This window comes from Pyrus communis, chromosome 15 (genome assembly GCF_963583255.1).
Source record: "Pyrus communis chromosome 15, drPyrComm1.1, whole genome shotgun sequence".
Classification (NCBI taxonomy): Eukaryota; Viridiplantae; Streptophyta; class Magnoliopsida; order Rosales; family Rosaceae; genus Pyrus; species Pyrus communis.
The window spans coordinates 18,157,072-18,208,230 of record NC_084817.1 but is presented as its reverse complement, the minus strand read 5'-3'; the positions used below and the strand labels follow the sequence as shown (position 1 = coordinate 18,208,230).

Genomic DNA, 51,159 nt, shown 5'->3' with positions numbered 1-51,159 from the left:
GGGCCTAGCGCCTAGACGGTTTGGCGGGGTCTAGGTGGGCGCTTAGGCGGACTAGCAACTTTAATTAAATCTATTATATTTCGTATAAATAAGTGTCTGTTTATACTTAAAATATATATGATTTCATTATAAAACTACAAAATGGAATAACAAATATATTAACAACTATTGGAACATAATGAAAACATAGAGAACAAGTATATAATGTGTGTTCTTGTAAGTATTCAACAAATCTCTTACAATTTATTGAAAAAATAAAATGCAAAATGAAAGTTATCTATTTTTTGTCTAAGTGAGTTACAACCTAGGCGGATGTCTAGACGGGTTTGAGCGGGCTAGGCGGGTGCCTAAGCGGGCGCTTTAGTAGGTCTAGGCGCCATTTCTTAATTTTCAAATATCTATGTATTAATCGGGAAGGTAACCAACCGTCTAGCACCTAAACGGTGTTAGACAGAGATATTTAGAACATTGCTTTTGAGTTAAAGAGACCAAAGTATGATTAAAAATACTTGCCAATTGGGCCCGCCGTATTAAAAATACATGTGGGTTCCCTGCCACTAAATGCCTACAAAATGAGGTGCACTCCACGTGGTGAGCTCCCAGTGCGAGCTTCATGCTTTTGGCAAACGATGGTGCCAACACGTCATTTGCGCAAGCTGACGGGTTCCCCATACCTCGATTTCCTCGACACATACGATAAGGTCCGCTGACGGCGTTGCTCCAAAACGGTTGTGTCCATCGCGATTAGTTGATGGACTTTGGATTTTCGTTTAGTTGGTTAGCTTACACCGCTTTCTTTTGTAGCAATCATCTTTAATTTTAATTTAATTAAAATAATAGTTTTTAAATTTTAACTAATTTAGGTTGTTTAATTCTAACTAAATTATAGTAATATTCTTTCCATTTTAATCTAATTATAGTAATGGTCATTCTAACCTGACTTATTTTGATTATAGCTGTACGTTTTGATGAGTTAAGGTACCAACGATCACAAATTTTTTATTGATAAACTATTACTCTAATTAGATTAAAATTGAAGAGCCATTACTACAATTTTTTTTCTTTAATTCAAAGGACGGTGGCAATGGGTCTCACTCCAAACTCTACTCAGATGGGGCCCACCATGGGACCTTCTCGATGGCAGGAAAGGTAAATAATCACTAATCGCTAGGATAAGGTTATCTTAATATTGCTTCCAGATTTGAGGTCGTTTTCCATGTTTTGGGTTTTCAGATAATATAAATTACTCCTTGACCAAGGTGTTAGGTGGTAAGCATCTCACCTTCTAGTGTTTGGATGAGAGGGCTCAAAATGTCATCTTGCTTTTTTCTCATTGAAATAAAAAGTGAGAAACTATACTTCGAAATAGTGCATGATCTTCCTTTAAAATCAATATGTAAGAAATTGGATTATGTTTTTTCGCTTTGGTTCTTGATAAATTTATGTTAAATAAACAACCATTTTTAATAAAATTGAAACAAAGACGATGATGTAGTTAACATCAGCCCTTTTTCACAATAACGAAGTCAGGATTGTGGTTTAGGGAGGACCCAACACACTCTCGTTGTTCTATAAAATTTTGGCGCATCCTGTTTTGACCAACTTTCGTTTGGGTTTGAAATTGTGCATTCCTCGTCATCCTCTTTCGAGTCAATCCACAAACCCGACCTAAACTTGTGATAAAATGACTCTCAGAATAAGTGAGGGATCCATGAATATTGGTAAGTGATTTCCATACTCTTTTTTCTCATTCTACACCCTGTATTTGCAAATAGTCAGACAAATTCAAACTATTAAGACATCTAATTGTAGGAAGAAAATTCACAAATACAACGGTTAATAAAATTAGTGACCACCATTTAATTCAATGGTGATACTGATTTGAGTAATTTTTAGTGAAAAATGAACTTTAAGAAAAGACCTAAATAATAGACGGTTGGATTGTTGAAGTTATTAAGAGATCCCTCAGCTGAAGTTCATTGCAGTTAACATTTTATTTTGAAGAAACCATAATAACATACGTGTTGGATTATTCATAAATTGGGAAGAAAAATACCACTAACTTGAAAATAAATTCATAAATTGGGATAATTCTTTAAACACAGAGTTACAAAATTGTCACCTGCACACTTGGTGAACATTTACATGAGTAGGAGATATACCCCAACCATTAGGAGGAGGGAGCTTATCATTCCAACCGACCTAATTAATTAGGATGATTAGTTAATTAATTAAAAACTTATTAGGTATAGATGACCTGAGAATTTGGTCCTCCTCGCAGTGAAAGGCTTAACTGTCAAACTTTAGCCACCCAGCTAATGAAAGGAAAGCATATAACATTAGCCCATGAAACAAGAAAAGAACTAAGCTATACCGGCTGGTTCTTTATTTTAAAGAGTACTTGATGTAAGAGATTATCCTCAAATGAAAGGACGTTGAAATTGTTTTTAAATTTCTGTAGGTGAAGGTCGTGGTTCTTCGATCTTATCACAAAACAAAATGGTTGTAGGTTATAACATTTAAACTTAAGCTCTACGTCATTCAAGTGAATAGTCAAAAGTGCGATCCGAAAATCATCCGAGGGTGGCTCTGAACTCCGACCTTGAGTATGACTACTTCTATCCCATACCAACATACTAAGTCAAATATTTAATACCTCGTACCGGAGTCAGGGCCGTCTTTGAGATTTCGAGGACCCTGTGCAAATTTTATAAAATGGCCCCTCCTTAAGATAGTTTAAAAAAAAAAAGAAGAACAATGTATTGATATTAGAAAACAATCACTTAAATCAAAACAGATTTTAGCACTTATTGATTGAAAGTTTACAAATGTCATTAATTATAATTAAAATAGTTGCAAACATAACCTTCACAAATAATCAAAGGCAGTTCAATGAGATTTTAAAATCTAACAAGAGCAATTTTCTAAATATAGAACATTATTACATAATATTAGATGGCAAAATTTTGGGGCCCTTCCAAATTTGGGGCCTTGTGCGACTGCACATTTCGCTCCCGCCCAACACCCCCTCTAACCGAAGTAAGGTGGTACTCCGGATATCTTGAAGGGAATATTTATAAATACTAAGTTTGGAGGCAACATTTTTCCAAATCAATGTCACCAAGAGGAGGTTCGAGCTCTGTCTTGGGCCCACATGTTACTCGTGTTTCATTATTTACTCATTTGCTCTAAAAGTTCGTTTCCTCTGGAAAAAATTGTCAAATTACAATTCTATTTCGGGAACAAGGAAGCAAGGGATGAGAAAAAGTTCGTGAAAACACATGTTTATTATTGAAGTCCATGAATAGGGCACAAAAAAGTATAACCATCTGTGAGAGACAAGTTTTCCCTCTAGCATGTAAGGCCATCTCCAACTGACCCAGCCAAAGGGCTAAAAATAGCTCGAAATGACATGAAAACCGTCTCTAACCGAGGGCTAGGTCAAATGGGTTGTGGGACCCACCAGGCCAAAAAACCAAAATCAGGCCAACGGGTTGGCCATTTCCAGCCAGCCCTCCAGCCCAGCCTATTTGAATGTCAACGGCTACCTAGCGTCAGGGTACCATTAGAATTTGATTTTTTTTTGGGACGATTTTTTTTTTTAATTCTAATTTTTTTTCCTATGAATCCCTAAGCCATTCCTACACCATTTCTCACATTCTTTTCACCTTTCCATCCTAGAAATCTGGAGAGTTACTCACATTAGCGACACGTGTCAATCTTATTCGAAAAATGATAGAGATTGTATAAGGATAAGAAATCTGGAGGCTTATTCATTTGGCGACAAGTGGCACTCAAAATATGTCCAAAAATCTTATTTTAATATGGTAGTTTAATTTAATTAACCATATTAATTCAATTAAAATAATAAATTATAGAGGGGGCTATGTTTGGAGATGTGTTTTTTGTCAAAGGGCTATGTTTGGCCTATGACCCTTTGGCCCCCTCAGTTGGAGATGATATAATATATGGCATGGCACTGTTCATTAAAATATAATTTTTTGCAGAAATGTATGGTTTTCTGGTTTGAGAATTCCAATCATCGAAGGCTAAAAAAGAAAACTGTGTTTGAAAAGAAGGTCATGTTGTGAAAGAAGAGACTTCACGATAAAATACTGAAGAAAAAAATGGAGATGGTCTGGAAAAAACCTCAACTATGAAAGGGCTAAAGAAAGTACCAAGTGATCTCACTGTTGAATGTGAAGGGTTTTTCTTTGAGATCGATGAATATGAAGACTAAAGTTACTCAAAGATGCAAGTGGTCGCCCCTTGTGAATTGTGCACGGACAACGTTCTTCATCATTACCATTTTTTTGCCATGATTCTTGAGACCGCATGTCTAAATTTGAAACGTCTCCACTACTCCTTAGAGTCGAATCACCATAAAAAGATAAAAGACTAAACGATGCATATTTCAACTTACTCCGAAAGACGTGGTCTTTGGATAACTATCCATCTTCAAGGGGAACAGGTTGCTTTCAAATACATAGTTAGGGGCACTTGTGGAACCATGATTTTTAAGAGCTGGAGTAAGTGGATCGGAATACAATTATTTCAAAAGTTCGATCATGGACTCAACAGCTCCGAGCGGAGCTAAATTGATGTAGCAGTTTGAGCGACTTCGCTAGAATGACCATGCTCATCCTGCAAGACACGGAGATCTGATCCGGCATGGAATCAACCATAGCCACTATACATCGTCAGTGGCGGAGCTAGGAATTTACGTGAGGAGGGGCCTCATGCAAATGTTAAAAAAAAAAAAAACAAAAGAGATAGTATTTGCAAGAAAGTATAATACATGCTTGGAGTTTGAGCTAATTAAATTTTTTTCAGGTGCTAAATACTTTTTCATGTTAAAATTAACCTTCCAATATCAAGTCAATATAGAGAGTAGTTAATCAAAATTAAAGAGGATCAAATCAATTAAAAATCCTAGGAAGACCAAGTTTTGAGACCATATTTTATGTGACGGTTAATGATTAGATTTCTTCTTTATTGATTTAAAGTACTAGTCCAACCATTAGCAGGTATATCATCACGTGGTCTCAAAAGATGGCTCAAGGAGATGGTCACTGTAGCATCGACCCAAGTTAATATAGAATAAATTGGTAGATTTTATTAGTTTGAGGACTGATTTTTTCAAAAATATAGTTTAAAGACCTAATTTTCATTAAAGGTAATAATTGAGGGACTAAATTGACAATTCACCCTATTTTAACTATTGGTGAAGAATTTAAGATTTTTATATGAACTACAAGGAGTATACTACTAGGTTTAAAAAATATATATATATATATATATATATATATATATATAATACTAAATATTAAGAATGGCCTAAAGAGTGAGGGTAGGCCTTAGCCTATACTGGCCTAGTGCCTCCGCCCCTGTACATCTTGGAGTTCTTACAATCTAAGAATTAGCGTGCGCCACAAGTAATCACACTCTTAAAGAAGATGGAATATCTACTTCTAGATATCATCTAGGATTCTCCTAGCTTAGAACAAGGATTATATCCTAAAAAGGTCTATCTCCTGATTGGTATAAATACACCTGTCTAGGGTTTATCACTGGTAGCGTAATCATCGCACTCTAATTCTTTTGTCCACTGCTTAAGTCTTATACTTGCTTATACTTGCTTACTAACTTGAGCGTCGAGAGAGGCTTTGGCTGACACACCTGACACACCTCGATCCTGATGTCCGAAGGACAATGAAATGGCCATGTGCGCGACACCCAAGGGTGATGCAAGCCATTTAATGAATGCATATGCCAAGAACATGTAAAACATGCATATAATTTTCGCGCGCAACCACACATTATAGTATTCAAGTACAAACCTTAACAAAACAAAATATAACAATCTACTGCTAATAATTTAAAAGTGATGATGCATGACATGTGCAAAGCATACTACTAATCCGAAATACAAGCGGAAGGAATATTAGAAAGTGCAATTACAAGAGATGTCCTACGCAAAGAAGAAGACACAAATTTACTGATATGGGAATGCCTCGTAGCTCAAATTGTATGCCTCGTTCTTAGGTCCTGAAGGGTGCGCAAAACAAAACATGAGTGGACCAAGTTTATATATATGTAATACTAAAATAGTTATTCTTCAATGTACTAACCCCCAGTTTTAGAAAACTCATATAGCATAAAAAGTAATAGGTTTTCCGAAAACCTTAGCATGCCATAAAACCTTCATAAAATATATATCGTATATAGTGTGCTTAGTAGTGATATCACAATCACCTATCTGTGAGTGGACCCCTTCCAAAATGCATGATTTTATTACTAGAAATGAATACATAAAAATCATGATTTTATGACTACGGTTTATGAAACGTTTATTGAGTTATCGGATTTACGCTTTATGAAATATCATGCTTTATCGAATTTACATTACTGAGATACTTATGAATATGATTTATGATATGATGTTTGAGTTATTGAGCTCCGTTGAGATATATTTTGGAAATATTATGTTCATGATTTCTGTGATGGATATTCATATATATATGCCTTCGGGTGAGTGATGTAGTGTCTTCGAGCGAAAGATATATATATATATATATATATATATATATATATATATATATATATGCCTTCAGGCGGGCGATGTAGTTACCAATGTGATGTTCAACAATATGGAGGACATGGTCACCTCAAATGACACACCTAAGCACAAAAGAGGACAATTTAGTAAACCCTAAGAAGACGATTGAATTTGGGAAAACGGACATCGTAATTGGATTCAGGGCATCGAAAAACCTAAGGGAGGACCTTCGGTTTCCCCATGCGCCTGTGGCGACCCTAAAAGTCACTGCCACTTTACACGCTGCCAAGTGTCGAGTTGAGCCGCCGAAAAGTTGCTTTTGCCGGTGCCGTCGTGAACGGAGGCGGAGCAAAGTACCTTTGGGGAGGCGTATGTGCTTCATGCGCCAGCCACTGCTGCACCACGAGCAGCCCCACCCGTTTGCGAGTAGAGGCTACTAGCCTTCCTCACAAAGCCTGAGATTTGACCTATTTCTAAGCAAACTTCCCGAGCTCCGTTCGAGCTTGTTTCTCAACCATTTTCGATAGGGGTGGGTTCAAAAAACCGAAAACTGAAAACCAAACCAAACCGAGGCTGAAAAAAACCGAACCGAAACTACCAAACTGAACCGAATCGAATTTGGCTGGTTTGATTTCGATTTTTGAGGTTTGGAAACCGAACCGGACTGAACCGAACCGAAAAAAAATCATATATAAATACTAAAAAATACATGTTGCCGTCAGGGTTTGAACCCTTTCCCTGCGGGTTGGGGTTGGTTGTTGCAAGCTAACTTGACTGTAGGCTTTGTGTTGTTATAATTGTACCAGTAATTTATTTATAGGTTTCTTATGTTTAATGCTTTATAAAATTTCTTAACTTTACAAATCCTAACCGTCTCACTCCCATTTCATTTCAGATCTCAAACACCTCTCTGTTTCGTCCGCTGCTTCCTCTTTGCCTTTGCTTCCTCTCTCTCTCTCTCTCTCTCTCTCCTTCCCTCTCCCTCTCCTTCATCTCTTCCTCCAAATCACTCTCTCTCCAGTCTTCTCCTATCCTCCTCGTAGATTCCTTCTTCCAAACCATGATTTTCCCTCCCCTTTTTCGAGATCCGACGAAAAGAGGAATTGAAAGAGCTTGCGATGATCATGGCGATATCGCTGCAACAAAGGTTGTGGTTTTATTTATTTGTCAGTTCATAGGTTTTTAATTGTATGGTTACCCATTTGAAATTTATGTAATTTATGGTGAAAAAGTTTGTATTTTTCTCTGAATATGTTTTGGAATTTTCTAGATCTATTGTGGACTTGACTATGAATTTGAATGTGGGCACTGGGCATGCGCTATTGAAGTCCGATTATGGTATTTAGAAGAACCCAATTGCTTTTTTTTTTTTTTGATTTGCATCGATTAGTTAATTTGTTGAGTGATTTCATGATTTTGTAAATTTTAAAGTTTTTGAATTTTGAATCCTGGAGATGTACATTTCCTTGAAGAATATATGTTTATGTATTTGCTTAACTTTTGAAAATTTGAATTCGTTCTACTTGATCACAAGTAGTTGAATTACTTGAATGTATTCAGGATTTTGAGGCTCTCAATTCTCTGATATATGAGAACTGGGAGGTTGATAGGTAGGTTCCTTCCATTTACATCATTTAAAAATAAAAATAAAAAACCGAAAAAAACCAAAACCGAAACCGAAAAAAACCGAACCGAAAAAAAAATGAACCGAACCGAAATTTCGGTTCGATTTCGGTTTTGGCAAAAAACCAAACCGTTTTGAACCGAACCCAACCCTAATTTTCGATGTTTCAAAAGCCAAAATGAAGCTTGACATGAGAAAAAGAGATCCATACCAAGTTGGGACCGAGTGGTGGCCAGAGTTGGTGAAAAATGGCTGCAAAGTGACGGTCTTCGCCAGAAAACTGGGAAAGCTTTCCCAGTGAATTTCCTACGTCCAAACATCACCAAAACTTCTCAAAATTACTTCCAAACATACATAAAGGCACGATCTACAACTTTTGGATAAGGTTAGAGGCTTACCCTCACTAATGCTTGTCCAATATGTCGAAAGTTCCTACAAACTTAGATTTTTCAATTGAGAAGAGATGCACAAAAATAGATGAAATAATCAATTAGTTGATGGATTAGACTAAAGAGAAAAAAACTATGAGAACAAAAGAACTAAAAAGATGAAAATGAAAACTTGAGCAAGCTACATAGATTATTAATGGTGCATTTGTTATACTAGACCATCTTGGATTGGACTAGCTTCAGGGATTAAGCTGGACTATCTTAAAATAGACTAAGCTGGACTAAGTTTGTGAAACGTTTAGTGCAATGTCGGACTAAATATGAGGATAATGAAATAGTTATCAATGTTTGAAAGAAATGAGGGTTTTTGAACTTTCAACTTGGTAAAAGAAACTCATCTAATCTTCAGACTTATTGCAACCACAGTTGGAATCAAACATGCATCCAGAACCCGCAATCTATGGCAAATAAAATTACGATTCTTCCTCAGTTTTATTGGTAACTAAACAGCTTGTAAAATATCCAGTGGAGAACAGCACAATCAACATTTCTAAATCTTTATCTTTAATGTAAGAACAACATAAAGTTGAAGAATAAATGTAAAACAAAAAATGACCAAAACAAAAGAACCGATCTTTATCAGCAATTTTTCAAATCCAGAAAACCCAATTAAAAATAAACCCAAACAATCCAATTTTCCAGCAGATCTTTGAAACTAGACAAATTGTCTTGGATCCCAAAGATCAAAAGAGAGAGTAGTGCTTGGAAAAACCCAAACTGGCTCAATTTCTCTCGTAGATCTTTGCAATTTGTTTTTGCCTTCAAACCTCTGTCTTCGAAACTAGCCTTCGAACCTCAGTTTTCAAACCCAGCCTTTGGGCCATCGTCGTTGACCCTAGCCCTCAGTCGATCGTAATATCAAATAAACTTTCCTTTTGCTAATTGATCCACCGGATCGAGCCCGACCCATCGGTGATGGTAAACAGATTTTGGGATTCAGGTGGTGGGTTGGGCTGGCGGTGCAAAGAGATAGAGCAAGGGAAGATCCATGAGGGGAGGGAGGGGGAGTATTTGACGACGAGGTTGTCTAGCGGGAAGAGAACACGACGTGAGTAGACGAAGCAAAGAGTGGTCTTAGCAGTCCGCTTCATTTTGGGAGGACTATCTAAGACCCTTTAGCAAGGTCGATAGTCAGGACGAGTCCCACCTAGTCCCACTAAACTTAGTCCTTGTGATTAACAAACACAACACTAGACTAATTTTTAGTCTAGTCTAGTCCAGTGAAGGCTAGTGAAGCCAAACAAACATGTCCTAAGTGAATATGAATATCACTAGACAGTAAAACCAAATGGCGAATATCAAACATTGAATAACCGTCAATATAACATTGCAAGGTCCATATAATGCAAATATAAATAAATAAATAAAAATTCCACAGATTACCAAATAAAAAATACCCTTACTTGAGTAATTAGGCTGGTCTAAGTTACATGGCCCAAACCTTTTAAATTTGACGAGTTTTAAAGTTTGTTCAACTGATCAACAAATTAGGGTGCATAGGGATGCGGGTTGGATCAACCCAAGTCTGCCCATGCCCAACCCAATTTCAAATCTAATCGGACAGGTTAGAATGAAGAAAAAACCCACCCGAACCCAACTGGACCTCAACCAGATCATTTATTTGGGTTGGGGGTTGATATCTTGCCCACCTATGTCAAACCAAACCCAACTCGATTTTGAGCCTGAATTCGCTCATGCACATATTACCCGTCCCACTTCATATTAATTGTTCAAATTGACTATGTAGTAATAAGATTGGTGAAACCCTATTTAGCCACTATAGGAGCAACTGTTCATGGACATTATGGAAAAATCCTTTCCGAATGAGATAAATTCATTACATTTATATATGAAAATTTTAGATCCTGTGATATAACGCTTCTTCATATTTTGACTTTTATGAAATTTATTTCTTTGCTATAGCTGATCGATTATACACTTCAATCATATCCTACTTGTACAAATTCTACTAAAAAAAAAAGGTAAAAATCTCTCCATGCTTTTTCTAGAGGTTTGTAGAAAGCTACAATCAATAGGATTTTTCTAATCCCCCATCATATGGATAGTTTTACTTTTACGTTTCTTTTGTTTGAAGCTTTGGTATACGTCTTGTAACTTAATTTCAACTTTGCATGGTTGAAACATTAGAAATATATAGTCTCCAAGTTGTTTGTTTAAACTTTTGTGTGGATGATGACATGTAAATGAAATTTTAACTAGTATTGATGTTGTTTGGTTCAAAATTTGAAAAATCATGCAAAATAAGGTGTTATAAGATTGAACTCGATAAAGTTGAGTAAACCCAAACCAACTTGTATAAACCTGAACCTGACTAAACCCCGCATGAAGCTGAACTCAACTCAAATCCAAATTATAAAGGTTGGGTTAAAATTGGGTTGACCATCTAACCCACCCAAACCACTTGTGTTGCACCCTGCATGACTAGCCACCAAGAGGGATTGTCAAACCAACAGTCCATTTTTCAACCAAAAAAAAAAAAAGAGTGGGTTCAGTCATGAGTGAAAGAAACCTTTTTTGCCCATGCCCAGCTGCTGCCCTATAAACTCTAGTCTCCTTCAGTCCATCTGCATTCAGTTCTCCATCTAACCAAACCACTCACACAATGAAACTCCATTCGCACACTCCTCCTCCCTCAGCCCTTATCTTCTTCTTCACCACCGCCCTCCTCCTCCTCCGCCCTACCGAGTCAAGTCAGCCTCCATATTCCTGTGACTCGTCCCCACCCTCAACCAGCTCCTACCCTTTTTGCAAAACGACCCTCCCCATCTACAAAAGAGTCCGGGACCTCGTCTCCCGCCTCACATTGGACGAGAAAATCTCCCAACTCGTCAACTCAGCCCCTTCGATTCCCCGACTAGGCATCCCGAGTTACGAGTGGTGGTCCGAGGCTTTACATGGCGTCGCGGACGTCGGCAAAGGTATTAAACTTTACCCCACCATTAACAACGCCACAAGCTTCCCTCAAGTCATCCTCACCGCAGCTTCTTTCAACGACCATCTCTGGTACCGCATTGGCCAGGTGAGTCCAACTCACAGAGTTAAAAAAAAAAACCCATCTCGGCTTCGATCAGTTACCATTTTTGGTCGAAATAATTACAACCCATTACGTTTTTTTTGGTGGCAGATCAAAACCCAAATCGTAGTTATTGTGTTATTGTTAAAATCATTCAAATATAAATGCAGTTGTGTTTTGTTTCCTTCCATTTTTTAGGTGATTGGGACTGAAGCTCGAGCAGTGTACAATGCCGGACAAGCAACAGGGATGACATTTTGGGCACCAAATATCAACATTTTCAGAGACCCGAGATGGGGGAGAGGGCAAGAGACACCTGGCGAAGATCCAACGGTCGCCGGAAGATACGCGGTGTCGTATGTGAGAGGGGTTCAGGGCTACTCGTTTTTTGGAGGGAAGCATAAACTTGGTGCTGGTGGTCGTCTTCAAGCTTCAGCTTGCTGCAAGCATTTCACAGCTTATGATTTGGACAATTGGAACAATGTCACTCGTTTTCGCTTCGATGCTCGTGTGAGTTCTTCTCGTTTTGTTTTTTGCTTTTTTTTTTTTTTTTTCATCTATTACGAAAATGTTTTGGAATTTGGAAGGATATAAAAATGTTCGGGTAATAGGGAAATTAAATTTGTAGACAAATTTTTTTAAACTAAATGACATGAAAGTTGATGATTGAGTTATTACTTCAACGTTAATTAATATGCTTATTTTTTATTAGTGATACATTATTTAATTTGTAAATTGAATCTACACATTTAATCTACCTAGCATTATTGGATTTTGAATGAAACCATAGATGGCAGGTAGTCCATCATATCTTATCTTGGTGTCATGTTCTTGGATAAAATAATGATGAAAAATAAATTTAAGTTCTGCACTTTTTTTTAATGCATTCTTTTCTCCATTTAAATTGAATAAATGAAAGGAAAATTGACTTAACTAGTAAATGTTCTTTTTATTGTACTTTTCTTAGATTTGTAGACTTGTATAACTTTATGTGTTTGTTGCATGCAGGTGACACAGCAAGACCTAGCAGACACATACCACCCTCCGTTCCAAAAATGCGTGCAGGAAGGCCAAGCCAGCGGCATAATGTGTGCCTATAACCGCGTCAATGGGGTTCCAAGCTGTGCAGATTATAATCTCCTCACCAAGGTTGCAAGAGGACAATGGGACTTTCATGGGTACTTAACTATTCCTATAAACTGCCACTTAGTACTACGGTCTAGTAATATTTTTCTTCACTTGTAAATAAGAGGTCTTAGGTTCAATTTTCGTCAAAGGCGAATTCGAACCGCATTATTGTTATCGCATTGTGAGGCTAAGCCCACCCCTTCTTATTATTATAGATAATATCGTTTGTTAAAAAAACTATCACTACAAACTCATTTTTTCATCACCCCTTTCCTTTAACTATAACCTTTTTGCACTCTTTTCCTTTAATTATGAACTTTTCCGTCAATTATTGTTGGGATATATATGCTAATACAGTAGTCGTTCATGTAATAGTGGACGACTGTGAGTGGTTGATTGGTAGATTATAAATGGTAAGGCACGATTTAATCAATCGTCGATAATTATGTCTATGTGAATGTGACAGTGAGTCAGTTAATAACGAATCTCACATAATGTGTCTAGTCATTAGGGTTTTAGATGACTTATAGCTAAACTTTCATAACCATAATTTGAGGTCAGAGATTTGGTAGAAATGGTTTACCAAATATATGAAGATCCATGGTGCTAATTTTAGCATGAATTAACGAAATGCTAATAGAAGCAAAATCATAATAAAAGATTCATATACATTAATATATGATCGATTGACACTTAGTACTACGGTTTAGTGATATTCATCTTTACTTATGTAAGTAAAATGTTTTATATTTGATTCTCACCAAAAACAAGTTTGAACCATATTATTGTTAACTTGTTGTGAGATTTATCTTAATTTTCCATTCTTTTAGAGCAAATAATATCGTTTTTTTCAAATTGATTTATTGACCTAATTGGGGAAATGATCAGGTACATCACGTCGGACTGCGATGCTGTGTCCATCATCCACGATATGCAAGGATACGCTAAAAAGCCCGAGGATGCAGTCGCAGATGTCCTCAAAGCGGGTATGGTGGGACCAATCCCCTTATCTATTATCCTTTCCTTTTGCCTATTTGTTGGGTAATTGTGCAATCTATTCCCGGCTGTCATGGCCCATTTATGAACTCACATGGACCCCAACCACTTAAATCCGCTTTTTGGGGTTTTTTTCTTTTTCAAAATTTTCCATCGTCTACTTAGAACAACTCCAAATCTTATATCGATAATTGCTTAGGTAATTGAATAATAGGCGATTATTAACTTAGTGAATAGTAATTGTCTGAGTATATTTCACCATCCCGTAAATGAATTGTCTAAGCAATTGACATTAAAAAGTTATTATAAAAAGATAATAACAAAGTAAAGTGTTATTGACACTCCAAAAATTTCATTCTACACTCATCACAAGTGTATTTTTCTTCCAAATACAGAAAGTTTAGAGTGTAAAATGAGATTTTTGGAGTGTCAATAACTATTCCCACAACAAAAAGATATATTATGTTTAATCTCGAATATAATTTTTAATCAGTTTCGTCATACCACATGTCACTATCCGAAATTACAACTTTTGTCAATAGATTTTCGATTATATTTTTAACTAATCTCGTAGCTTTACGTGAATCTGTAAGAATCTCTGTATTCAAAAAAATAATAATAGTTTCTTTTTCTAATTGGATTAAAACCTTCGGATTACCTTCTTCTTTTTTTTTTTTTGGCAATGAACTGTTGAATTATATATATATATATATATATATGTATGTATATTGCAATCCCAACAACCTAGATTGTGTCTCGTGGGCACAACGAATAGATTCACATTTTTTCTGAATTTTTAACCTAAAAATATTGGCTAAATTGGAATGGTTATATGATATAGCCGTTACAAATCTAACGGCCTATATCGCGCTGGGCCTGATCAGCCGGCCATCCCGCATCGACAGGCACGCCCCTCGCCGTTGTGTTTAGTAATATTTATTCGGCCTAAAATGCAAACTGTCTAGAGCCAAGGAATAAACAGGAAAAAGAATCTTGGATTATGGAGTCTAATTAGTCAAAATTTGATACATTAGGCTTATAATATCCGAGATACATACAAAATAAAATCAGTTGAAAACTTATAATCAAAATGAATTAGAAAGACACTGAACAGACAACGATCTTATTTTGTAACGTTTTGAATATTAATCCAAGTTTGATTAAGAAACATAAAAAAGAGAGCTCTAATTCGATATTCTATACAAATGTTGCAGGCATGGATGTGAACTGTGGATCCTACTTGAAGGATCACATTAAATCAGCAGTGGAGCAGAAAAAGCTAAATGTATCAAAAATAGACAGAGCACTCCACAACCTCTTCTCAGTGAGGATGAGGCTTGGCCTGTTTGATGGAAATCCACTGAAACAACCCTATGGAACCATTGGTCCAGACCAAGTGTGCTCCAAACTGCACCAGGCTTTAGCCCTAGAAGCTGCTCGGGATGGAATAGTGCTTTTGAAAAACGCTGGCAGGCTTCTCCCACTCCCAAAAGCAAAAGCCATTTCACTGGCAGTCATTGGTCCCCTTGCTAATGCTTCAGAAGCACTTCTGGGAAACTACCATGGTCCTCCATGCAAATCCGTCACCCCATTAGAAGCACTTCAGGACTATGCTAAAGACATAATCTCTCACCCGGGTTGTGATTCGGTTCAGTGTCCCCAAGCTGCTTTTGATGAAGCTGTTGGAACGGCAAAAGAAGCAGATTATTTGGTTTTGATTGTGGGATTGGACCAAAGTCAAGAGAGAGAGGGACATGATAGATTGCACTTGGAATTGCCTGGGAAGCAGCAGCAGCTAATTACCAGTGTGGCTAAAGTTGCTAAGAAACCTGTTGTTCTTGTGATTCTTAGTGGCGGTCCTGTTGACATTTCTTTTGCTAAATTTGACAAAAAAGTTGGAAGCATCTTGTGGGCTGGATATCCAGGTGAAGCTGGTGGAATTGCCCTCGCTGAAATCATCTTTGGTGATCACAACCCAGGTAAAATTTGATGTCACTGCTTAAAACGAATTGACAAAGTTCAGCAGTGTTTGCTTATTTAATACAATTGACAATCAGATAACATAACATATAAGGTTGGGTTAATCTTGCACTCAAAATGTTTGACTTAGAAGAACCATTTGAGACAAAATGTAAGGTAGAGTTAATCTTGCACACAAAATGTTTGACTTAGAAGAACCATTTGAGACAAAATGTAAGGTAGAGTTAATCTTGCACACAAAATGTTTGACAAAGTTCGATAGCATCTTATTTTGGCTTAGAAGAACCATTTGACAAAGTTTGGTACCATTTTCTAGCTACGTGATATGTTGTTAGACTATTAATATGGATCACTACTTAACACAAAATGATTTGATTGACAGTCGGATAACCTAACATGTTAGTTACAGATAATTTTACTAACAAAAAGTTTTACTTATTTAATGTTTCCTGTGCAGGTGGAAGATTGCCAATGGCTTGGTACACACAAGATTATGTCAAAATGCCAATGACGGATATGAGAATTAGGCCTGACCCAAAAACAGGCTACCTTGGTCGCACTTACAGATTCTACGCAGGCAGAAAACTTTTTGACTTTGGTTATGGCCTCAGCTACTCAAACTATGTTCATGAGTTTGCCTCTGCAGAATCCCAGAACAAGCTCTACTTAAATGAATCATCAATTAGTCCCACAGCTAAGTCATCGGACTCTGGCAGGTACCAGTTAGTCCAAGACCTAGGTGAAGAATTCTGTGAGAAAAAGAAGTTACCGGTCAGAGTTGGGGTTCAAAATCATGGCGAGATGGCCGGGAAGCACCCAGTCCTGCTTTTTGTGGGTGAGAAGAATCCCAAAAATGGAAGGCCAATGAAGCAGTTGGTTGGATTCCAGAGTGTGATATTGAATGCTGGGGAAAGAGCAGAAGTTGAGTTTGTTTTGAGCCCTTGTGAGCACTTGAGCTATCCAAATGAGGAAGGTTTGATGGTGGTTGAAGAAGGTTCTTATTTCTTGGGTGTTGGAGATGTAGAGTACCCTCTTGATATCATAGTCTGATATATAAAGTTAGGGTTGCTTCTTGCAACAGCCATATTCGTTGGTTGCGAAATTATGAATGCAAATCTTAAATATGGAAGAGCCAACTTTGAGCTGTTTCTGGTCGTCTTGTGTTCCTTCGTTGCTACCGTCAAATCAACACTATAATTTTCGTGATGGATTCATTTAAGTTTATTCATCAAATGATGTGGTTATATACAATGTCGATGTTTTATTAAAACTGGACAAAATTACAAACTTATGTCTTTGACAATATATAATGATCAAGGCTGAACCGATATTTTGAAACATGCGTTGACTCCTATGGTTACCAACTAATGGAGGAGCAGCTGAGTTTGATTTCTTATGATTCCGTGCTCTTTTATTTTTATTCCTATGATTTTTTTATGTTTTAAAGGTGAGCATGTGTGTTAGCTGAATATTAAACCGGGTGTCACTAACCTGATGTAATTAAGAACACGCGTATCTAAATGAGATTTTAGCAAATAGAAAATCGGGAATATATTTACTAACGACCCTCGTGATGATGATGTTTATTATCCTATTTATCATCATATGATTAGTTTAAATTTTGAGATCTGTATAGTGAATAGACACAGATCTTAAAATTTAAACTCTTCCAATAGTAATAAGTATAGTAGTGAACAAAAATGCACCCTAGAAAATCCTGGTTCTAATAATTGAGAAAGAAACACCTAGCATTAGACCTCTTTTGTTGACGATAACGCATACAAGAGTTTATTGACGTTATTGCTAACATGACAAGTTTTCTTCTTTTTGGGTCACTTTAACTTTTTTTTTTTTTTTTGGTAGAAAAATAGATTCCATTCCATTGATAAACAGGTGCCAGATATAAAGATTTAGACTAAATTCAAGCACTCCAAACTGAGGAGGGTTCTAGTAATTTGACAATTATCAACTAATAAAGAAACAGATTACATAGAACCAGTTTGCACTATAACATTTTGAAAAGAAATTCCCTCACTAGAAGTCCAAAACGAATCGACCTGCCATAAACATGAATGTATAGAAAGAGACGGCCACTACACCAGCATCCACCGTGGCCCCTTATCCCCTTGGCCTACCTATAAAGAATTGCTTCGAAAGGAAGAGACGGGAGGAGAGCTATGCCTAAATTAAAAGGAGAAGAAGACCTTGAATTTTGCTGCTCGAAAGTGTGACGAAGGTCGACGAATGTAGTAAGAGAGCCGTTGATGATTGCCGTGTTGGACATTCGATATTTGAAACCAAGGCCTCGAAGAACAACAAGAACAAGATCTTTGTCCGCGACCGGCTGATTGATGGAAGCAAGTTTATTTGCAATGGACTTGACATGTTGCAGGTAAACATCAAGAGATTGGGAGCCTTTGGACATGGCAAGAAGTTGGAAGTGGAGGCTGGCCTCGCTAGAAAGAGAACTCTTGAGTGAAGACACTTCCAGGCATCCTGCGCAGTATAATGGCGAATGGTGTGATGTAAAATGGATTCTGAGATCGCACTGGTAAGGTAAAGGTAACAAAAGGATAAAAAGGGAAAACCAAGACCGATAAGGGACTGGGAAGCGTTGGTGAGACAAACCCTAGGACTTAGGCAGATACCATGTAAAAATATTATTCCTTGATCATACTACTACCGTAGCTTGCTACCAATTATCTCGATTTAACAAAAAAAAAAAAAAAAGATACATGTATTTACGCTACAAATGGAAATGAATAATTATATTCATAAGACTTGACCCTTGCTATGTCTAATTCAAGTTCATCGTATTTGACTTACAGTATAAAAAATACATAAATTAAAGAGAAGAATCCGGAGATGATTAACAATGGATCATATATTACTCTTACTTTGAGACCTCTATGAGACGAATTAGTTGTCTATATCTTGAACCATGCACTTTAGTAATTTATTATCTTTTCTTTTTTGGTATTTTTTAAGCTTGTGGTGTGGATATTGCATATGCAAGGAAAAGAATATATATTCATGCCAACCTAATGATAAACCAACTAAAATAATATAGATATGGTTTGCAAAGGCAACTGAGAAAAAAAGATGCAATTGTTTTACCCAAAAAAAGAAGAAGATGCAATTCCAGCAGCCTATGGAGAGGACAAATATGAGGTTATGCTTTAGTCTGAATGCAAGCAAACATTGTTTTGTAGCCACCAATATTGTTTGGATATTTAGGATTGAATTGGATTAGATTATTCAATATATTCAGTGAATGTTTAATAAGTAAACAAATGTCAACTTGCAGATTTTGTCCATATTGAAGATATAAATTACATGGTTATGAGAGAAACTTACTATTTTATTTCTCACAAAAATGGTAGGATGGGAGGGAAAACTTTTCTTCATGACTATCACATTTTCTTCTTTCAACCTGAACAAAATATGCAATTTAACATTAATTTTTGATTTTACATTCGTTGAATCTAATGATCTATCCAACTCTTAGATACCAAACAAGATCTAAGGATCTAGGTATATGGTTAGACAATATATAGGACACCCTTATTTAGACAACATTGTTGGAATTGTAACATTTTATTCTTTCTATAATTTGTAAGTAGTATACAGCCAAAGTGTCTGGTTCTCATTGAAAAAATTATCTGCAAGAGGTCATTTCATTAGCTTATTGTCAAAGTGGAATGTTCTATGATCAGTTATTCAAGTATCCATTAAAGTTTGGCTAAACTGCATATTTTATTCACAAGTCCTTACATTTTTATATCGACTCGACGTACTTATATTTTTACAAATATAGTTGAAGCTGCCGAACTTGGTTTGTAAGATCCTGAACTTAGTAGTGATTTGCATAATCTTGTTTTCGAGTTATAGAACCCTAGACTGAGAACGTTCCTTCCTCGGCTAAAGTCGGTCGGTGTAGTAGTCAGCAACACGTTTCACATAACCACATTCATCTTATTCGCCCAATCAAGCTTGGTAGCGAGTTGGCATGCCCACATCAGCAATCAACCATTGAAGAACATAATTAGCTCATTAGTTACTTGGCTTGCACGCCACTTAGGCATTCTAATTTTTAGGATCGACGCAAGCACATAAGGAAAAATCAAATGTCTCATCGAATCAATGAGCGAGATAAGTATATATCTTTTTCTTGAGTGATTATGGAGTTAGTGAGTGATGATTGCCTTTCTCTTAAGGAGGTTTTCGAGTTCAAGAGTACATTTTCTCAATATATTCTCTGAATTTCACATCATATAATTGTGTTGACATGTCATTAACAACAATATATCAAAATAATAAGAAAATCTCCCACCAACTTTTGATTCAATGCAAATCAATAAAATTTTGTAACCTAAAAAGAAAAGCAAAACCAATTTTTTTCTCTCGAAAGTCAACATCATCTAACAATAGCTTTGACAACATTAAAATTTCAATGACATACACGTTAGAGTTTTGGTCACTACCAAAATAAATGAAAATCTAACCATCCTCAACGAATGCCATCATGAAATGTAAGGCTGTAATAGTTTTTCAAAATAGACTTTTTCTCCTAATTTAGATTCTTTCCATAATTTCTTATTTCCATAATTAAAATATAAGTAATATTTTATGGCCTTGGGCCTCTAGTCATGATTCATGGCATTTTACACACGTTATCAAGTGAACTTTAAGTAATTAACAACAAACGAAGAATATAGGAGAATAGGGTGAGATCATTTTATCGTATATGTTTATCTGTTATTCTGTAGTAAAAAATTATTTTAAATTATTTTATTTAATTAAACAAAAAAAATATTTGACGAAAACTAACTGTATGATATACAATAAAAGAATATAATGAAATAATCCTTGTAATTTTCACAAAAAAAAAAGTGGAGAAAGGGTCCTTGTCCAAAATACACGAGGTGGTTTTCTTTTTCTAATTTCAACTAAAATTTAAAACAGTGACCACATGCCCCACGCGCCTCGGGTTTGCGTGCCCCAAACGCAATGCCACAGTGTTGTTGTATCATGGTACTGTGTTCTCCCTCCGCTTTGAAAGCACGTGAGATCGTGCCCACTCCTTTGTCCAAATGACGTTTCTACCCTAAGCATTTCCAAAATATTACACCCGTTCCAAGCGCCACCACTAAAAAGAAAAACCCGCATAAAATCCAATTAAGGAATCATTGATCGATCAGAAATCCCGTCCGTACACGTGGCAGTTTAGTGGGCCCAGGGCCGAACCCGAGAGAACTGCCCATGGAGAATAAGATTCTCACATGTGAGCGTACTACACACAAAATTTCCCCACCAGATTGCCCTAATCCGCCGCTGCCAAAATCCCGAATTTACCCTCGCCTTATTCCGGAAGCCATGCCTAGTCAAATTCAACCCGGAAAACAGAGTCGAGGACGGGAGGGTGGTTTGGGAATTTCATAATTCTCGAGAGGATAAATAAACTAAAATAATGGATAGAAATTAAATTTGCCGGGCATAAAATAACGGTGGCCGGAGATAAAACCGGCCGGCGAAGCCTTTGATATTTCCTATATAAACCCGTCACCACGCCTTGTTTTCTCTCATATTTTCCTCTCTCTCTACCTGCGCTCGCTCTTTCCGCTCTAACCCTCACCCTACAGCGAATCCTCCGTCTCCCAAATTTATTTAATTTTGGTTAAATTAAATAATTATTATTTTTTCCATCTGATAAATAGACCACACGAAAGCTCTGAAAAGAGGTAATAATTCTGCCCAATATATTTTAAAATTTAATTTAATTTTTCCGAATTTAATTTTTGTTGATGCGGAGGATCAGTAGCATGAATAATGGGATTTGATTAGAGACTAAAACTTTAGGTGGGAGTAATTTGATGAATGCATGAACATTTGGGTGAAGGAATTGTGGATCTGTTTGGATGGGAGTGGGATTTGAGATTTGGGATTTGTGTTGGGATTAGGAGTGTTTAGTTATTGATGATGAAACCCTAGAAACAAAAAGCTAGGTCAGCTGGTTGGGATTGGGATTGGGATTTCAATCTGAGTAGGCAATTTTGAATTTAATTGGATCAAGAACTGCGTTTTCAGATTTGGGGGTTTTTTTTCCTTCTATTTTTTTGTTAGGGCTTCGTGTATGCTTATTCTGCTAGGTTGTATATATGTAAATTATGCTTATTTGACTCTCTGCTGTTTGGAAAACCAATTTATGCATTCTGAAGCAATAATAATTTTGTGAAATTAATGTGTTGTATGATTTTGTTTCATGTTCTCGACATCGTTCCAGCTTGATAACTGTTAAGTTGAGCATGCTGTGTGTTTTGTGTGTGCGTTTTGTGGTTTAGTTATTATTATTTGATACTGGATTGCTTCTTGTAACGTTGTCGATTGATTGGTTTCCTTGATTTGGCATGTAGAATTAGCTGGACTTTTATAACTCTTTTGATTAATGTTTTAATACCAATTTGGTTCCATTTAATGCGAGCGTTTATCCCGTGATGTTTTCTTGTTGCCTAACTGTATGCATTTCGTTTGAATTTTTCCGTAGGAGGGAATCACGAAATTGACCAGTTCAATCTTTTTGGAAATACGGTTTAATTTGTATGTATTTACATATGAGATGGGTTCTCGAGGAAGGTTGTTATTTGATCTCAATGAACCCCCTGCCGAGGATAATGAAGAGACTGATGGCGCCCTCAGCCTCCAGCCGCAAAAGGCACTTCCTTCTTCAAACCCCCACACTTCAGAAGTGCTTGCAGTAGCAGCCGTTGCACCAAGAATTGTTAATAATCATGCTTTTTCACATGCATCGTCTGTGTCAGGTTTTCAACCTTTTGTTCGGCCAAAAAATGCTCATGGCTCTGAAGGTGATGCTGATGAGAAATCAAGAGATAGTAATCCCAAAAATACATCAGTATCTAAATCAAGTAATGATGAGGACATGAAACCTGTACCATGTTTAGCTTCTGCTTCTGCAAATGGTCCATCTGTGGAAAGAGAAGAAGGAGAGTGGTCTGATGATGCGGAGGGATCTGCTGAAGCAGGTGGAACTGGCAGTTTGCATGAACAGGGTACAAGTTTACAAGGACAATCGGGAGGGATTGTTGAATGTGCTTCTGGTGTTGCTCCAGATATTAGTTCTTTTGATATTAAAACTTCAGAAGGTCTCAAGGATAAGAACACCAGTCATACTTCTTTAGGAGTAGATGATCAGAATTGTACTAGTAGCCGCATTTCAGACAGCAACGTTAAAGGTCAGGCGCCCATTGATTGTCAGGATGAACAGGGATTGGTTTTGAAACAAGAAAAAGTTAAAGGCATTGAAGCAAGCCATGCACTCAAGTGTGCAAATAATCCAATGAAGAGGAAGCTGAGCCAACAGAATGAAGCAAAGCTGGGAAAGAAACGTAATAGACAGACAATGTTCCTTAATTTGGATGATGTTAAGCAAGCTGGCACTATCAAAAGTTCAACACCAAGAAGACAGACCTTTCCCGCACCTGTTACAACTCGCACTTTGAAGGACGTTCGTACCATTACTCTGCCTGCAGATTGTGTTGGGGAAAAGCAGTCACAATCAATGATTAAGGACCAGAAACAAGTTGATGTTTTATGTAATGATGGAGGGACTGCCGCAGAGTCTAGTGATTCCAAGTCTGAGACTAACGGGGATGTTAGTTATGGATCACTGTCTAGAACCAGAAGGCAAAATGGTGACAATGATCCTTCCACAGAGGTCTTACCACCAATTCCAAGGCAGAGTTCATGGAAGCAGCCCATGGATACAAGGCAGCTGAAGAATTCACATGTTGCTAATAGGAAGCCAGCTCTGATCACTCAAAGCTCCATGGATTCCAAATCTGGAAACAAGAAACTTCTTCCTGCCAAGAAGCAAACAGCAATCAGTAACACATACCAAGACACATCAGTTGAGCGTCTTATAAGGGAGGTTACAAATGAGAAGTTTTGGCATCACCCAGGTATAAAGTAATGTTGTATTTCTGTTTATGTTCATTACCGTTGAATAGTTGTAACATATTTCCTAGTTTTTTTTTATTTCTTTTTACTCTTGGGAACTTTAGGCCATGTGTGTTGACAGCTTTCCTAATTTTCTTATGCCAGTGATCCATGCCCCTCCAATTGTTACATTATGAGACTCATAGCACACAAAAGATTGGAAGGTGATGACAATTATATCGTGAAATCGAGATTCCATGTTAACATATTTCATTGATTTTCTCAATTTCACTTTGTAATTCGTATCATCATCACATGCCCTCTTGTGTGCAAATGTTCTCATAGTGTAATGTTCCTATTATCTTTAATCTCTTTAGTTTGTTCTTTTTTTTTTTTTTTTTTGGAGGTTGGTGGTTGGGGGTGTGTAAAAGTTTTACATGCTTTGATATATTTCTGCCCCATAGCAGCAGCTGCCGGATAAGCTTTAGAAAAACACACACACAACAGACCAGCATGCATTATTTGGTTTTTATTTTCTAATAAATAAGGAATTGGTAACTGTGATTCTCTATAGCTTGTAAATTGTAAAAGTTGATATTTTATTGCTCAGGCCCCCAAACAGTGGACAAGATCTCAACAGCACCATTTGGTGGGTGTGCAATTATCAGGAGGGCCTATTGGGAGGATTTTCCTTCATAGTATTAATTGTTATTGAGCCAACATAATTTATTTAATCTGTAGCTAATACTAAGAGCAGCCTTCAAGTTTACATTTTCTGTCTGGAATTTTAACTGGTTATTGTAGGTTTCTTGTTTGTTTAAGTACTTGAAGTTTCAACTGTAACCTGTAATTTTGTTTTGGTAACCTATATTTCTGTGATTATTTGTTTATTTATGTTCTAAACCTTATATTTGCTGAAAGCTTGTACAGCTTCTAGTTCATGTGGAAGTTCTCTTTGGTTGGTAGGCTGCGACCAGGGTACATGTAAATGGTTCTTATATCGTTGCTTTTTATGTTATGTGTTCTCATAGCCTAGCAAATATATGTTTATCCCTTATTCCTTGTGGTTTTACCTTTGTCTTCCCCCTCAAAATCATTTTTCTTTCCGCTGAATATTTATTTTTTTGTGCAACAGGGCAGACTGACCTCCAATGTGTTCCTGAAAAGTTTGAATCTGTTGAGGAGTATGTTAGAGTATTTGAACCGCTTCTGTTTGAAGAATGCCGTGCACAACTTTACAGCACCTGGGAGGAATTAACAGAGGGTGTTTCTAGAGATGCTCATGTAACTGTTCGTGTAAGAAACATTGAAAGGAGAGAGAGAGGTACATGTCCAATTTGTTTCCTCCTACTTTAGTGATACATTGGGGTACAGATTTTGGAAATAATGAAAATAAAATAGGCTAGCCATGTATTTAGGGTTGGCCAGTATAGCTTATAGTACCTGTGCTTTTTTCGTGGTTCTGTGAACTGACTAAGGTGTAACTTTTGGTGGCTTAGGGTGGTATGATGCAATAGTTCTTCCAGTTAGTGAATGCAAGTGGACATTTAAAGAGGGGGATGTTGCAATTCTTTCAACTCCTCGACCTGGATCAGGTCTGATATGTGAATACTTTTCTGTGAAATTATTTCATTCGATATTGATGCTTTTGATATGTTCCTCACATTCACTCTTATTATGTCAAGCAGTCAGATCCAAAAGGAACAACTCTTCAGCTGAGGGCGATGAGGAGCCTGAAATCAGTGGGCGTGTGGCTGGTACTGTCCGGCGACATATTCCTATCGATACTCGTGATCCCCCAGGGGCAATCCTTCATTTTTATGTTGGGGACTCCTATGATTCTAACAGGTAGTATATTTTTTTTCCTATGATTTTGGATTATTAGTATGATTTCCTTTAGTATTTTTGTAGCAAATATGCTTACATTTTTTTTCTTTCCTCTCTCTCTCTCTCTCTCTCTCTCTCTCTCTCTCTCTCTCTGATATTATTTTTCCAGCATGGTTGATGATGATCATGTTCTAAGAAAGCTACAGCCCAAAGGAATTTGGTATTTAACTGTGCTTGGTTCTCTAGCAACCACCCAGCGCGAGTATATTGCACTGCATGCATTTCGTCGTCTGAATATGCAGGTGACAAATTTTTGCATCAGTAATGACTATGTTCTTTTTTTTTCCTGTATGAATAATAATTTGAGTGAACAATTTAACAGATGCAAGCAGCAATTCTACGGCCCAGTCCTGAACACTTTCCAAAATACGAGCAGCAGTCCCCTGCTATGCCAGAATGCTTCACACCGAATTTCGTTGATCATTTGCATAGGACCTTTAATGGGCCCCAGCTATCAGCAATCCAATGGGCTGCAATGCATACAGCTGCAGGTACAAGTGGTGGAAAGAGGCAAGATCCATGGCCTTTTACGCTTGTTCAAGGACCTCCAGGAACAGGTAAGACACATACGGTCTGGGGAATGCTAAACGTCATCCATCTGGTTCAGTATCAGCAGTACTACACTTCTTTGCTGAAGAAACTAGCACCTGAAAGCTATAAGCAAAATAGTGAGACCAACTTTGATAATGTTGCTACGGGATCAATAGATGAGGTTCTTCAGAACATGGACCAGAATCTCCTTCGTACACTACCCAAGCTCTGTCCAAAGCCTAGAATGTTGGTTTGCGCCCCTTCTAATGCTGCAACAGATGAGCTTCTTTCCCGTGTTCTTGACCGTGGATTCATTGATGGCGAGATGAAAGTTTATCGACCTGATGTAGCCCGAGTAGGTGTGGATTCACAGACACGTGCTGCCCAGGCTGTATCCGTCGAGCGGAGAACTGAACAGCTTCTGGTTAAGAACCGTGAGGAAGTTTTAGGGTGGATGCATCAGTTGAGAAATCGTGAAGCTCAGTTGTCCGTGCAGATATCTAATCTTCAAAGAGAACTTACTGTTGCAGCTGCTGCTGTTCGTTCCCAAGGATCAGTTGGTGTTGATCCTGATGTTTTGGTGGCTCGGGACCAGAATCGAGATACATTGCTGCAGATTCTTGCAGCTGTGGTTGAAAACAGGGATAAAACTCTAGTCGAGCTATCTCGCCTGTTTATTTTAGAAAGCAAGTTTCGTGCTGGTGGCAATTTTAACTTGGAAGAAGCTCGAGCTAATCTTGAGGCAAGTTTTGCCAATGAGGCTGAGATTGTTTTCACTACTGTTTCAAGCAGTGGTCGCAAGCTGTTCTCTCGTCTTTCTCATGGGTTTGATATGGTTGTGATTGATGAGGCAGCGCAAGCCAGTGAAGTGGGAGTTCTTCCTCCCCTTTCTCTTGGAGCTGCACGATGTGTTCTTGTTGGGGATCCTCAGCAGCTTCCCGCAACAGTTATTAGCAAGGCTGCTGGAACCTTGTTATACAGTAGAAGTCTTTTCGAAAGATTCCAGCAGGCAAAATGTCCAACAATGTTGTTATCTGTGCAGTATAGGATGCATCCCCAAATACGTGATTTTCCTTCAAGGTACTTCTACCAAGGACGCCTCACTGACAGTGAAAGTGTTGCTAATTTACCCGATGAAACCTATTACAAGGACCCTTTACTTAGACCTTATGTATTTTTTGACATTTCCCATGGACGGGAGTCCCACAAAGGGGGATCTGTCTCTTATCAGAACATACATGAAGCACAGTTTTGTGTGCGCTTGTATGAGCATCTCCAGAAGTCCTTGAAAGCATTGGGTTTGGGGAAAGTTTCTGTCGGCATAATCACACCATACAAATTGCAACTCAAATGCCTCCAACGTGAGTTTGAGGATATTTTAAATTCAGAAGAAGGGAAGGATATATATATCAACACCGTAGATGCCTTTCAAGGCCAAGAGCGTGATGTAATTATCATGTCCTGTGTGCGTGCTTCTACTCATGGGGTTGGTTTTGTAGCAGATATCCGCCGTATGAATGTAGCTCTCACTCGTGCAAGAAGGGCTCTTTGGGTATGGATTTCTTCTATTTTGTCCTCCTTTTATACTAATTACAGACAAATTTGCACCTTCTACCTGCACGTACGTAGTTTGCATTTTTAATTTCAATCTGGATATTTTAACAGGTCATGGGGAATGCAAGTGCCTTAATGCAATGTGACGACTGGGCTGCATTGATTACCGATGCCAAAGCCAGGAACTGTTTTATGGACATAGAAACTCTTCCCAAAGAATTTCGGGTACCAAAGGTACCTTCTTATGCTCCATTACCAGGAAAGCCTTCCTCTAATATGAGGGGTTTCAGGTCTGGTGGACCAAGGCATAGATCAATGGATATGCACATGGAATCCAGGTCAGGAACACCGTCAGAAGATGATGAGAAGTTGGGTGTATCAGTAATTTCTAGGAATGGAAGTTACCGGCCTATGAAACCTCCATTTGAGAATTCCTTGGACGACTTTGATCAATCAGGTGATAAATCTAGAGATGCCTGGCAGTATGGTATACAGAAGAAGCATGGTCCTGCTGGGGTTGTGGGAAGGAGAGACATCTAGCTATTGATTGTTGGTTCTGAATCCTCTTTTTGCGTCATTGGAGCTTTTTGGCATTCTACATTTTCCCTATTGTGCAGCTCTTGCTCGTCTGCCAGAAGGCTTGTGGAGGACTAGCTTCCTGTGCTGATCTCTGAAGTTGTTGCCTTAAATCTGAAAGGCTGAACCTTGTGCCGCATATGCTTTCACTTACTTGAGGAGTTTGGCAGTAAGGGGGACTTGGCAGGGGCTGTCGGCCTGTGCATAAAGTTTTGCTTTTGCCGACGATTCACCACCTCACAATCTTCAGAGGTAAGACGATAAATCATTTGATGTGCTTAAAGCCTGAAACATGTATTTGTAATTTGACCAATGCTTTATAGCTCTGTAGTTTTCCTTTTCCCTCATTGTGTCATACCTTCTCATGTATTGGATACCAAATAACTCAGGAATCATATGGTGGTCACAGGAACGCTTTTCCTATTACGGTTAATATCGTTCCTGTTTTGATTCAATGGACGACTTCAGTTACAGAGATATAAAGGGGAAAGCTTCTGGGTGACTCAAAAGCTCTGTTCTCGGAATCAGACTCAGCGACTCCTCCATTCTTGGCGCCGGTGACAAGTTAAAACGGTTTAATGTAGGAAGTTCCCATTTGAATGATGCTATGGACATTTTCGGACGTGCAAATTGCACGGTGACCAGATGGTAGACGAAAGGTGAATGTAAAGTCGTTGTCTGGATACGCAAGAATATGTTGTTTTGTCCTCCTGTTGTTTGAAGGTTAGTGACATACATACATGCCAAAGGCTGGCATTTACGACAACCTTCTGTATAGAAATGGTGGAAGTAGAGAAATTGCATTAGAAAGAAAAATCGATTTGTAGTGTCAACTAACATGTACATAACATCTTTCAGTTGTGGAATCGAATATAAATTTACCTTTTATGCTTTTGCCTCTTGTTCCGTTGTTTGTCCTTAATTTTTGGATTTAACAGGGAGGGGAATTCACTACTATTAGATTAAGAGCTAAGAGAGAGTTGGTTGTTTTCGCTGCTTCCCCGAGTAATCGGACCAAAGACAACGGTCATCATGGTCGCATAATCACATGTCAGGAGCTAACTAGGATAATGATGAAGCACTCATACAAATTCTAGTTCCATTTGAGAGGGAGGGAAATTCGAACTTGGACATATTTTAACATTAGAAAAAGTAGTATTATTAGACTAAAGGTTGGTTTGGTATTTTTGAAAATATTTTAAAAGTAGTTTTTTTTTTTTTTTTTTTTTTTTTTTTTTTTTAAAAGTTGGGTTTTAAATTTTGTTTGGTAAATGAAAAAAAAGGGTTATTTGTCAAAAACATGAGTCCAAAATGGTAGAAAGCAAAAGCAGCTTTATTCCTTATGCTATTAAAAGCATTGTCTTTTTTTTTTTTTTTTAAATTTTGTTTCATAGCACAACAATCGAAAACTAACCCTAAGAGTTAAGACCAAGTTGGTTGTTTTCATTGTTTCTCGACAATAGGACCAAAAACGGTGGTGATTTAATTACATCATCGGATGTGATGACCTAACTAGGATCACACCCTTGTCTTGTAAAGGACAGGAAATGTCGTATGGCACACGTAAATGATTGCCAGAGTAGCAACATGCAGAGGTCATGAATGATCTCTACTTTGAATCTTTTATTTTTTGGGGGGTTCTGTACTTTGAATCCTCTGGCTGTCTTTTGCTGAATAATCAAATCTCTGAGTTGTATATTGTGGGCAATTTGGGCATGGTGGCGATTGTGTGTATTATCAGCCTTGGGGCCATCTCCAACCAAAGCTATTTGACCAAAATTACCTCCAAAATAATACATATCAGTCTCCAACCAAAAGTTTTTCTTGCAAATGGGCATATTTTAGGGCTCAACTCAGCCGTTGGAAGGGTTTAAGAACAACTCTACCATTGCTTATTAACTTGGGGATCCAATCCACCTTCCTCCTTCCCCAAAACACTCTAGCCCACTCGAGTAATTGGACCCAAGGCTATCTTGATGAAGAAGTCAGACAATAATCGTCTAACCCAACGCCCTACTTATGTGACATAAGGCTAACAACGTCAGCCACCATTTGAATTATTAAAATTATAAAAACTATTAAAAATTATAATTTTTTTCTATGAATATGTAATCATGTTCTTCTACTTTACACTACATTTTAATATTTTTGAATACTTTTAACTAATCTTTTACTTTTCTTCTACTTTACAGTAATTTCAGAAAGGGAAGAGTTTTAAACGTGGAATTTATGGGTATAAACCCAACACTCTACCCGCTAGAATATTGTATCATAATTCTCTCAATATACTAAAAAGTATAAAATAACACTTATTTTTACTCTTCACACATCCTGTTTTAATCTCTATCATTTCATCTTCTTCAATTTATTTGATTCGATGATTAAAAATTAAAAAAATACGTAAAAAGTAAAAATCGTCACACTCCTAAAATAAAAAGGGCTAATATATAGCCTTCATGGGTACAAATAGAAAAAAATTAGCCCGGAACAATTGTTTAAAATATTAGCCCTTTTACAGCTAATAAATAGATCTGGATTAAAATTAGCCCTCCGTGATTGATTGAAGATGGACCTCAAAGCCTTTTCAATGGTTGGTGGGAAAAGTAACTGAAGATGGGATTTTTGTGTTTGGATTGGGTAAATTATTGAGAAAGTAACAAAAGAAAAAAAAAAAAAATTCAGTGATTCTATCTGGTATTTTTTTGTTAACAATAGAAATTGTTTTATTTTGAATATGTAGATCAGTGTTCATATTTTTTTTACTACGTATGATATTATTTACATTAAAAAGTGAAATAGGTCAAACTTAATAATAAGCTAGTCATAATAATTTAGTTCGACACAATTCCGCCTATTTCCCCCCGTAAGACAATACTTGGATGTTGACTAGTCAGTATACAATTTACTCACCATATTATGTGGTCCAATAAGATTGTAACACCTGTCTGTTTAATTCTTTCTCAAACTCTCTGCTATGTTAACAAACAAACACCCAGCTTCTCCTACCTTTACCCCTGCTATGGCAAATCTGCAAATTCGAAGTTCTTGATCGGATCCCATCCCAACTCCTCCTCCTCCAACCTCCCTCCTCCGTCGAACCACCCTTGTCCCCTCCAACCTATCTTCAACGGAGTGGTAAGGGGCTGGGGGCTGAGATCTTTGGTGTTGGCAGGAAGGGAGGAAGAAGAAAGGTTATGTTTAGTCACAGGTTTTAAAAAAAAGTTTTGTGTTTAGTTACATTGATTTGAGAAAGTATAAGTGAACAGATGTTACAATCTTATTGGGGCACATAATATAGTGAGTAAATTGAGTACTGAATAGGCAGTACCCAAGTGTTGTCGGTCCCCATATTTAGAAGTACAAGATGCGACATGATATTATCTGTTGATTAAGGCATCTGTTAATTAGGTGAATCAAAACTAGAAAATTAGAAAATTTATAAGGAGAGATATACTCATTATTTAAAAAAAAAAGTGGTGTTATTAACACATCTCTTTTTACCTTCCACACATTCTTTTAAATTTTCAATTATCGAATCGAATGAATTAAATAAGATCAAATGACATAAATTAACAGAGAGTGCAAAAGAGGTACAAAGAATGTGTGGAAAAAAAAATTAACATAAATTAATATAAATTAAATAAGAACTCCCTTCATCAATATAAAATCTAAAAAGGTAAAAATGTCTAGTATGCTAACTTTTCAATTTTCATCATTAAATTTGTTTTTTTTAAATGAAGGTATGATATTCATTAAATTTGTTAAGTGATATAAGATGCTAAATATATTTATAAAAAAAAAAAAGAAGAAGAAGTAATCATTTTTTGAAAGGGACCAAGAAACATGTGTTTGCCAACACAAGAGTAACTGACTGATTGTTTGCCAGCACAAGAAACACATGTTTTGCATTTGCCAATGATACAAACATGTGATTTTGTTTTTGCAAATTGTTCATTGCTTAATATAGTAAGTAGCATAACAAATTCTTTTGAAAAGTTGAATCCCTTTTTAAAAGTGACACCAAAGTTTTTATTAGCAAATGATATTGGTGATTCGGCTTATCAGAGAGATTATATTTATTCATACTACATTATACCATTTTTTTAACAAATATCTGATATATTATTATTGGTTGACGTTTCATCTTTTAAAATAATAGTACACATGGTGGTACAATATAATAATGATATTTACGAAAACTATAGTATGCATCTTTGAATAAGCTAAATATGATATTTCTAAAAATTTCGAGTTTCTTACTGGAAGAAAACCACAAATATTTAATGATACAATAATGTGATATCCTTAAGACACCGGTGTTTGCTTAAACGTCCCACCCACCATTTCGGTCGTCTTTCACTTGTAAGAAATATATATGTCTGCTACGATCCACACATAAATGACAAATGGGTTACGGCAATGAAAAATCCTTATCATATATGCCTTCCAAGCCACAAAAACATATATACATATGTATATGTGTAGTGAAAGAGCACGTTTTTTAGGAAATTCAACCAGATTTCAGCGATACCCCTGATTCGATTTCGATCCAAGTAATATTCTTCATATATAATCCAAAGTCCAAACCCGCCACATCTCCGCCCTCTCTCTCTCTCTGTCTGTTTTTACACGAAATAATACTGCCTTGTTTTTCACAGTTGACCATTTCTATGGTTTGGGACAGCTGAGGAGCTCCGGAATAGCAGCTCCGCTCATCAATTCCTGTGAAGCTCCGCCAAAATTCCTCAATCTGTTTGGTCAAGGTGGGATCTTGTCTTTTGTTTCCTCGATTTATGCTCATAATATTTCTGGGTCGGTTTCGATTTGCAATTCTAGTACTTGAAAAGGTTGTCTTTTTAACATGATGTTTGTGATTTGGTGTCTTGGGTTGGGTTGCATACTAAATTACTTATGTTAGTTAAAATGCGATTTTGTGATATTTAGTTGAATATAAAGATATAACCCATGGGATTGAATTTTGATTTTTTTTTTATGAATTATTTCATGTGTAATTTGCGAAAATAATTGAGAAGTTGAATTGAGTACAAAAACCCACATGGTGTTTTATGTCAGCAGATTTCCCATTTGTTTGGGGTGTCAGTTGAATGTCGGTCGAAACATTATGGTTTAAGGTAGATTTGGATGATCCTATGAGGAGAGTGGTGATTCCAACGTTGTCATGTAAAAGCTGTAACAGAAGGGATTATTAAGTTGATTAGTTGAGTAGATATAGTAGTAATTTGGCTGACAACAGATATAGTCTGAATGGCGGGATAGTTGTGAACAATTGCATTTTTACGTCTGAATTGCTAGGACTTATTAATTTGAAAATGAGGGTTTGGATTCGAACTGGAGACTCGGAGTTTGATTTCAATGGTTTGGAATGGTTAGACAAACTGTTGTTAGGTTCCCCTGGTAATAGCGAGGGGTGTGCATATGCTGTTAAGAATGTCAGCGTAATCTCGTTAGAAGTGATTGCATATGTTGCTTGGGAAAGTTCTCACACATCAATGTTAGGTTATACAATTGATTTGTGGACTACCATAATTGGTTGAATCGTGAAAATGTCAAATGACAGAGGTTCAGTTTGTTTTGCTGATAAAACAATGTTTGCTCCAAAAATGAGATGAAATTAGGCATTCTATTTGAACTAACTTATGATCCCATGTACATCTCCTCAAAGGTGGGAAATAGAGGATAATCTCGGGAGAAGATATCCAAGGAATTTTGTGATCATGTCAGCTAAAGATCCATGCTAAGTGACATAATCTTGTAGCAATCCAGAAGAAGTTTTATTTTTGAACAATTTGAAAGGAATTATTGAGGGCACAGAGTAAATTGTAAATCCGATAACTTGAGAGCAGATAATTCAACTTTCAATAATGCAACCATTGACATTATTGAGATCTTTAAAATAGGTACCTGAAATAAATTTTTCTCAAACTGTGGATGAATTCAAAAGCATTCATTTCCGTTGTGTCTTTTTCATTATGTAGTACTTGGATTAGCAGTTTTTTCCCGCTAAAAATGGTTGATTAATTAACAGACGTAACATACCTCCTGATAAAACGAAAACATTTATTTAGTACTTGTAAGATGCAATACCTCCTGACAAAATTAAAACTTTGTGTAGTACTTGGATCAGTAATTTCACCCCTATAAAAATGATTGAGTAATTGATGTAACTAGCTTGTAAAATGTAATATACCTCCTGACAAATTAAAACATAATATAAATGAGTTAGATCTCATACATGGGCGAATTTCTGTCAGAATAGATACGCGTGAGGTGTGCTAGTCATTCTTGAAGCATGCATTCTTTTTGCTTTTCATAGGATAGAAAACAAGCTTTTTATTACAGATTTTGCTTGTTTATTCTATATGTTAAAGGATTGGGGAGAGGGGACTGAAATGGGTACATGACAGTGACATTAGTACTTACAGAATCTTTATTTTTGATTTACAGAGTCTTCTCAGAAAACTATGAGTGCGGGAATAAAGAAATCCCCTTCAAATGGCTCTGAGAAGATATTATCATGTGAAGAGCAGCAGGCAAAGGTATCTCCATTAAAAGTTCTCCTTTCAGTATTTTAAAAGTGCTTTCTTTAATTTGTTCGAGTCCTATAAGTCGGGGCATGATGATTCTACCCTGCAACACTCTTCATGTTTGCAGATTAACGAAGTGAAAAAGCTGATAGGACCGTTGCCTGATAAGTTGTCCATCTATTGTTCGGATGCATCCATCTCAAGGTATCTGAGGGCGAGAAATTGGAATGTCAAGAAGGCAACCAAAATGTTAAAAGATACCTTAAAGTGGAGGTCAGAATACAAACCGGAGGAGATTCGTTGGGTATGCTTCTTTCATAGCCTCATAGTCAGAATTCATCCAGATTGTACCTTTTCATTCTTCTTAGAACAGTATCCATCACTCCTTAGGTTTCTGTAACATGGTTATTCGCCACTCTGTTGGGTTACTAGTTGTCAAATAAAGCCTGATATAAAATTCTGAAGGTTGTTCCTTGACCCTATGTTTGGATGAGGGAATTTAAAGTTCCATGAAATTTAGGCTAAATTTATTAGGAATGCACTGCAAAAATTAGATAAGAGGAACATGAAATTGACTAGATGCAATACATTCAAGAGAACTTTCAGATGACACCTTTCAGGTTGTCATTTGAAAGTCCCTTGTTTCTTATTTATTGTCTTCATAGTGCATTTGTAGTGTTTTATTAGTAGTTTTGTAGTGCTTGAGTAGTTCAATAGCGGTGTCCATGTAGTGTATTTTTAACCAACAACAACAACAAAGCCTTTTCCCACTAAGTGGGGTCGGCTGTATGAATCCTAGAACGCCATTGCGCTTGGTTCTGTGCCACGTCTTCCGTTAGATTCAAGTACTCTAAGTCTTTTCTTAGAGTCTCTTCCAAAGTCTTCCTAGGTCGTCCTCTGCCCTTTCAGCCCTGAACCTCTGTCCAGTAATCGCATCTTCTAACTAGAGCGTCAGTAGGCCTTCGTTTCACATGTCCAAACCACCGTAACCGATTTTCTCTCATCTTTCCTTCAATTTCGGCTACTCCTACTTTACCTTAGATATCCTCATTCTTAATCTTATCTTTTCTCGTGTGCCCACACATCCAACGAAGCATTCTCATCTCCGCTACACCCATTTTATGTACATGTTGATGCTTCACCGCCCAACATTCCGTGCCATAAGGCATTGCCGGCCTTATTGCTGTCTTATAAAATTTCCCTTGAGCTTCAATGGCATACGACGATTACACAACACGCCGGATGCACTCTTCCACTTCATCTATCCAGTTTGTATTCTATGGTTGAGGTCTCCATCCAACTCTGTGTTCTTTTGCAAGATAGATCCTAGGTAGCGAAAGCGGTCGCTCTTTGATACTTCCTGATCTCCAATCCTCACCCCTAACTCATTTGAGCCTCCGTTTGCAATGAACTTGCACTCCATATACTCTGTCTTTTACTGACTCAGGTGTAGACCTTTAAATTCCAAGTGTATTTTTAACCATTGAGTCTAAATTTCCTTGGCACTTTGAAAGTCTCTCATGCAAACATAAGGTTTTTATCTTTATCTTTGTTCTGCAATGCATCCTGAGCTGGTTTATTTGGTTCTCGTTTGTGCTCAAGTAGTTCAATGGCGGTGTCCATGTAGTGTATTTTCAACCATTGAGTATAAATTTCCTTGGCTCGTTGAAAGTCCCTCATGCAAACTTAAGGCTTTTATCTCTATCGTTGTTCTGCAATGCATCCTGAGCTGGCTTATTTGGTTCTTGTTCAATGCACGCAACAAGGGCCAGTTGACACTCTGTATTTTGTAATAATTCATCCTAGGCCCATCAGCAGTCCTTTCCGAATCCAACCCCACATATCATGTAACTGTAAAATAATTAATAGGCCAATTATCAGACTCCAACATAGCTATAATTGCTTCAAACCCAGATACTGCAATGGTCAACTGGAGTCTTCATGGTTGTGGCCGGTTCTTGCAGTATATGGTATTGGTTACTCAAGAGACTATGTTCTTACAAATTCATCATCTTCATTACTAATACAGGAAGAGATAGCTCGTGAAGCAGAAACGGGGAAGATTTACAGAACGAATTATTTCGACAAGCATGGGAGACCAGTTCTCGTCATGAGACCACGTTGTCAGGTTTTATCTTCTAAACTCTTCTGATACCTCCATGAATATTCTGTATTTCATAAATTAGGCTATTATTCTAGATTAGAATATTTTGTTGGTCTCTGAGTAGCTACGTCTGGTATCTTATCCTGCTGTAAAACTGTTTTTATCGTCAACTTATTTCATCTCACCTAAACAAAAAATCATGTATTGGAGCAGATACTTTTTGCAAAAATAACTTGTCTGACATTCCGATAATAAGCATATTGACGACGGTGCACCATTATTGACAAAATCATTGGTTATATTCATCTTTTTGAAATCCTTTTTATGGGATCTGCTGTTTCATAATTTATAGGCATATCCAATGCTCTAGAGGTCCAAGTTTCAGAAGAAAACTAATTTGCCTTGTTAACTTTTTGTATTTTTATTGTAGAACTCAAAGTCAACGAAGGGCCAGATTAAATATTTGGTATATTGCATGGAGAATGCTGTTTTAAATCTTCCTCCAGGTCAGGAGCAGATGGTTTGGATGATAGACTTCGAAGGTTTCAATTTGTCAAATATTTCGGTGAAGGTGACACGGGAAACTGCACATGTTTTACAAGACCGTTATCCAGAACACCTAGGACTTGCAATACTGTACAATCCACCCAAGTTTTTTGAACCATTCTTTTCGGTAAGTCCATTTGATGCTTTTTGTTCCTCTTGTTTTAAATTTTTCGCTACATCTATACTCCTAGAGGATCATTTATACTGAAGCTGCAACACTTTCAGTTTGTTGTTATACAGCTTTGGCCTTGTCATTGACAGTGTCTTGTTTTGGGAATAAGAATTGCAAATAGCCACCTAACTTTGGCTGCCGGAAGAGTGCCAATTTTTTTAGCCTGATAAATTATTAGTAATAAGCGGTTTCTTTGTATCTTATGCCATTCCTGTTTCCAAGGAGCTGGCCATTTGCTTTTCCCGGTTTAGAAAAGTTCCAAATAGAGAGGATCCTAGTCGCTTAGTACTTGTAGGTTTCCATTAACATGGGTGAATTTACGGCCAAAATGTATCAGCTGGGTTCTTCTGATGCTAATAATATCTTTCTTTGTTGCAGATGGTAAAGCCTTTTCTAGAGCCAAAGACTTACAACAAAGTGAAGTTTGTTTACTCGGATGACAACAACGCCAAGAAGATAATGGAGGATCTGTTTGATATGGATAAACTGGAGGCTGCATTCGGGGGAAACGATACTTCTGGTTTCGATATAAATAAATATGCGGAAAGGATGAAAGAGGATGACAAGAAGATGTCCACAATTTGGACAAGAGGAAACCCTTCTTTGGCGGCCTCAGAACCTGCTGTTACCAGTGCTGCTCTTTCATTAGATTCTCTCAAGTTAGACACAGATTCTGATGCTTCTGATGACGAGAAAACAGACATCTTGTCATCCCATGGGATAGAACCGGAAGTCTCAGACAATGATGAGCCGGTGGCTGCTAGTACCGGAAATGCTACCGAAGGTGTACATTGAGTATAAGAATGGCTAAAGGTAGATGATGGTGACTTAACTGATGTATCGTCGACTCTATTCGTCAATTTATTTTGAGAAATTTTTGGTGTCTCAACGAATGAATTCGCCTTTTGAAGTTAGTTGGAACTCGCGTAGTTCACAATTCAAATAAGAGATTTTTGCATTTATCTGTTCTTTTTTTTCTTGTGGTTCATTCTGCGGAACATATATTCCAATTCCAGAGCGCATGAAGAACGGTGGTGTTTAAGAGCAGACAGGCGAAAGGTCGGTTTTCGAGTCGAACTCGTTTCCTAAAAAATGCCTGTCGAGTTTGACTCTAACCAAGGTTCGAAAACATGTTAAGTGGTGGTTGGGCGGCGGGTTATGGCCTAGGGCTTAGGCGGCTAGATGGGGCCTAGGCGAGCGCCTAGGCACACTAGATGGATTTAAGTTAATCTATTATGTCTCGTGTAAATAAGTATCTATTTGTACATAAAATATATGTAATTTCATAAAAAAACTACAAAATACATTGATATCAGGGAGTTTTAACGAAAAGTCCGTGGTACCGTTCACTTTAAAGAAAAACTACATTTTTACACTAAAAAGTCAATCCTGGTACTATTCACTTTACCCTTTATTTTGTCCTTATCGTTAAAACTCAAAGTTTTCAAGTCATTTTCATTGGTTTTCCTTATATATTAAAGTATTGAAACATTGAAAACAAGGGAACATAATGTAATGTGTGTTCATTTAAGCCTGCAACAATCTCTTACAATTTATTGGAAAAAATACGATGCAAAATGAAAGTTATCTATTTTTTATTTAAGTGAGTTGTGACTTAGGCGGGTGCCTTGGCAGGTCTGGGGGGGGGGGCTAAGCAGGTGCCTAGGCGGTCTAGGCAGGTGCTTCAGTTGGTCTAGGGGCTCTTTCTTAATTTTCAAACGCTTAAACATTAATTGGGGCGGTGGGTAGTTGCCCAGCCTAAACGGCGTTAGATGAAAATTTTTAGAATAGTGACTCGGACCTGATGTGTGCGTCTGATACGATCAATCGGTTTTAGAATCGAACTAATCTCCTCCAAAATGCTCCACATATTCAACTGATAAACTCATTTTGCGCATCATGACATTTAAATCTTTCACATCGAAAAAGGGTTATGGGCATTTTCTCACAGCCAAAGAGCTTTTTCGAAAGACATAGCTTTGGAAACGGGTAAAAAAAAAAAAAAGTCACTAAATTAGGGCATGGTTTGAAATTGCTTCTTGGAGGGCTAGAAGTGTTTTTTGACAGCCAAAAATTCTTTAGAATGTGTGACATAGAATCTTTAATATCCACGTGGATCCTAAATTGATACGTGTCGTTAAATCATAGTTTATGAAAGCTCTACATCATAAGTTAACTGTTGTTCTAATAAAAAACTTAACGGATCCAAGAATGATCACTTTAGGTACCAGATTGAGATAAAAAAAAAACTTTATATATGAAATGTTGAAAACCGAAAAACTTTAAGGTAGTAAACAAAAATTTATTCTAGTTTTTAATTTTTTAATTTTTATTTTTTATGTCCATGTGGTACCAAATTGACACATGGTGCCTAATCAGTCCAATGGGCGCCATGTCATCATGTAACAGAGGTTTTAACGAAAAACATAATGGATATATGAAAGTGTTCCAAAATTATGACTTTAGGTACCAGACTGAGACCAAAAATACTTGATGCGGGAAATGCTGAAAACCAAGAGACTTGAGGGTAATAAACTGAGATTGGCCCTAAAGATAAACTATATAATTTGAATGGTGATAATTTGGCTGACAAAAATAATAATTCTATGAACAAAGATCACATGATGAACTACATGTTCTATATGGGAGGGATGTTCCTCCATCTAAAATGTTTTTGTTTATTTGAATCTATCATTACACGATTGCAACCTGGGAGGAAAAAACAACATACACAACTTTCACTCTCATACAAGACAGACTTTAATTAAATTTGCTTGCTAAACACATACAGAAAGTACACAGAAACGAGTAGCCAGGTCTGCGAGCTTGAGAACCGTACCAATATACACGTAAAAACTTGAACGAAAGCAATCAACCGGCACAAGACTGCCGAAAGATAAGCCTCCTGAGAAGAGCAAATGAATGTGCACAAGCAGATTTAAGACTTCAAAAGCAGAAGAAAACCCGTAATTTAGGTTCCCTACTTGAGAAAATATTTATGGGGTTACCTATACTAGGAAGGAGCACACCAATGAACCATCTCATCTAACTTCTGCCTGTAAAGAGCCAAACTCTGCAACAAAATTCAAATAGCGGACGCATTAGATCCTTGACAGAAGAACTATAATGAATGCCAATTTGAGATGATTAGGGTCTAATCAAAGCTGTGTATATAAGTTACAGCCTTCCTTGACAGAAGTTGAATCTTTTAAGGTGAGAGTGGGGATCCAGTTGCTATGACTTGGAAGCTCCCTTTCTTTCCTCACAAAGGGAAGAGCAGGCACATTATTTTTCCCGGCTGAAATACTAAGAAATTTTTCAAAATGTACCTAACTATTGATACTATAGAATTGGACTGTGGAAAAGTCGCAAGTATAAAAGAAGTTGCATACCTTGGTGTAGGCATAAACCCCAGCCTCAGCAGGCCCCGCAGGACTTCCCCTCCGAATGAATTTTCCCTCTTTGGAAATGTAAAGCATGGGTATTCCAGTTGATAGTTCTAAACTGATAACCTGCCGAAATATAACAAGACAACACATTAATTTTATCCTTTTCCCGCTCCGTTCCCGCAAATTTAGTGCACATCTTAATAATAAAATGGTCTGTTACCTCTTGAGAAGTCAGTTTGTCAAGATACATGATTATGGATCTCAACGAATTCCCGTGGGCAGCAATCATAACATTCTTTCCAGCTAACAGTTGGGGTTCAATCTGCAGCGTTATATATATGCAGTCAGATATTCAGAACGGCGTACTGTCACTTAAGACTTCAAAAACGACACAAAACCCTTGCATATTGGATGTAATACAAACAGTTATGAGGACAAAGAGATAGGTAGGCACACGGTCATTCTTACTTGATCTTTGAAATAAGCAACAGCTCTTTGAGCACACATTTCCAAACTCTCCCCATTGGGAGGGGGAATGTCATAACTCCGACGCCACTCGTGAACTTGTTCCTTCCCATATCTATCTGCTGTTTCCTGCTTATTAAGACCCTGTAATTCCCCATACCTGAAAACAAGATCCATGTCATGCAAGTACAGGGAAAAATAAATAAAAGAATAATAATTCAAAAATGCAAAGATGGAATGGTTACATTCTTTCATTCAATCGCCAATCTGCAACGACAGGAATGGTTTGCTTTATTGTGTCTTCACTGAAAATCTGACTCCATGCCCTAGCCCGTTCACTCTCGTTATGCATTATAACTGGGACCTGCAGGAAAACTGATATAAAAAGGCCGCCAAATGGATATACAACCAGAAGAGAGTGAACGGGAAATATGGAAAACTAAAGGATTTCAGACATTAAAACAGTTTTCAAAATGCAGCTCAAATTAATAGCGTAATATTTATTTTTCCTTTTAGGGTGCGAACATATGTTTTGTCTGGGTATCCCTGCTTAAATACGATGAATGGTATAAAACCAATTCAATCATCTATGAATATCATTTTCTAGTTTCCAGTGCCACTACGTAAAGCCTCCAAATAGCTATTCAAGTGGTTCCTACTAACACTCAACAAGATGTTTTGCTCCAAATTACCTTCTTACGACGGTGCTGTGTCATGGCAAGCATGGCAGTCATCTGTGCACGAATAAGTGCAGATGTATAGATCATGTCGACAGGTATGTTGCTGATTCTCTTGCCAGCTTCAATTGCCTCTTCCACACCCTTCTTGCTCAGAGGGACATCAACACAGCCTGTGAACAAGTTCTTTTCGTTCCACAATGACTCGCCATGCCTAATCAAAATCAAAGCTGCTTCATCTGCAATGCAGGTGGTTGGAAAATTTTACAACTAGAAATTTAAACTTCAAACTCATATGGATACGGCATATCAATTGTATAAAGAATAAAGTTCAACCAATTTGTTTCTAGGAAGATGAATTATATGACCATGTTATGGGTTAAGCAACAACAAACAATTAACATGAGCATATTTACTAATCACGGATCATTGAATGGTTAAAGCTGCTTACTAGATTTCTTTCGAGAATCATTGGCTTTGGTATGCGAGGGGGATGAAACCATATCAATCACTGAAGCCTGGGAAGCCGAGGCTCGAATTACACTAAGGTTTCTCTGGGAAGAGTTATATCCTCCTCTTTTCGACAGTCCAATATCAACCTCAAAACCCTTTGAAATCAATCTTACTGAGCTTATTGCAAACTCTTGATGCAAGCCGGAATTATTGACACGGCCAACGGAGTGAGGAGTCCCAATGCTTTGGTGAAATGCAGTAGCAGCAGCCATTCTGAAAATTTGTAACATATCAGGTCAATTCACAACACAAATTATAAAAATTAGAGGACAAAAATATCTTAAAATACAAATTATCAAAGATTTTGGGACAAAAACGGGGATGAATAATGAAGGAAAAAAAACATTATAAACAAATGACAAAATCGATATCAGAGAATGAGAATTTGAACTCAGGACCTCGGGTGTAGGAGTAAGCACTCTTAACCTATTGAGTTACAGTTCCTTGCAACAAAAACGTAGTTGAACTATTGTAACTTGCCATGCTTACAAACAAATGGCAAATATTTTTTTGCATTCCAATATCATATCAATCCTCACATTAGATGAATCGTTATAAGGTTAACGGAGCTCAGGAAAACATGTTAATCCCATCATAATCCACCCCATTTGACCAACACGTGGAAATTAATTACCAGAAAACAATTAGCACTGATTATGTAACAAAAAAAAAAAAAAAAAAAATCTCTACACAGAAAAAAAAGATGTAAATCCAATGCTGCTGCTCAAGTCAACTATTTCCCAATGAAAACTAGATCCAAAAAACCCAGAAAGGAATGTTTTTTTGTTTTTATATTTTTCCATATTTTCTCAGATATTCAAACACAATCAAACCAAAATCTAAAATAAAGTAAAAAAAAAGCACAGACCTTTGCAGAGATTAGGAGTATCAGAGAGAAACCCAGAAGCCAAAATCCCCAGATGGAAATGCAGATCCAATCAAATTTGAAAAATACAGAAAAGGGTAGTGGGTGCATTTAGCAATCTACCTGGTTAAATACAGCAAAAGGCGACAAAACGAGGCACAGAGAGAGAGAGAGAGAGAGAGAGAGAGAGAGAGAGAGAGAGAGAGCAAAACAGAGTTTATTACCAGAGAGGTTGACGGAGAAGAAGATGGCTGATGAGTTGTTTGCAGAAAGAGAAAGCTAATACCTACAACATAATATCAATGTCTCTCCATCCCATAAAACATTTCATCTCCCATCAAATTTCAGGAGGAGAGGGAAAGAAATGAACTTGAGTTTTATTTTACATGTACATATAATACAATCACCATATATATAATCAATATTTATATTTATAGAAGAAATCGTTGTAGTTTGTCGTCGTCAATAAAATCGTTCTAAAGTCGTATTTAAATCAACAGTGTATCGACAAAGGGCTTGCCAAAGTTGTCAGCAGATTCGTGGGCATTTGTGCCTCTGACTGTGTTGTGTAGGTTTGACTTCAATCCTCAATTCTCATCGTTTAATAATAATAGTTCTTGCAGTTCTAATTAGGTTAGAAATATAACGGTGTAAATCTTAGAAATTTTTTATGAGATTCTATCATATTTTAATTTTTAGATAGTATCCTAAAAATAATATCCTATTAAAAATGTAGTACCTGTTGGGTCAAGATTTTATGTTTCCTACTATTATAAATAGATGCACAATATGAATTACATTAAACTCTCTTTTTTCCTTTCCAATGGGCCATCTATTTCCCTCACTATATTCGTTAAATAGACTCTACAACACAAGTTTAATTTTTCTTTTTGGTACAAATGTTAATTTGGATGATAGAAGTTGATTACATGGTTTTTGACTTGGATAAGAAGATTTGAATAATAGTTTGGATAAAGAGTCAGTTAGAGGTGGTACGGATTATTGATCAATGGATTTAATTGATAAATTACAAGTTAACGAACAAGTTTGGAGCAAGATTTTCTAGATACAATAGCTTATAAGTTCGACATTACCAAAACTTTGTGAGTTTATTTTTACTAGTGCATTGATAAGAGCATGCATTGATGTTGAACATATTGCACTGCATGCATGTAAAAAATAGTAGTGTTTTTCTTTTTGTGTAAAGAAATTAACAGTTTTTTTTGTATTTTTTATTATCTTTTAGTTTAGTAACCCTGAACACCTTGGTGACATAGGATATCATAAAAGACTTGTTGAATTATTAACTAAATAAAAAAAAAAAAAAAGATTGGTAGATTGTTATATTTGGCATCATGTTCTTTGTAGGATGACCAATTTAGGTTGGCCTCATCTACCACTAGAGGGTTTAATTTTCATGGGGCCATACTTGAAAGAGCCAGATTATGGATGGGTTAATCTATTTTGATTTATTTATTTATAAAACAAAAATGATTTTGTCTTTTGAGTAGGTAGAAGGGCCATAATATAGGCTCTAATTAAATATTTTGCTAAAACGATTTAATTAATAAGAATACACCAAACAAAGCAACTCTTCGAAATCACCAAATTTATATTAAGTCTTTTTCTAAAAGGTTTAATTAATAAGAATACATTAATCATTTATTTGTATGATTTAGTAGTATTGCTCTTTACTTGTAATTAAATTTTTTTTAATTTAAATCTTGAAAATTTTAAGTTGGAAACTAATTTATACACCAAACAAAGCAAACCCTTCAAAGTCACCAAATTTATGCTTCCTACCTCCAATACTACCAATTCCACACCTCCTCCCTTTATGGTGGGAATTTTTTTTATAGAACACATGCTTGTTTTTGCATTGTTTGTTGCATACCAAATACATGCATCCATTTGACACCTAACTCCTCCCTCTACATTTCTTTTTGGTCAAACAAACTCCTCCCTCTGCATTCAAATGTTTCAATATTGAACGTTTCCAGATTTTTCCACGTGGAAAATCAACGAGGAAGGAAAGGGAGGGAAAATACTAATAATTGGAAGGGTAAACTGTTATTTGACCTTTTGAACTATTACCCTAGTTGACATTGACTACTTGAACTATTTTTTTGGTAAATTAATCCCCTGAACTATTTGAAATTAGCCAATTAACCCATTCTCGGTAGATTGGATCCACTATTTCGTCAAATTTAAGGGCAATTAGTTTTTCCATCATCAATTCTTACTTGTCAACTATAATCACCAATACAATTATGACATGTGGACACATAATAATGTGTAATGACAATTTGAAATGGTCTGTTATGTAAATGTTTAGTTTATTTATTTATTTATTCATGTTTTCTTATTATGCTATATGTTTTACACATTATTTTGTGTCCATGTGTTATAGTTTTATTAGTGGCATAGTTTTATTAGCGGTTATTATTGACAAGTAAAAATTGATGATGAAATGATTAATTTGCTCTTGAATTTGATGGAATGGTTGACAAAATCTAACAATAAGGGGTTAATTGGCTGATTTTAATTAATTCAGATGATCAATTTCGACTAGGATGATAGTTCAGGGGGTTAAACCGCAGTTTACTTTGATTGGAATGGTGTGTGATGAGAATATTCTAGCATATTACTTAAGTCTAAAGTTGGAAAAGAAATTGCAGTATTCATGTTGCATATGAAATGGGCCCTCTATTTCGTTCTAATTACATTTGTGCCATTGGTTTTTTCGGTTTTGGGCTTTCCTTCATGAAAGATGATGAGTTTGGGCTGCTCTTTTGGGCCTGGATTGGGGTGGGGATGAAGCCTGTTCAGAATCTACAGTAACAATACCTACATTTCGTTTTATTTACAAGACTGCCACTCAGCTGGGTTTTTGGAATTAGGTTGGATTCCGAGTATGGGAGGCTTAGCCCAATGAAAGATTGGTCCAGTGGAAGACTTCATTTTGAGGAGTGCTTTATGTAATCGGAAAATTCAGAATGTTTAATTTATATGTTATTCAGTACTACGGTCTAGTGATATTCATCTTCACTTGGAAGTGAGAGGCTTTAAGTTTGAATCTCGTGGATGACGAATTTGATACCAAAATAGGTTGCATATTGTGTGGCTTAGCCGAACTCCTCATTCCCTTAGTGTAAAATTATCGATGTATTAAAAAAAAATATATATATCTATGTTGGCCTTTCACTTAGAATTACTCACCTCTGTTTCACTTAGAATTATAATAAGCTTCTTCTGGTAGGATTGGCAAGTGGGTTCGTTGTTGTTTACCTTTTGTATTTTTCATGCATAATCTTTCATTTAATTTTCAATTCCGCAACAACGCGTGGGCCCAAATTTCTAGTGAGTCCCTAAGTTCTAACATATGCTTCTCTTACGTGTGTTGGTTTATAATTGATTATAGTTTGTTAGAAGACTTTCGAGTATACCTTGAAACTTATGAATGTGATCCTCAATGGCTCAAACTTAGGAGAAATTATATCTCCAAGACACAAAAATTCATACCTACCCCGCACCCTTGATTCCCAAATCCACACCTGCGCCACTCTCTGATAAAATCCTCTCTCTTTTTGGCTCTCGTCCAGTTTTGGATAGAAAAACTTCTAATTTAGGTGACTTCACTTAAAACTATGCACTTGTGTTAGGCTTAGTTGGCTTTTGCAGTACGCTACTTCTTGAATCCAAATTTGAAATTTTCTCACAATAAATTATTATAATTTAGAACAGGATAACGTTTTGTAAAAGAAATATATTAAAAACTATTTTAGACGAGGTCATAACGCTAACCTCCTTTTAGGTGGGTGGAACTTAAAGGTCCTTATTGATGCTTCTAATAGGACCATTACCAGTACCACCCCTTAGTATTTGAGCGCCTTGATGTTTAAGTTCAGAAGCTTATTTGTAGATTTCAAGACATCTTATTTCGTCATATTTGTCAAAAAGTTAATTTTGTGACGGATGTGGGTCACGCTTCTCTCACTATTGTTATTTGCTTGCAAAGTGAAAACCCAAATTGCCTTGTCTTCTTCATATCTGTCAGTGCCTAATATGATGTAAGAGTTGATGATTATAATCCACTTAGCCTAACTCAAATGAGATTAGGATCTTGATAATCTCTGTAACCAGCAGAGTGGCATCCATACATAACTCAAGTCCAATGGACTATCTTGATTTGGTTTGGCCCGTTGTTATAAAATGGTCTGGGCTTGAACCTTTAAGAAAAAACTTTTCCTTTCACAATTTGGGGCTTTGATAATTTTAGCACCTTCATGATAAAACTTGAACATTGATGATTCTGCTTAATAACGCTTCTTTTATTTTGGTATAAAGATATATTTATACCGAAGTTTTTATCACAATAACGAAATTTCTTCTTTTGAGTCCGAAAACAGTACAAAAGAGAAGAAAGACCCTACAACCTCAATCCAACTTTTAAAATGAACACAAATAACACAAAAAATGTTTTTTTGTTTTTTTTTTTTTTTGTTAAAAATAAAAATAAAAATAATTAGAAATAGTGTTTTCAACAAGAAAATCAACGTAAAATTTCATAGTCCTGCTCCTAAGTCCTAAATAGGGATAGGCAATGGTTATGGTAGTGGGTAATTGCGGTTATTTACTCACAATCGTTTATGCCTTACCCACATAACCGTTAATCCGCTGTGTAATAATTATCATAATTTTCCTTTTTGATAATTGAACGCATGGTTTTTTTTTTTTCTTTTTCACGAATGTGATAAATGGCTACTTGCATAATTGAACGTAGTTATAAGTACATATGCATTTCTCTATTCCAATCCTCTAAGTCCTCAAATCACTTTGAAAATTAAAATAATAGTAGACGGACAATATGTTTAGCTATTATCAATAAAGGTAATATAATACATATTCTAAGAATTAATTGGGTTACTAATAAAAAAACCTTTCATTACTTAATTAATGAAACAACTAAACCCTTTGTGAAACTCAACCCGAACAACTTATTTACTAGTAACTTCAGATCAACAAGAAAGATTAATCCTTCTTGGATAAAAAACCATTGGCAAGGCAAACCATTCTGGCTTGACTTTTAAGTTTAACAATCCAAATCCTAATCCCAACTTTGGCTGCAGAAAAATTATGTAAGAAATGATCGATAGGTTTGAACTTTAATATTTATGCTTTCAGATTATGATGAACTAACTCCACCCACTTTCAAAATTTCCAAGTAAAAAACAATTAAAAATCCACAATGACAAAAGCAATTATTTTCTCAGTTCTTCCTCTTCCGCAAGCATCTGGGAAGATTATGAATTTGAATTGTTAGCATTCTGTCATCCGGCGAGTCGATGACAGCCGGAGAGTTTGAATTGGACGATGCGTCGACTCGGTCAACCTCTTAGGGTTTTCAATTTTTGTTTTTAAAATTTTACAAATAATACAAATGGTTAAATAGGTACCCGTTTGTATTCCCATGTAATATCCATGTTTACTCATTTATATTTTACAGGTAAATGGTTATACTCATAACCGTATATTTATTTAAACGGTTGTCCATAGCTGTAACTATTACATTTAAACAGGTGAACAGTTGCAATTACCATACTCAGGTATTTTACCCAGGAATTGGATCCTCTCCCGAGCAGGAGATCAGGATCCTCTTGACCCATAAACACAGGCCGTTGGATTTTGATTCAACGGCTACAATTATTATAACTTTTATAGGGGTCTCCTGTTTGTAGCAGTTGAATCAAAATCCAACGGCTACAATTATTATAACTTTTAGAGAGGCCCCCTATTTATAGCCGTTGAATCAAAATCCAGCGATCTATGTTAGTGAGTCAAGAGGATCCTGATCTTCTGCTCAGGAGAGGATCCAATTCCTTTTACCCATCGCTAGTCCTAAGTCAATACATAAGTTTATTATTAGTACAGGTACATGGAGTCCTTTAATCACAGGCATGCTTCTAGGCCCAAGTCAATACATACGTTAATTTATGGAAGAATTTAAAGTCGTGAAAAAAAAAAAATTAATAGGAAAAAAATTTCCATGGTTTGCGCCATGTCGTTTTCTTGTGGAAGAAATAATATTCTGCAAGTCCTGTATTTATTTTCTTCTCTCCCAACCCCCTTGTATTGGGTTTGTTAGACCTTTGATTTACACGAGTATTGAGTTAAATGTCTTTTCTACATTGCAAATTCTCTTGTACGACAAATTCCTTGACGGTCAAGTCTGCCGTGATAAAATTCAATTGAAACTCGAATTTCTCAGGATGCACCAGGATATCTGTGGAATTATCCCAAAAAATTCTTCCACTTGGGTATTAAAAAATGACAAGTCAAAGTCGATAATTATTGCAATACTGCAAACAATTCTGCGAATTTGTTAATTATAGCTAGTATGATTGGGTTTTGAACGGTTTGATGAGAAAATGGGTAGCACATCATGCATATATATATTTTTGTTTAGTACATCGATTTTTTTACATTAAAAAAAGAAGGAGTTCGGTTAAGCTACACAATGCGTAGCCTAGTTTAGTATTGAATTCGTCATCCACGAGATTCAAACCTAAAACCTCTCATTTCCAAATGAAGAGGAATATCATCAGATCGTAGAGTGAAATGACAGCACATCATGCATATTAGTTTCTTTCTTTCTAAAATAGACAATATTTAGTCTACTATCGTTTTGATTGAAAGGAGCACCAAAATAACGTGTCTTAGTGAAAGTGCACCACTACAAATCTACCACTATGAGTTTTGCCCCTTACGCTTATCTTTCCTTTGACCAATTTTGCTTCGTGGATAAACTTTTTCCTTTTGTCAACTTTGCTTCTAGAATTAAGTTGTCAGGCTTCAAATTCATGAAATTATGGTTTTGGAAAATACTATTTAAATAGCTTGTTTATTAATTTCATGAGCTTCGCCGAGGACTAAAGCAAATTGAGTGGCCAACTTGCAAGCATTTCAATTTCTAAGTACAGTAGTACAATTCTTAAAGAGATAGGTAACTTGAAATCTCTTGTGAGTTTAAATTTGTCTGTGAATAAGCTCAAAGGCTCAACTTGGAACTTTTGTTCGTACAATATAACCAACATTCTGGCTCCATCCCCCAAGAGATAGAGAATATGAAGAAATTGACTGAATTGCATTTGGATTTAACCAGTTAACATATTTGCTATAGTGGACAACTCAAAAACATTTCAGTGGGCTATAACCATTCGACTGTTCCAATTCCCAAAAGCTTGAAAACATGCATAGCTTATTTATAGTTTGTCTTGATGGGAACCAATTACAATATATCACAAGACTTTGGTGTCTATCCAAATCTTGATTTCATATATATGAGCCACAATAAGCTTTATGATGAAATCTCACAAAAATGGGGACATTGATCACGACTGAAAACCTTACTAATTGTGGAAACCACCTTACTGGTAGCATACCTCTCCAGCAAGTAAAATTTATAGAAGACTTCAAAGTCATGAACGATATTATTAATTGGAAAAACTTTTACTTGTGGAGAACAAAACATTCTGCAAGTCCTGTATCTATGTTCTTCTCCCCAACCCTTTTTATTCTGTGCATGTGGAGAACATAACATACTTATCACATA

General features: G+C 36.6%; 4 protein-coding genes across 8 annotated transcripts; 3 read left to right on the top strand and 1 right to left on the bottom strand.

The window, feature by feature from the left end:
* Positions 1-11,255: 11,255 nt before the first annotated feature.
* Positions 11,256-17,084, top strand: LOC137716845 (probable beta-D-xylosidase 7). The gene is made up of 6 exons (XM_068456212.1): positions 11,256-11,672; positions 11,865-12,176; positions 12,675-12,844; positions 13,683-13,780; positions 15,005-15,769; positions 16,228-17,084. Exons 1-6 carry the CDS (start codon positions 11,256-11,258, stop codon positions 16,818-16,820), a joined length of 2,355 nt encoding a protein of 784 aa, XP_068312313.1. The 3' UTR covers positions 16,821-17,084.
* Positions 17,085-21,309: 4,225 nt separating this feature from the next.
* LOC137717339 (probable helicase MAGATAMA 3) lies at positions 21,310-29,159 on the top strand. Of its 2 annotated transcripts, none has more exons than XM_068456661.1 (9): positions 21,310-21,511; positions 22,315-23,746; positions 24,859-25,047; positions 25,223-25,318; positions 25,412-25,571; positions 25,720-25,852; positions 25,933-27,693; positions 27,807-28,523; positions 28,681-29,159. In XM_068456661.1, exons 2-8 carry the CDS (start codon positions 22,387-22,389, stop codon positions 28,233-28,235), a joined length of 4,128 nt encoding a protein of 1,375 aa, XP_068312762.1. In that variant the 5' UTR covers positions 21,310-21,511; positions 22,315-22,386; the 3' UTR covers positions 28,236-28,523; positions 28,681-29,159. The 2 variants fall into 2 exon arrangements, with proteins under 2 accessions (XP_068312762.1, XP_068312763.1); XM_068456662.1 differs by having other exon boundaries at positions 28,661-29,159.
* A 3,490-nt stretch (positions 29,160-32,649) lies between these two features.
* Positions 32,650-38,596, top strand: LOC137718735 (uncharacterized). 2 transcript variants are annotated; one of them, XM_068458276.1, is made up of 7 exons: positions 32,650-32,824; positions 32,930-33,034; positions 34,737-34,828; positions 34,944-35,120; positions 36,846-36,944; positions 37,351-37,593; positions 38,017-38,596. In XM_068458276.1, the coding sequence occupies exons 3-7, from the start codon at positions 34,754-34,756 to the stop codon at positions 38,431-38,433; spliced, it is 1,011 nt and encodes a 336-aa protein (XP_068314377.1). In that variant the 5' UTR covers positions 32,650-32,824; positions 32,930-33,034; positions 34,737-34,753; the 3' UTR covers positions 38,434-38,596. The 2 variants fall into 2 exon arrangements, with proteins under 2 accessions (XP_068314377.1, XP_068314375.1); XM_068458274.1 differs by having other exon boundaries at positions 32,650-33,034.
* A 1,700-nt stretch (positions 38,597-40,296) lies between these two features.
* On the bottom strand, positions 40,297-43,946 carry LOC137718648 (2,3-bisphosphoglycerate-dependent phosphoglycerate mutase 1-like). 3 transcript variants are annotated; one of them, XM_068458200.1, is made up of 9 exons: positions 43,772-43,946; positions 42,621-42,895; positions 42,185-42,408; positions 41,738-41,856; positions 41,496-41,652; positions 41,248-41,349; positions 41,031-41,150; positions 40,647-40,711; positions 40,297-40,543 (listed from the first exon to the last, which is right to left on the bottom strand). In XM_068458200.1, exons 2-8 carry the CDS (start codon positions 42,892-42,894, stop codon positions 40,652-40,654), a joined length of 1,056 nt encoding a protein of 351 aa, XP_068314301.1. In that variant the 5' UTR covers position 42,895; positions 43,772-43,946; the 3' UTR covers positions 40,297-40,543; positions 40,647-40,651. The 3 variants fall into 3 exon arrangements, with proteins under 3 accessions (XP_068314301.1, XP_068314300.1, XP_068314299.1); XM_068458199.1 differs by having other exon boundaries at positions 40,297-40,711; positions 43,551-43,946; XM_068458198.1 differs by having other exon boundaries at positions 40,298-40,711.
* Positions 43,947-51,159: the final 7,213 nt, after the last annotated feature.

Bases quoted from the DNA above. Each gene is read 5' to 3' on its own strand.
- LOC137716845 (XM_068456212.1), top strand. From the start codon at position 11,256: ATGAAACTCCATTCGCACACTCCTCCTCCCTCAGCCCTTATCTTCTTC. The intron at 12,177-12,674 runs GTGAGTTCTTCT...TGTTGCATGCAG, and splicing joins GTTTTCGCTTCGATGCTCGT to GTGACACAGCAAGACCTAGC. The intron at 15,770-16,227 runs GTAAAATTTGAT...TTTCCTGTGCAG, and splicing joins CTTTGGTGATCACAACCCAG to GTGGAAGATTGCCAATGGCT.
- LOC137717339 (XM_068456661.1), top strand. From the start codon at position 22,387: ATGGGTTCTCGAGGAAGGTTGTTATTTGATCTCAATGAACCCCCTGCC. The intron at 25,048-25,222 runs GTACATGTCCAA...TTGGTGGCTTAG, and splicing joins CATTGAAAGGAGAGAGAGAG to GGTGGTATGATGCAATAGTT. The intron at 25,319-25,411 runs GTCTGATATGTG...TATGTCAAGCAG, and splicing joins AACTCCTCGACCTGGATCAG to TCAGATCCAAAAGGAACAAC.
- LOC137718735 (XM_068458276.1), top strand. From the start codon at position 34,754: ATGAGTGCGGGAATAAAGAAATCCCCTTCAAATGGCTCTGAGAAGATA. The intron at 34,829-34,943 runs GTATCTCCATTA...TCATGTTTGCAG, and splicing joins GTGAAGAGCAGCAGGCAAAG to ATTAACGAAGTGAAAAAGCT. The intron at 37,594-38,016 runs GTAAGTCCATTT...TCTTTGTTGCAG, and splicing joins TTTTTGAACCATTCTTTTCG to ATGGTAAAGCCTTTTCTAGA.
- LOC137718648 (XM_068458199.1), bottom strand. From the start codon at position 42,894: ATGGCTGCTGCTACTGCATTTCACCAAAGCATTGGGACTCCTCACTCC. The intron at 41,857-42,184 runs GTAATTTGGAGC...GTTTTCCTGCAG, and splicing joins CACAGCACCGTCGTAAGAAG to GTCCCAGTTATAATGCATAA. The intron at 40,712-41,030 runs GTATGCAACTTC...ATTTTGTTGCAG, and splicing joins GGGTTTATGCCTACACCAAG to AGTTTGGCTCTTTACAGGCA.